The 71,169-nt window shown below is 39.7% G+C and overlaps 5 protein-coding genes across 8 annotated transcripts in view; 1 reads left to right on the top strand and 4 right to left on the bottom strand.

Moving 5' to 3' along the window:
• The window catches only part of LOC148853629 (nucleoside diphosphate kinase 2, chloroplastic-like), a 3,987-nt gene extending 1,169 nt beyond the window's left edge, over nt 1-2,818 (bottom strand). The window contains exons 1-6 of the mRNA XM_088985994.1: nt 2,378-2,818; nt 2,186-2,242; nt 1,991-2,077; nt 1,570-1,650; nt 1,323-1,435; nt 1,154-1,203 (exon numbers count right to left, since the gene is read on the bottom strand). Coding sequence (XP_088842120.1) covers nt 1,154-1,203; nt 1,323-1,435; nt 1,570-1,650; nt 1,991-2,077; nt 2,186-2,242; nt 2,378-2,608 — 619 coding nt within the window. The 5' untranslated portion in view covers nt 2,609-2,818. The remainder of the gene's footprint in view (nt 1-1,153; nt 1,204-1,322; nt 1,436-1,569; nt 1,651-1,990; nt 2,078-2,185; nt 2,243-2,377) is intronic.
• Nucleotides 2,819-5,782: 2,964 nt separating this feature from the next.
• Nucleotides 5,783-10,872, bottom strand: LOC148853628 (putative carboxylesterase 11). Its single transcript, XM_088982470.1, has 2 exons — nt 9,538-10,872; nt 5,783-6,563 (listed from the first exon to the last, which is right to left on the bottom strand). The coding sequence occupies exons 1-2, from the start codon at nt 10,416-10,418 to the stop codon at nt 6,026-6,028; spliced, it is 1,419 nt and encodes a 472-aa protein (XP_088838596.1). The 5' UTR covers nt 10,419-10,872; the 3' UTR covers nt 5,783-6,025.
• Nucleotides 10,873-27,064: 16,192 nt separating this feature from the next.
• Nucleotides 27,065-37,300, bottom strand: LOC148853626 (serine/threonine protein phosphatase 2A 57 kDa regulatory subunit B' theta isoform-like). Of its 3 annotated transcripts, none has more exons than XR_016113137.1 (5): nt 37,072-37,267; nt 34,958-36,846; nt 29,080-29,776; nt 27,598-28,913; nt 27,065-27,493 (listed from the first exon to the last, which is right to left on the bottom strand). XR_016113137.1 is itself a non-coding variant. In XM_088985552.1 (3 exons), the coding sequence occupies exons 2-3, from the start codon at nt 36,167-36,169 to the stop codon at nt 29,417-29,419; spliced, it is 1,572 nt and encodes a 523-aa protein (XP_088841678.1). In that variant the 5' UTR covers nt 36,170-36,846; nt 37,072-37,300; the 3' UTR covers nt 28,937-29,416. The 3 variants fall into 3 exon arrangements, 1 of the variants encoding a protein (XP_088841678.1); XR_016113138.1 differs by having other exon boundaries at nt 27,598-28,909; XM_088985552.1 differs by lacking the exons at nt 27,065-27,493; nt 27,598-28,913 and having other exon boundaries at nt 28,937-29,776; nt 37,072-37,300.
• LOC148853627 (vignain-like) lies at nt 27,226-28,947 on the top strand. The gene is made up of 4 exons (XM_088985553.1): nt 27,226-27,735; nt 27,873-28,108; nt 28,251-28,391; nt 28,497-28,947. Exons 1-4 carry the CDS (start codon nt 27,246-27,248, stop codon nt 28,791-28,793), a joined length of 1,164 nt encoding a protein of 387 aa, XP_088841679.1. The 5' UTR covers nt 27,226-27,245; the 3' UTR covers nt 28,794-28,947.
• Nucleotides 37,301-40,054: 2,754 nt separating the features above from the next.
• LOC148853625 (Zincin-like metalloproteases family protein) lies at nt 40,055-69,533 on the bottom strand. Of its 2 annotated transcripts, none has more exons than XM_088985992.1 (20): nt 69,227-69,533; nt 68,824-68,945; nt 67,643-67,806; nt 66,805-66,895; nt 63,744-63,923; nt 54,697-54,777; nt 51,539-51,619; nt 50,464-50,556; nt 50,190-50,270; nt 49,951-50,113; nt 49,695-49,815; nt 49,521-49,593; nt 47,326-47,433; nt 46,591-46,688; nt 46,472-46,517; nt 45,316-45,412; nt 41,426-41,499; nt 41,251-41,355; nt 41,065-41,145; nt 40,055-40,327 (listed from the first exon to the last, which is right to left on the bottom strand). In XM_088985992.1, the coding sequence occupies exons 1-20, from the start codon at nt 69,342-69,344 to the stop codon at nt 40,214-40,216; spliced, it is 2,091 nt and encodes a 696-aa protein (XP_088842118.1). In that variant the 5' UTR covers nt 69,345-69,533; the 3' UTR covers nt 40,055-40,213. The 2 variants fall into 2 exon arrangements, with proteins under 2 accessions (XP_088842118.1, XP_088842119.1); XM_088985993.1 differs by having other exon boundaries at nt 66,805-66,903; nt 69,227-69,405.
• Nucleotides 69,534-71,169: the final 1,636 nt, after the last annotated feature.

Here is a 71,169-nt window from a genome sequence, read left to right as displayed (position 1 = left end):
TTTGTGGTTTTTTTTTTCATGCTTTGAATTTGTTTGGGGTGTCTTGGGTCAACCCTCCTGATGTGGAGTCCCTGCTCTCTACTAGGAAAATACAAGCTTTTAGTAGAAGGGGGAAAGCGCTCTGGAATATGGCCCCTTTTGCAATTGGTTGGTGCATCTGGAGGGAAAGAAACAACCAAATTTTTGAAGATGTCTCCCTGCCTATCAAGAAGCTTTGTGACAAGGTTGAGAGGACTGTTCTAAAGTGGGCCTCATTCAGAAAGATGTTTAGAGGACTAAAATATAATCATTTCACAGATAACTGTGGTTCTATTTTCTGGGATGATACCTTTGTTGGTTGATGTTGTTCTTGTATTGTGCTTTTCTTTGGCGTCTGCATGCTTCCTTGTAGCCGGCTGTAAAGGAAATCTCTCCCTTTACAGCCTTTTCCTTCTCATTACCTAATGAAATTGATTACTACTTTTGATGGCTCCTTTAGTCTATAAAAACTGAATGTACTGGTTTGATGTTTAAGTCTATAAGCCACCAAGAAGACTGACATAACTTTGCCCAGTTACACCACCAATGGCTCAAATTCAAGTAACACATTAAGACACATTGACTGTAGGAAGCAGTGTTACAAAATGCAAGCACCTGGGCAAACCACCAAGGCAAGCCAATTGACTACTAAGGTAAGTAAATAAATAATATTGACAATTTGTTAATTACGAATATATAACAACCAGTCTCCTTTTCCAAACAAGATTTACAGTTATTTCAGAATACAGGTAAATGGCAAGCTTCCTCTTGGTGGAGCATGGTCAGACTAGCATTATGTATATTTTTCAAATTTAGCTTTAAGCAGAAACATTTACATTGTCTATTTGTCCAACTTTGGACCATTCTCCATCAAAGAAGTCCAGATTGAATGATTTGACTAAATGCATCAGTGGTCATTACACATGGAACAAAGGATGGAAATTCCTAAATGCATATAAATTTTAGGTTTATCACATAGTTTTCCTTGCAAAAATCCACCTGGCCTTGTTTGAACTAGGGAACTCAAATAAGAGGACATTGGAAGCCAAGACTTGTGAGAGCATCCACAGGTAAGAAATGTTTCTGTAATAATTTAATTAAAATTTGAGTTTATGAGAAGATTAAAAGGCCTCACCTATTTCACGTTTACCATTTTCAGGGCTGTCACTTCCATGGACGACATTCCTGCAAACAGGTACATCATGACTCAGAAGAACTTGTCTTGCTACAATCTAATCAATATAGACAAATAAATGCATGTAGTACACTACTTGGACATAAAGTCCAGACTCTGGGAAACTGACCTTCCTGTTTGTACTGCTAAATCCCCTCTGATAGTGCCTGGTTCAGCTTGAAGGGGATTTGTTGCACCTATAAGCTTTCTTGCAGAAGCAACAACACCAACACCCTCCCAAGCCTTCATGAAAGGAAAGTGGGGGCAATTAATAATACACACAACTGACTGTCAACTAAACCTTAAGTGCTATGAAATTTAACTACTTCAAGTATTATCGTTAACAATTTAAAGAAAAAATCCAATGAAAATCATACCATACAGACAACTGGCCCTGAAGTAATGTACTCGATCAGCTTAGGAAAGAAAGGCTTAGTCTTAAGATCCTTGTAATGTTCCTTTAACAATTAAACAAAAGAAACATAAATAGGATAACAGAAGTATATTAGAGAAAGGGTCAGACGAAACGCTGCAATGCACTGGTAGCCATCAAGTTCACATCAATTAGAAGGGTTCAGCTGATGCTGCTTCTTACCAAGTATGCACGGAATCAAAATCAACATAATTCCCACAGCAGATACAAGAAAGACAAGATGGATTTCCTTCGTTCACATCTAAATCTCTAATAGTAATTTCAAAAGGACGTATTTCACTATTTCTCACATTGGAGGCATGGAAATACAAATGGGATTCTTTTTTCAACAAACAAGTGAATAAAGGTATGGTTCAAGCACAAACCTCTGCGAGTTCCTTGGGGCATTGGAAAAGTTTCAAGCCTGTGAGTTTAAATCCCTTCCTTTCAAACCTCGAAATGATCTCTCCCACCTAGAAAAGCAAACATATAATTTGAACATAACTTTTTGGTGGGAAATAGCCTGTTTTCCATTAACCTCTTAAAATAATTGAGAGAGAGAGAGAGTAACTGAGTCGTACCAGACCTCGTTGAACGCCATCGGGCTTTATCATGATGTATGTCTCTTCAACTTCTTCCTGAGCGCAGTAAAACAAAGAAGAAGAGTTAATTACAAAAAGAGAAGAAAGATGAAGGAAGAAATTTTTTAAGTGGATTCATAATCATTTCTAACAAAGATGGAAGAGATGACCAGGAGGAGAAAAAGAGCTGACCATGGAAGCAACCCAGTGAGGAAGGAAGATGTGGGTTTTGTTCCTCCTGGTGCGCATTTTAGAAGTGGAGAGAGGAGGAGAAGACGAAAAGAGTGAAGATGGGCGCAATGCAGCGAGGTGGTGGGCGCGTAGAAAAAGCTTCCGGAAGTTGGAAGAGCTGCCATTCCTCTCGGTTGGGGAGTGAAAGGATGAAACACAGGGGATCGCTCCAAACACAGCTAGAGCTTCCATCCTCTTTCTGTCAGTGTCTCCCCTTCAGCTTCAGATGAGAGAACGAATGGATTTATATGGTCGAATTACCCAAATATCCCTTCCTTGAATTGTTTGAGATTGACCAAAACACCCCTACGATAAAATGGAAGGTTGTTCACTGTAGTCGATTGTAACCTCCAGCTGTCCTGAATCCTTAATTCCAGTTCCCCAACGCTCCATCCAAGCAAGAGGATGCATTGCATGATTTACTAAACTAAATATTATCTGCTAAAAGGGGTAAATTTGATATTTACTCTAATCACACGTGAATCAACAATTGTACCTCTCAACAGTCAATATTGAAGGGATCTCATACTTTTAGTACTTGGTTGGTTTAAAGAGAAACTTTTCTCCACAGCTTTAGCCCAGCTGACCTTCAAGGTAAGGGATCTGTAGTTCTATACTTCTATTGGCCCAGATTCATTCAATGGTTGGACCAGTCCGTCCGCGTTCTATGTGCACTGGGAGAGTGCATCCACGAGACACGTCCGAACACGTTGACCATGGGAAGCAATCATAACGTTAACGATCAAAGGCCCATTAATACGGATTTGGCGGTTCAACCGGATACAAACCGGCCACAATATTAGGTTTCTGTTGAGACAAGAAGCCCTTTGTATTAATAAGAATAAGTAGTACTAGTAGAGGAGGAGGCTAAAAACGTATAACTGGAGTTCTCACCATTACCACCGGTGGTTGCCGCTGGTTCAGGTCACTCACTGTGCTATGGTTGCCGGTGGTTGTCCAGGTGGGTGGTTTCTGTTGACACAAGAAGCCCCAGATACGTACCGCCGGAACTCTTGCCGTTGCTGCCGATGGCCGCTGGTTCGGGACACTCGCTGTGGTATGGTCACCGATGTGTGGGTAGGGTCTGGTGGAGGGAGGAAAAGCATACAGGAGAAATGCAAAATGCGACTAGGGCTTTGAATTCATTAACCTTTTGTCATTTTGCGGCCGGCTTGTGTGTGGTTGAACCGTTGAACCCGTGTTAATGGGCCTTTGACTGTTAACGTTATGTTTGCTTCCCCTGGTTGATGTGTTCAAACGCGATTCGTGGGTGCACTCGCCCACTGCGCGGACTCCCTAATTGGTATTTTGCAGGTCTATAACATTAACCAGATTTTCTGTCAAGAGTTCCTAAATATCGAGAAGTAACCAAATACCAGTAAAAGTGAATTTGTGGGCAAAATTTATAAGGGTCATTTATTATATTACCCCCTATAGTTTTACAGATTTACTTAAATCTATCCTATTGTTTGTATTTTATTAAAACATCCCTTATAATTTTCATTCTGTTTATTTAATCGATCTTTCATCAAGAAATATTCGTGTTGTCATCTGAAAATAGTAACATGATCACTTAAATTAAGTGGAAAATGTTCAAGGGCATGTACCCATGGTTGTTTATTCCAAAAGTACCCCTAAATTGAGTGGAAAATGTTCAAGGGTATGGATCCATGGTTGCCTATTCCAAAAGTACCTCTAACACTTTTTTGTATAGAAAACAAAATTGAACAAAAAGAGAAAAATAGTGGTTGTCCATGTTTTAGTAGGGGCAAAAATAGCATTTTTGTTTTTAGTTTCTTTTGATTAAATTTAATTGAATGGATGTTAGGGTTAAAACTGTTATTTTCCACTTTCATAGGGGGTGTTTTAGTAAAACACAAAATATAGGGTAGGTTTTAGTAAATTCATGAAACTATAGGAGGTGTTTTAGTAAATGACCCAATTTTATAAACAAGGTGTAAAACTAGGGGTGGCCATGACCATGAGCCAATAAAGTTCAGCTCCTGAGGCTCACAAGTCGGCTTGAATAGCTACATAATAATAATAATAATAATAATAATAATAATAATAATACAATATAAAATTATAAAAAATAATATATATATATAATATTTTTTATTTTTATATATAATAATAACAACTAATTATTATAATTCTTATTTTTTGAAATATCAAATAAAACTATTTTTTATATATAATTTTTTTATTTTTATAAAACATTTTTCTCAAATCGAACTCAAGTTTAGCCGAGCTCAAGCTTACGAGGTTTTGGCTCGAGCTAAACTTGAGTTCAAGGTTCTAGCTTGAATCGAGTTCGAGCTCAAGCCTTGCACTACCTCCACCCCTATGGAAAGCCTCTTCTTATAGGAGGCAATAATTAAGGCCCATTCGTTTTTTGGTAAGTTATTTATCTTGGTGAATGCGCTTGGCATTTATTTCTCAAGTAAACAAAAAAAGACATTAACCATTTTGGTCATAAAAATCCAATATTAAAAGGGGAATTTTTATCGCTTTAAAGTATTGACAGCTTTTCTTAGGTGGAAAAGATATGGGTATAAATAAATTTTCTCGAATCCTCACATAAATCTACAAAAAGAACATGGGTTTTTTTCATCTTTAAAAACCAAAATTCCATTGACCAAATTTCCCTCTCTCAAAATCCAAAAAACCAACACACCCTAAGGGGAAACAAAACCAACTGCCCCATCCATCATAGATTTATGCAAATTCAACCAGGCTCCAAGTCTACCTCTATATTTCCATTGTGGGAAAATTTTCCCAGGTTCTCTATATAAAAATCTGAACCCTCCAAATAAATAGAAAAAAAAGGGTCTAAGGGTTGCTTCCCTAAAGCAGGCATATGCAATATAAGCACTAAGCATAGAGTAATTAACATGCATGTCTTCTACTCTTCTTCATGTAATTGCAAAGAATACGGAATCTAACACTGCGGAAAGAAAATCCATATAGGCTGTTCTATCCCGTCGGAGGGAAAGAAAATTAATCTGACGACACAGCTCTTGGCTGTTGGGGCTAACAGCCTATGATGTTGAGAAACGTTCTTGGGAATGCCATGTTACCATGAGAGCCTATTTTCTCTTGACCAAAATGTTAGAGATGGGCGTAAATGACTAAATGGGTTAACGTGTCAAGCCCAAGAACATTATCAACAGCATAGGCCGTTTTGCCTGTTGGCCCCCAACAGCCAAGGTTATCTCTTCATTGAAGGTATGCATCGAAAATGCTCAGAAAGTGCTAAAGAAGGAAAAAAAGGAATGCATCTCGTTTGATTGATTATATTCATCACATAAATAATACATCTCACAGAGAAAAAGGACATATAAGAAAGAACATGAACAAAAAGAGTGTTCAACAGGGGAAGAAATGCATCTCATTGCCCAAACTATATCTTGATCTCAAACAAACTGTCTATCTTACAAAAAGGAGGAAAAAAATGTAAAATATCACCTACAAATAAATCCTCTAAATTAGCATGAATCACGTATCCAAGTTACAAGGAGTCTGAGTTGTGGGAGAAGTTCGGGGGCCTTTGAATGATACAAAATTGTTAATCCTGCTACAGCTGTTGCTGGCCTTTCTTTCACCTAACTAATAAGAGAACTCGTGGCCTCTTAGTGAGATATACTTCTTCACCCAGATTGCAATATCCTCAGCACAGACCTGGGCTTGTGGGGTCTTGAGGAGCATGTCAAGTGTTGCAAACTCATGAACGGCATCCTTGTACTCAAGAACAGGTGCATCCACATTAACTTTCCTAAGCTCCTCTGAGTATGCAATGGCACGATCCCGCATCCAGTCATGTTCTGCCACCACTGTTAGTGTTGGAGGCATATGCTTTAGTGGTGGTTCCCTCCCTGGGATGAGAGGATTGGCCACTGGATGATCCAGACTAAACTCCTCCTCAGGTAGGAAAAGCTTCCATGCAAGTAAGCACATGGATTTGTCATAGAAATAAGAGTTTGCCAACTTTATCTCTGAATGAGTTGGAACACTCCCAATAAAGAAAGGGTACATCAAGACCTGTGCCACCACCTTAACAGGATCTAGACGTTTGCCCGCCTCCACAGCCTTCCGAGCCACATAGTCTGCGATGTTTGCTCCACAGCTTATACCTAGGAGAACACATCTGTTTCAGTAAAATCAAACCAAGTCAGTGGTTCTGTAAATAACCATGCATTCTTATAAAGATGAGAAGGATGAAAAGATGGAAATACATTTCACAATTAACTATGCATTCTGGGGTAGCCTTTGTTAAAAAAGGCTTTTAGGTTGACCTTGTTTTGTGGTTGTTTGTCTTTGGTTTTGGTTCTTTCTCTTGGTCCTAGAGTAGGAGGGTCTGTTGGTGTAGCAGATGCAGCTGAAGCTGAAATTCGTGCCTTGTTGGCAAGCTTGAGATCTGCGGTGGATCTTAACAACACTGAATTGGTGGTGGAAGGTGACTCCAAGATTGTAATCAGCTGGATGAAAAAACGCAAAGGAAAGTCCTTGGAGATTCAACTGCTTTTTAATGAGATTATGGAAATCAAGTCTATTTTAAAACATCACTTTAGATGGATTCCTAGAGAGCTGAATAGTGTGGCTGATGTTTTGGCCAAGTCAGGGGTGGGGAGGGACTTTTTGCATAGTGACTCTTCAGTGCAATTGTAAATTCTTGGAGGGTCTTTTTGCTTTTGGTTTTGGTCTTGTTTGATATTGCTGTACATCTCCTCATGTACATCCTTTCCCCCTGTTTTTCCCTTTTAAAAAAAGAGGGGCCTGTTGTACTCTCGAAACTTTTTTTATCAGCAACACAGAAACTCATTCATTAATGAATAAATACAACCAGAAGTTGTGAAACTATAACCAGGAAAAACAAACAAAGGAGGTAAAATCCTTAAACCTCCACTGAGGCTTCTGACAAATATAAAACCTCTCCTCACCTTTCTAAAAGGAAACCAACCCGTTCTGTTAACTAACATGGAAAGACAAAAACCACCCGTAACTTATTAAGTTGTCAGTTGTTAGTATGTAACCACACATGACATATGTAATGTTCTGTTTGTTTGTGGCGCAAATCTGAATTGGATATAAATTTTATACTTGGTTCAGTTATGCGTTCCTTTGTTTGCAACTACAATTTGCACATCTAACTAACATGAAATTTGCACCACCTTCCTCCTACCACAATTCTCTCTCATAAAGCGGGGAACACATCATCTTTCTTCCTGCCTCACTCCCAAACAAATTATCCTCCTCCTATCTCCATTATTTTTCATATGAAGTGGAGACTACTTCATTTTACTTCCCATTTTACTTCTCACAAACAAATAAGACAGTCAAATCTGAAGCAAAAGAAAACCAGAATTTACCCTCAGCCTATCTGCATTCCCATGCATTTACACCTGTGCAAATGAAATTTGCACTGCAAAGAGAGCCTGAAGGATCTGCTTTCTTCTCAATATGAAGGAAATGAGAATGTCCTATGGATGTGCCACCTGTTGTCCAACATGGGCAATAGATTGACCAATGTGGCAGATCAAAATCATTGGCCAGAAAGATCATGCATCAAATATCCCTACTGAAACCACTCCTCTTTAGCCACGTATCACCAAACAATTTCTGTCTAATGAAATTTTGAAATAGTAATCAAATTTTGGATTGTGTACCAACTTCTGAGTAGCACAACTCTATACGTTGCATATTTAGAGGGTGAACTTCAATATTAGTGGTTTTGATTCCGATAATCCAATACTATTTTTTTTAAAGGTAAAGTAATTTTATTGAATATTGAAAGAAGCTACAGACATAGTCAGTCCACAAAGGGACTGGCCAGAAAACAACAAGCCAACCAGACCTGGATTCAATTGATCTAGACCCAATATGTAAGAATCCAATCCTATATCCCAGCCAACCAGACCTGAATTTAAAACTATCTTATTTATTAAAATTAATAGATTTTCCAGTACAGATATCTTGCCAAATTTAACTAAACTTCTAACATATACATATTTGTTTGTTGTATAATTTGTTAAAACATACCACTTTACATGTTTTAAAGTATGGTATAAAGTATATTCTAGAAGTGTCCATGTAATATCCAGCATCATATCCAAAACCAATATGCTAGGCATCCACCGTTATCCAGGTATCATAGCATTCCATTCCAATGAGAATATGGTACATAAGATAATCAAAATACCTGCATGCCCCCCACAAGATTGGCAGACAACACTCACAACAGGATCTATACAACTTCTCTTATCCAAGAAGGAAAAACATATGAAAACCCTGCTTCAACTTCCAATATTTAAGGACTTCCACAAAATATGCACTTTCTAATGTTTATGACCTCTTGTGCACAAGCATCTCTCTACACATTCCAAGAGATTTCTAATTTTCTTAATAACATAAAAATATGTTCAGAAAAATCTAGTAAACAAGGTGCCATGCATGCTCAAGTCAAGATAGGACGATAGTCCAGAATGCTTCGGCACACTATGATGAGAAATGTTAAATATATAATGTACTAATGAACCATGGAAAGCATTACAAAAACATCATTCACTACGAATAAATTTAGAATATTTTTGATAAGAAAATAAATTTACAATATAATGTTACTTGAAAGTTGCTGCAGTTCCAGTTTTCTTCATAAACGGAGTAAAGTTTAAATTGCAAGGGTTTATCATTCACAAATTAAAAATCCACTTATCTCGATATAAAAGGGCCTTGACCTTTTAAATGTGAATGACATTGTATTTTGATAACTGAAAGGCTGAAAGGCTAGTAGCAGCAATGATCTCTCTTTCTATTCTTCCCAATTACATTTCATCACAATACGTTACTCTTTATGAAGCATAGTTTGATTGACAGAAACAAATAAAATTCACCTAAGACAAAACACTCAGGAACTTAAGTCCAGACAATTAAGAACCAAAAGAAGTCTCACATCACACCCAAACCAATGTCAGGAATCAGTTTGTCACTCCACAAATTCAAAACCGAACGATAGGTTTCCGTATGTCATCAAAGCATGTAGCGTCATTGAAGCAAATGCACGGAGATTTGATCAGAGCTTCAAAAATTAAATGCAGAGAAAGAAAGGTGGATCAGAATGGAACCTGGAAGGATCTCCATGGGCAGCCAACCAAGGCTCCACCATTGATGCCCCAAATGTATCAGCAATGTGCAGATAGATATCAGATCTCCTGAGATCCGAACCACCACCACCCCGTGTGCTACCAAGAAACTTACTACACTCCGCCAGATTTGCCTGCTTCCCTAACCAGTTCAAAACTTTCAACCCGTCCTCAAATGCAGCCGGATAACGATTCTCTGGCGCAAGCCTATAGCCGACGGCGATGACAATTACATCACACAACTTGGCGATCCGTCTACAAAAGTAATCATTAGCCGTGGAATCTTTACTCCCCGCAACAAATCCGCCACCGTGAAATTGCAGCATGATAGGCAACTTCCGACAGGTCTGGTGGTCATTCTCTAGGGACGGGGAGTAACCTCTATAAGAAGCAGTCTCATGCTTAGAATTCAAGCTCTCAGCATCGATGCTGCTACTATAGCTGTTCCTACGATTCAGGTAATAGGTTTTGGGCGTCCCAGGAGCGCCATAGCTGCTACGGCGAAGGTTCTGGAGGTTGGGATTTGCACCGAGAGCGGCAGATGTCGAATCGAGGTCTGACGATCTGCAAGAGGTCCTAGGCCTAGCCCTAGAATTGGAATGAGATTCAGAATCAGCGGCGGCGAGGCAGGTGTCGGGGAGGAAAATTCGAACGGAGAGGGAGGTGAAGGCATCTATGTGGATGTCCTTGGTGGCAACGCCATCGGTAAAGGAAGGATTAGCAGCGGCGACGGGGTCTTCAGGTCGGGACGTGACGCCGAAAGGATTGTTATCATCAAATGTACTTTGAGTTCGTTTCTGCAAACGGTGTTTCAGTAGGAATTTAAAGAATACACTGTAGAGCTTTACAGCAACGCTTGGCATTTCTTTCTCTCTCTCTCTCCCCTCTCTGTTGCTTGCAGAAGCCAGAGTGCAGACAGGAGAGAGATACAATTTACGAATTACAATTATCGCCTTCTTCTTCTTCTCCTCCGAGGTTACACTTATGGCAATGAAAACAGATTTTGTTTTTCAAACAAGATGAAGATGGCGGAGACCGGTTCATTCAATATTTGTCAATGGCGTGCGGAGGAACTACAAAGGAGAGAGAGAGAGAGACAAGAAATGGTTTCGATTTTTATTAAATCGAAAGGGGTGTGGGTCTCTCCTCTCTCGACTCTGTTTCTCGATCAGACAGGACAATGGATTGTACAGTCGTGGTGGGCTTACTAATATGCGCAGTTGAAAAACACTTGGAGCCGTGTCGAGGTTGATTCGGTAATCGTTATCCTTCCTTCACTCCTTTTTAAGTTTTCAGTTCTCACTACTCGCTGGTTGATAAAACGATTGCATCTAGAAGCTCAGCTAATATGCGCAAGGTGCATTAGTATGGTCACGAGATTAATTAATGACAACCGAAATTGATTTCTTTTTTGTGTAATCAGCAATCGAAATTGATTAATACTTGGAAAGTGAGCCCGACACGACAACCATGTTTCGAAAAGGCCCAGCAGAATCTAGATTCCCATTGGACAGGGCGATGATATTCCAATCCAACGGAGACAAACACGGATCGGAAATTTGTAAATTACTTCGATCTATAATACTTATATATTTGAACAAGCCCAGGAAGATACTTGCCTTGAGGCCTCACGTCAATACGATCATTCCAATTCAAATTCATTGAGGCTGCTACTTTGACCTCTCTCTCTCTCTCCATTTTATCAATCTCTATTGTGTGCATATTGTGTGAATGTGCCACCCACCCAATTGGTTATCAAATAGAAATAGAAATACTGGAGTGCTGATTGGCTGTACGTTTTTTTGTGTATAAACCATTACGAGTGGTAGAGGTAGAGCCCCTGGATTAATCTGGACCAATGGCAAGATGGCTGTTAATTGATGTAGAAGGAAGAATTTATATGTTGAAAGTTGAAACCGGGGTATCATAATGGGAGAGGAGAGGGACGGGAGACCCCACCAATCCACCATAAAAAAGCGACAAACAGGAATCACATGGCAGCCAAATTGTACGATACACATCTGGAGACAATGACGGCTGACACACATTCTCGTGAATGCTTTGGTGATGAAGCTTTTAATTATCATGATCTTGGGAAATCTGAAACCGGATCGGACCGAAAATCCGATAACGATTTTCGTTTCAGACTTCAGGTCAGCCATTTGTAAATTCAACCGAGGTGGATGTAAAATACCAAATACAATTGGATTGAAATATTTTTCATAGATTTAATGAAATATCATATAAAAGCTACAAAAATTATTTGGTAAGGTGATGTAAATACTTGTTATGTATATATAAATATTTTGTGTAGACCAACAAACATTTTATTTAACAAAGCATACATTTTCTAAAGTAGCCCCATATACTATTGGTGGATATATTATAATGTGGGTTCGATATATCATTGGTGGCATGCATGTGGGGTCCATGTAGGGTCATGTGCATAGATCTTATATACATTTTTCAAGGTGGGCCTCACATGCTATTGGTGGACATGTATGCAGGATCTATGTGTGGACATGTATGTGGGGCCCATATATTTTATAAGGTGGGCCTCACGTACCATTGGTAAATCTCCCTTACGCATTTAAATAGTCTTTTTATGAAAAGATAACTCACTTTCTTCCAAACATGTGCATCGTGCCGCACATTTGAAGAAAACAGGGCGCTAAAAGATTGTAAAATCTTCATTTGAAGCTTTCTAAAAAAGCCCAAATTCTAACCATTAACATCTTTTATGGATTTTAACTTTTTTTCTAATAAATATTTTCATTACCAAACAGAAAAAGCCTAGAATTCAAGCTTTCCAATTTCTAAACAGCCCAAAACCTGCATACAAAGACTTGTCAAATGCGACCCTAAAATAGTATGCATGTTTCCCATAATTAAATCCGGTTAACGGATATTCATATTCGATCCGATTTTATAATTTGGATTGAATAGGGGTCCGTCCTTAGTTGATCCCACCTAACAAATTCTAACTTCATCGTAAATTTTGATAACAATGATAAAGGATGAGAACATTAATTATACTTTAAATATCACTATTCCCGATATATAGCTGGATGCATGTGGCCACTAAATGTATCGGTTCAGCAGAAGCAAATTCGTTCAAGTGGAGTATTGAAAGGTTTAATCTAGATGAATTTCTTTTGCTTAATATTAACCAATGGAGGTGGGGGCAGGTGACAGGTGACCATCTCGATCTCGGGTGATTTTGAGGTCACTAGTCACCAATAACCACATTTAGCTGTTTCTCTCTATTATTATTATTATTTTTTTTTAAATTAGGGCTAAATTCATTAATAATGCTCAGAATTTCAAATATAAATTATAAGAGTACTGATGAAGGAAGATTTGGTCTGACCTCACTGTTACGTGACATGTGGCAGAAACAACAGCTCGGCAAAAGGGGGTTAAGCCAAAGGCGGGAACAAGGGGACACCAGCAGACCGAACTCCCTACGGGGGGCCCGAACTCACTCTTTGCCCAAAACCAGAGTAATCCGAACTAGCCAACTTTGTAACAACTCGGGATACACCTCGCCGAACTGACCCACCTTGTAACAGCTCGGGAAACACCTCGCCGAACTGGCCAACTTTGTAACAGCTCGGGATACACTTCGCCGAACTGACCCACCTTGTAACAGCTCGGGAAACACCTCGCCGAACTGGCCAACTTTGTAACAGCTCGGGATACACTTCGCCGAACTGACCCACCTTGTAACATCTTGGGATACACCTCGCCGAACTGGCCAACTTTGTAACAGCTCGGGATACACTTCGCCGAACTGACCTGCCCTATAGATACCTCCGAGCTCAAGACTTCGCCTCGCTCAGCACTCCGCATCACCTTCTGGGCACCAAACCAAACAAGTCGTACCATGCCTGACACTGAGGAAGTCCGTGCCCGAGGGCGCCGCGCCTGACTGACTTGGGATCTGACGTTTGGCGGCCGCACTCTAACGGCCACCTGCCACCGCCATTGACAACGCCATCTCCAGTTAGAGAGACGGTTAGGCAGCGACGGTTCTGTCCCAGCAGAAAGGACGACGGCCAAATTGACAAGCACAAGGGTAATCATACCCGACCTGACAAGGGCCTTGGGGCGAGTGCACGAAGTGATTATAAGAACCCCCTGCCCCCAACAAACAAGGTATGCAAACTTTGCGCTATTTGGTATTACCTTGCTTTTGAAGGATTCTAACTTGAGCTTCGGAGCCTCTACACCGGGTTCCCCCCGGAGCTTCCCCATCTCCTCCGTTTCAGGTTCCCTGCTACCCCGTTCAGAAGCAAGGTCGTGGACAGCTAAGACCGGCCGGATCGCGCTCCATCAATTGGCGTCGTCTGTGGGAACGCTTCAAAAAGCCTCCCTCCAAACTTCCATAACCCCTTTTCTTCAAAAAACCCAACACTCATGGCCTCCTCCAGCAACACCGGACGTGGCACGGTGACAAACGCCACCGGGGAACAACTTCAAGTCCCCGTGGTGTGCGTTGGACAGTTCACCATCCCCCTTTCGGTGGATGGGATCCCCAGCTTGAACGCGCCACAAGCAGTGGCGTCCGTAAACCCTCCTGCCACAAGCATCCCCTTTCCTCTCCCCATTGAGACAACCTTCACTGAACCGACTGCCGTCCCCCTGGCAGCCAGCCAAAACCGGTTGGACGACCTGATGCAGTGCATGCAGGCAATGCAAGCCCAAATGCAACAGTTCCAGCAGCACCAGCTTTACCAGCACCAAGCACTGCACAACATCTCCCAGTATCACTATCAACAGCAGTTCCCCCAACTGCCACTGAACCAACCACTACTTCCACCTCGCCACCCCGCTCCGAGGCCGATCAAGGCCTCCTCGTAGGATGGACGCCCCCACCAGGCGAAGGCCCCTCGGCCCCAGAACCCCCTAACAGCCAGGCCTCGTCCCCAGGCCGAAGAGAGAAAAATGTCATCCCCGCCTCGCAACCCGCAGGCGGGTCGAGAACCTCGCCCGCGAGGTCGGCACCCCGGCGCTCCAAGCCCGAGTTCCCGCTCACCGAAAACCGATTCGGCACCCTAGCGGCAGACTACCAGCATTCCGGGCCCGTCGAGCTTGGTAACACAGAGGCCAGCAGCGCCAGTACAAGGCCCGCTCGACAACGAAGGCACCGGCTAAGTCGCCGAACCGCCACCCGTGCCTTGTTAGAACTCAGAGGCAAAGAGACGAAGTAGGAGCTGCCCCGATTCTCTCGGTTCCTTCCTCCCTCGCATCAGAACTCCTGGCGGTCCCCTTACCTAGAGATTTCAAGCTCCCACCTCTGGACAAGTACGACGGGTCCTTCGACCCCAACGACCACGTTGACGCCTTTCAGTCCCAGATGCACCTCGCCAGGGCCAGCGAATCGTGCATGTGCGTGGCCTTTACCACCACCCTCAGGGGGGTAGCCCGCACTTGGTACAGGAACCTGGCCCCCGGGTCGATAAAGTGCTGGGCCCAGTTCGTGCAGGTCTTCACTGCACACTTTGTCACCAGCCAACGATGCCCCAGAACAGAGGAAAGCATCTTCGGAGTAGTCCAAAGAGAAGGAGAATCCATCCGGGGCTACATCAAACGATTCAACGAAGCATGCTTGCAGATACCGCGGTTGGACCCTGCAGTGCAGCTCGCGGCGGCCAAAAGAGGGGTGACGCACAAAGAATTCAAATGGCACATGGTGGCTAACCAACCCGCAACCGTGGCCGAATTCCTTAAGCTCGCGGATAAGTTCATGAGGATAGAGGAAGAAGTCAACCAACGAACCGAAGGCGGGAACGAGAAAAGAAAGAGAGAAGGCGAGCTCTCCAACCCGGTTGACAGAAAAAACCCAACCCGGGAGCTGAAGCCGAACCAGTCATTCTGGGCTCCCCTAGCAGTTCGAACGGACTACACGCCGTTAAACACGAGGCGGACGGAGATCTTAATGACGATCAAAGACGCCCTGTACGTGAAGTGGCCACCTCGCTTAAAGGGAAATCCGAACAAAAGAAATAAGAATTTGTATTGTAGTTTCCATAGAGACCATGGTCATAGTACCAAGCAGTGTAATAACCTCCGGGACAAGATAGAGGGGCTCATCCGTCGCGGATACTTGAGAAACTTTGTACAGCACAACAATAATAACAATAAGGCAGGTCGGCAAGGGGAGCACGAAAATGATGCCCCCGAGTCTAGCAACAGACCTGCCGAACCGTTGCAGCGGCAGCCTCCGGAAGAAAGGCCAGTTCGGGAAACCATCCATGTAATCGTGGGAGGTTCGGTGGTAGCGGGGTGTACCTCGACAGCAGCCTGGACTTCAGTTCGCGAAGCGGCCCTCGAAGAACGGAACCCCCCAAAGAGACCAAAGACCGAAGAACCAATCTTCTTCACGGAGGACGACGCGCGAGGGGTCCACTACCCCCATGATGACGCGCTTGTCATTAAACTAAGGATCAGCGACTTCGAGGTCAGACGCGTACTCGTAGATTCGGGCAGCTCAGCGGACATCCTCTTTAAATCAGCATTTGACCAGTTGCAGTTACAGAGGAGCAAGCTGAAGCCCGCGAACACTCCCCTGGTGGGTTTCAGCGGAGAGGAAGTCAGGCCCCTCGGAAAAATAACCGTACCTGTGGAAGTCGGCACATGGCCTTGTGCGGTCAGACTCAACCATGATTTCCTGGTAGTCGCGACCCCCTCCCCATACAATGCCATAATAGGGCGGCCGATCACGCATATCCTACGGGCGGCGGTCTCCACCTACTATTTGGCCATGAAGTTCCCTACGGACTTCGGTGTAGGGGTAGCGCGGGGTGACCAGCTCGAGTCCTGCAAGTGTTATGTTGCCGCCCTGAAGGGAAAAATCAAGGTGACCGACGACCTCGAACTGGAGCGGCTTGCAGAGCAAGGTGAGGAATGAGCTTTGCCCACGGAGGAAACGGTCGCAATCCCGACTTCGACTACGAACCCAGCTCGCACACTTCAGATCGGAGCTTCCATCGAGGATCCCCTACGAACCGAACTGGTGAGTTTTTTACTTCAAAATTTAGATATTTTTGCCTGGTCCGCAGCCGACATGCCCGGCATTAGCCCCGGCCTGATAACTCACAAACTTAATACTGACCCTGTAGTCAGACCCGTTAGACAGAAGAAACACAACTTAGCCCCAGAACGCTGGAGGGCGGTCGACGAGGAGGTCGAGAAGCTCCTCACAGCAAACTTCATAAGGGAAGTCCATTACCCGAGCTGGGTGGCCAACCCGGTGTTGGTAAAAAAGGCAAACGGCAAGTGGCACATGTGCGTTGACTACATCGACCTGAACCGAGCTTGCCCGAAAGATTGCTTCCCCCTCCCCAGAATTGACCGCCTAGTGGACGCGACCTCGGGAAACGAGTTGCTAAGCTTCCTGGATGCCTACTCGGGCTACAACCAAGTCAAGATGGACCCATCCGATGAGGAAAAAACCAGCTTCATAACCGAGTTTGGCCTGTATTGCTACAAGGTCATGCCCTCCGGACTAAAAAATGCTGGGGCAACTTTCCAAAGACTTGTAAATAGGCTTTTTCGGCCCCTGATTGGTACGAAGATAGAGTGCTATGTAGACGACATGGTCGTCAAGACTCAGTTTTCACAAGAATTAATACAAGACTTAGATTCTGTCTTCCAAATCCTGTGTCAGTTTAGCATGAAATTGAACCCCAACAAATGTGTCTTCGGCGTCACCTCGAGCAAGTTCCTAGGGTACATTATTAATCGGCGCGGTATTGAGGCCAACCCGGACAAAATAAAAGCCATTCTAGATATGAGACCACCTCGGAAAGTAAAATAGGTTCAGAGGCTAAACGGCCGCATAGCCGCTCTAAGCCGCTTCATGTCCAAATCAGCAGACCGCTGCCTACCCTTCTTCAAGGCAATCAAAGGCAAAGGGTTCGAGTGGACCCAGGACTCCCAGCTCGCGTTTGACGAGCTAAAAGGTTCCCTCGCTAGTGTGCCGACCTTAGCCCGGCCCGAGGTGGGCGAGGTCTTAGAACTGTACCTCTCGGCAAGCGATGAGGTGGTCAGTTCGATACTAATAAAAGAAACAGACCGGGTCCAGCGACCCATCTATTATGTTAGTAAAATTTTGCAGGGAGCAGAGGCAAGGTACCCACAGATAGAAAAACTAGCATACGACCTAGTGACAGCAGCTCGGAAACTCCGCCCATACTTCCAGGCTCACACCGTCATCGTCCTGACTGACAAACCACTGAGACAAGTTTTACTCAAACCCGAGGTTTCCGGTCGACTGACGAAATGGGCCATCGAACTCAGCGAGTATGACCTCCAGTGCAAACCAAGAACCGCTATTAAGGCCCAAGCTTTGGCAGATTTTATCGCCAAGTGCACTTTCAGCCACGAAGCCCCACAGGTCGAGCCCGAGGTCCCCAGTTCGGGCGAACCCGGAGCTCCCGAGCCCATAGAGTCCGAACCCCGTGAAGTAGCAGCCAGTGTGGCATCTCTCCTGGTCAGGCGAAGCGCGAACTGGGATGAGGAGCCCTGGATCCTTCACGTGGATGGATCCTCGAACCGGCAAGGCAGCGGAGCTGGAATAGTCTTGTGCGGCCCGGGCAGCACAAAATTAGAATACGCACTATGCTTTGAGTTCGCGGCATCCAACAACGAGGCAGAGTACGAAGCACTGATCGCCGGGCTGGACCTAGCGCGAAAGGTAAAGGCAAAACACTTGGTCATCTGCAGCGATTCTCAGCTCGTGGTCAACCAAGTTACAGGCGAGTATGAAGCACGCGAGCTCTCCATGATCGCATATTTGGCCAAAGTAAAAGAAGCCCTGCTCAACTTCCAGTCACACTTCATCAGGCAAATCCCGAGGTCAGAGAACACTGAGGCAATGTAGTCCTCAACTGCCTTCTTCTTGGCGTCTTCAATGCCTTGGGAAAAATCTGAGTTCTCTCCCTGATGTCCTCCTGAAGATATTCGACTTGATGTTGCAAATCCAACTTCAAGTCCGCCATATGCTTGACAACTACCCCCATGGCCTCGGCATCACGCTGAGACCTTGCCTGCCTGGCCATCGTGACGCGAGCAGCCTTTTTGGCAGCGTAAGCAGCCGCCTCAGCAGCCCGGGTATTTGCCTCTACAGCATGGAAAGCTTCTTCAGCAGCATGAGCGGCAGCCTCAGCAGCTCGCGCCTGTCGCGAGCTCCTCTCCACTTGGGCCGCCAAGGCATGAATTGAAGAGTTCACCTACCAAAAGAAACAAGTGAGCAATAACAGCAGAAGCGACAGAAAATGAAATAGGCAGACGGAATCCAACTTACCACCATGGCATGTGTTACGGCACGGCATGCGACCTGATTCAAGGGAAGATCGGTCCACGCTGCGATCTCCTCAGGGAAAGTAGCCTCCCTACTCTTCTGAAGAGCGTAGTTCGGCGTCAACACGCTCCTGAACTCCCCTTGAGCTCCCGAGCCCGAAGGCCCAGCCCGCGTATGAGCGGACCCAGAGTGAGCAGGAGCACTTGAGTATGCAGGAGCGCCCGTATGAGTGGTCTCAGTGTAAGGCGCCCCGACAGTTTCGTGCACCGGTGGAGTCACCTCGGGCTCCCTGGGCAGATCCTCCGGCGTGTGGTCTGGAACTTGGGGCTCGTCATCCAGGGGCAGCTCGGTACGAGTTCGCTTGGCGACCCGCTTCCTCCTCTTCATACCTTGGAACAGACGCCCCCCACGAGTTCTCCGCGTCCATCACACCTGTAGAAACGAGTTCGACATCAGAAAAAATGAAAACAGAGCAAGCAAGAAACCGCATAGCTAGAAACCTATCCGAACTCAGGCCGGCCGCAATAAGCTTGGCCTCCGTTAAGTAGTGGTGGCACTTTAAACCTTGCCGTGCCCATTGCCGGAGGCCCTTCACCGTCTCTTTATCGAGAGTCATGCCTAAATCAGGAGCGGCCTCACCCCACCCGGTCTGAAAGGGCCATCCTTGTGCACTTCGCACGCCGAAGTAGTCCCGCTTCCACACCGGGACCTTATTAGGAAGATCGTGCAGAAGCTTAAAACCCTGGCGAGGAGAAAGGTAATATGCCCGTCTTCCCCCAGGAAGAGAACCCGCCTGTCTCTTGAGCATCAAGATAGAGGAGAATATCTCTAAGTCCAAGGGGAAGTTTTGCTCGCAAAAAAGGGAATCTGTCCCCACCAGGTTCCGAATAGAGTTCGGATGAAGTTGGACAATGGTGACACCAAAATGGTTTATGACTTCGACGAGAAGGGGACAGAAAGGAAGTCGCAACCCCGCAACGAGCTGCTCTCGAAAAATTACGATCTCGTCAAGACCGTGTTCCCAAGGAAAGCTACCTAAAAGAATAAAATATGTATACCCCTCGGGAAGGTTGTAAGACATGAGTATGGATTGAAGCCCCTCAGGCGTCATGGTCGAAGGACCAAACCTGTCTAACATCCGACCTCGGCGGGAGGTAGATGCCAAACTGCCTGAAGCGGCTCGGCCTACTGGTTCATAGTCCTCAAGTTCCACCTCAGGATCACTGAGGCAGTCGGGGGACACGGCTCAGTTGGTGGAACCTACGCCGGCCCTACTTGAAGAATCGTCTAAGGTATCAAAGCTAGACATTGGGGAAAAGATGGATTCAGGAAAGTACTCACCGGAAGAAAGTTTGAAGAACAAGCCAAAGAACCGTGAAGGCTATATAACCAGCCTTGACGCGAGCTGGAAAAACTTGGACGCGAGCTGAAAAGTTGGACGTGAGCTCAGTAGACAAACCGCAGAAGTGACAAACCGACTGGGGTCCCCCACTATTAATAGCTACAATAACCAAGAATCGACCGTGCAGATCGAAGACGATCCGACGGCCCACGTTTCCACTGACCGCACGTCCCATAAGGTCGAGACGTGATTGGCGCACGTCTTTTTGAAAAAAGCGAAACGTCAGCGCACGTCTTTTTGAAACCGACGTCGCTTCGACACGCGTCTTTCCGAAACTAATGCGCCGCACGTCTCCTTGACAGTCGCCCGCGCACGTACAGCAGTGGCACGCCTTTTTTGAATGACCTGCTGTCACATCCCAGCGGCGCGAATTTTTGAAATTTAAAACGTGCGGTCACAACCATCAGCATTCTTGAGTAGGCACGTTTCCAGCCTTCTCGAAAACCGAAGAACCCTAGCAAAAGCAACTCGCGCAATCAAGATTCCAAGGACAAGACAAATCCACCTGCTACCTCGCGAAACTCCCCGCACCATGGCAAGACCCTTGGCGCGAGGAGTGGGGGGCAATTGATGAAGGAAGATTTGGACCGACCTCACTGTTACGTGACATGTGGCAGAAACAACAACTCGGCAAAAGGGGGCCAAGCCAAAGGCGGGAACAAGGGGACACCAGCGGACCGAACTCCCTACGGGGGGCCCGAACTCACCCTTTGCCCAAAACCAGAGTAATCCGAACTAGCCAACTTTGTAACAGCTCGGGATACACCTCGCCAAACTGGCCAACTTTGTAACAGCTCGGGATACACTTCGCCGAACTGACCCACCTTGTAACAGCTCGGGATACACCTCGCCGAACTGGCCAACTTTGTAACAGCTCGGGATACACTTCGCCGAACTGACCTGCCCTATAGATACCTTCGAGCTCAAGACTTCGCCTCGCTCATTACTCCGCATCACCTTCTGGGCACCAAACCAAACAAGTCGTACCATGCCTGACACTGAGGAAGTCCGTGCCCGAGGGCGCCGCGCCTGACTGACTTGGGATCTGACGTTTGGCGGCCGCACTCTAACGGCCACCTGCCATCGCCACTGACACCACCATCTCCAGTTAGAGAGACGGTTAGGCAGTGACGGTTCTGTCCCAGCATAAAGGACGACGGCCGAATTGACAAGCACAAGGGTAATCATACCTGACCTGACAAGGGCCTCGGGGCGAGTGCACGAAGTGATTATAAGAACCCCCTGCCCCCAACAAACAAGGTATGCAAACTTTGCGCTATCTGGTATTACCTTGCTTTTGAAGGATTATAACTTGAGCTTCGGAGCCTCTACACCGGGTTCCCCCCGGAGCTTCCCCATCTCCTCTGTTTCAGGTTCCCTGCTACCCCGTTCAGAAGTAAGGTCGTGGACAGCTAAGACCGGCCGAATCGCATTCCATCAAGTACACTCAGCAAACAAAAAGGAAAAGATAAACCCAATACAGATGGAAACGCCAAAAGGAGGATCGACTTCCAACAGAAGCAAAACTCCACAAGAAACTCCCCAAAACAGGGATAAATATATAAAAAATTGCCAAAGTCAAAACTCCTTCCAAGACAAACTGTCCCTAGGCATGAGGCAATAAAAAGGCCACGTCCCCACTAAAAGAAGATGGACCAAAAATAGTAACAAAAAATGGTTGGAGAGTGCGGGAGACTGAACAGAAACGCTTGGGCTGCACCCGAAAAAAAATGCCAGAACAAAGAACAATCCTCCGCAATGAAGAACAACTCACTGGAATACACCAAACCAGAAAGCATCCCAAGGAAGAGGATACTCCTAAACAAATGTCAATAATAAAGCATCCACAAATTTCTTACTAAAACAGACATCACCGTTCAGAGTGGTTTTAGTAACAATGACATGAAGATAAAGCCAATTTTGGAGAGGATGAACCACTTCTCAGAACAAAGATCAAGCCATGTATGTAAATCTTACAGGGAGAAACCAAAGGAACAAGACATCAATTGACCAACAAAAGAAAATAAAACAATAAAGAAAAAACACCATATCTATCCAAAACCTGTTGTAATAGAGGAAAAACTCGCATCAATCGATGCAAGAGGGATATTCGCATCAGGCGATGCGAGAGGGAGACCCCTCCCAGACAGGGAGGAGTTATTGAATCGACTAGAAAACTCTTTGTCACACGCAAAGACTCAGTGAAAAACTCACTTGGTGGAGAGAGAATGGAATTTTTGGCATCACCTTGCTTTTTACTTGGTTGCGTTCAAAGTATTGATACGTACCGACTGATATGTATTGTGCCGGTGGATTCTCGATACGCCCCTACAGGTTGTATCGGGTCAGCCACTGGTTCAGAGGGTAGTCGGGCATTAAACCAATCCCTCTGAACCAGTTTCAGAAAAAATAAGTAAAACAAAAAAAAAAAAAAACACCGATACAAGTAGTGTATCGACCAAACAGAATTGTTTTGGTCATCGATTTCTAGGTTGACGGTTTGATTGTCTAGTCTGAATGGATGGCTTGTTCTAACAAAAAAAAATCATTAAAATAAAAAATGGCTAAAAACTATTGAATAGGCCAAATGGGTCAATGGCTCGACTGCCTAGGTCAATAGGCCATTGATTAGTTCAACAATTTTTTACTAAGAATCGATTGCCTAAATGGTTCTCGGGCTGAATGATCTGACTGTCCGGATCAACAACGATTTCAAAACCATGGTCCAAATCATGGGAATGGTGAACATTGCAAGGGATTCCAAAACCTTGAAAGATAAATCCAAAGTGACCTTAAGCACAAAAAAATATGGTAAATCCACCAAGAGACGGAGCTAAACATACATGCAATCAAAGAAAGAGACAAATCAGATTGTCTTGTAAGAAAATAACAAAAAAAATATTACACAAGAAAACCCGTTGACCCATTCAATGGTTTTTGGCCATTTTTTATTTTTTTTTTAATTGGGAACTGTCCAGACAACCGGTTTTATTTTATCACAATCCCAATCCTTGGCTAAAAACCATTGAATTGGTCAACGACCCATTGTCCTGGGTGGTCAAGCCATCGACTCGTTGACCCGTTCAATATTTTTGACCATTTTTATTTTTAATTTTTATTGTTAGAACAGGTTGTCCACTCGAACCGGACGGTCGAACCGTCGACCTAAAAATTGATGGCCAAGACAGTTCCATTTTCGGGTCGTATGAGTCACACTCGAATGACATAACACGTATGATACTGCTTAATGGACCTCACACACTCAATTTTTTGCCTGTAATTTTTGTTGTCAGAATAGGCCGTCCGTTCAAATCGGACCGTCGAACTGTCGATCCAAAAGCCGGTGGCTAGAACGATTCAGAATGAGTTGTCCATTCGAACCAAACAATCGAACCATCATCCAAAAACCGGTGGCAGATAAGATATATAAGATTATAAACCAATACAGTTTGAGAATTTTCAATGAAGAAACTTATATATATAGCGAAAGGGGAGACCACACCTTTCCCTTTAATATATAAAGATAAGATTGCTGAAACCTCGCCTATGATTTCTAGTAGTTGCTGAAACTTTCTGAAATTTCCCCTGAAGTTTGGTAATTGCAATCATCTTTCTTATACTTTTTGACATAGTTGCAAGTAGATCCCCTTTGTTAGAATCCTCTAAAAAGAGGCATGAAAATGTCCAAAATAGTGAAATCTCTATGTAGTTACTTTTGACCAAAATGTTTATTTTCCAATTTTTCTCTTCATATGAATTGCTAGTTCAAACCCTTCCAACCTCTTTTCTGTAATTGATTTATTTTCCAAATTTGCCCTTCATATCAATCACTCAAAGGTAAAGTTGCAACTTTATGGCCTTGTTTGGTTTGCAGGAATAGGGGTTTGGAATCAGAATCGAAATGGATCATTTTGATTCCAACTGTTTGGTTGAACAGAATCGGAATCCCATTCCCATTCCTACTGGAATGGCATTCCCCCATTTGAGGGAATGGCCATTCCCTGCCCCTCCTTTGGGAATGAAATCTCATTCCTGCTGATCCCAATTCTCATTCTCATTCCTGTCTGAACCAAACAGACTACGGGAATAGACCATTCCAATTCTAACTGCAAACCAAACGGACCCTAAATTCTCTTATATTTTTTGTTGTTTATAAAGTTTGTACTATTTTTTTTTGTGTAAAAACCAACCTCAATAATAATTGTATGGGTATTTTGGACATTTTTATACCTCCTTCTAGAGGATTCTAATAGAGAGGGTCTACTTGCAACTATGACATAAAATTTAGGGGAGGTGATTGCAATTACAAACTTAAAGGAAAGTTTCAGCAATGGTGAAAACTTCAAGGGAGGTTTCAGCAATTTACCCTTTTTAAATAAAGATCACCTTCATGAATACTATTGGCAAAAGGCCAAACCACTTGTTGTTGTTCTATAAAATGTGTTTTTATTTAATGGGTAAATCAGAGATTAGTACCTTCTACTTTGGACTTGGTCCCACTTCGGTACCCAAATTTCAAAACATTCAAACCCAGTACTTAAACTCCCAAAACGTCCAAATTTAGTCTTTGTTGTTAGCATTCCATCAATTATCTACATCACATGATGACATGTGCGATTCTTCCTCAAGAATCAAGATTGGACAAATGGTGAACAACCTGAACCTAAAGGACATTTGGATGGTTGATAAAGAAAATTAGTTGACACCCGAAGGGCATTTGCATCTTTTCACATGCCACTTAACGGTGGTTAACGATTTTGGACCAATCTAGGACTTTTTGAGAGTTTAGGTACTAGATTGGCATGTTTTGGAATTAGGGTTGTGTTTGGAATCGGTGTAAAAGTACATCGATAAACTGTACACCAAACCATGAGGAAGTGATTGTAATACTTTAAAAAGTGTGATGACAAAAGTGTAAAATTTTACATTGATTTTATTGAAATTGTATTTACATCGATAATCAATATAAAATTTTATGTTTGATGAGATTTTACATTGATTTACGATATAAAACTCCACTCCATCCAAACGCCAACAAATCTAAACCGGAGTTGAGTTTTACATTGATCTTCATTTACACTCTATCCATACGCCGATAAAACCAAACCGACGTGAACTTTTACATCGTTGTTGATTTACGTCGCTTCCAAGCGCATCCTAGGATACCAAAGTGAGACTGGACCCAAAATACAAGGTACTAATCTACAATTTTCGTTTGCTTTAGTTTATTGCAGGTAAAATTGTATAATCTCATAATAAGATCCATATTACAAGAATTTGTTTGCATTAGCTTTATATATTACAAGAATTATCTACGAACTTGCTGCATAGATAAATATAATTACAAGAATTAAAAGATCTATTTCTTAGGGTGACTCTTGGTTAAATTCATTCATTACGAGGGTTCGAATCTTGGAAACAGCATCTATGAATGTGCAAATGTAAGGAATGATTCTGTTGAATGCCTAGCAAACCGACATCAAACCTGGTGAAACCATCTAGTAGTTGTGGCTGCGTCCCATCTCCCAATGTGTAGAGCAATTTCTAAGTTTCTTATCCTGATTGCAATGAAGACTTGCAATCAAATCCTGCTGTCAGCCTGTCACCATGATAGGAGGGTTATTTATCAATATCTATGATTTTATTTTTAACACAAAGATGCTTTAAAAGATTGTTGAAAGGATTAATTAAATATAATCCAACGCTTGAATGCCATTAATGAATTCAACTATGTACCCAAAAGGCATGATACTTAAAAGAAAACAATAAGACTAATAACCAATGAATTCAAATCAGACCTCCACAAGATTATTCCTGGGAATGTCCTATAGCATATTTCGTCGTGTATGGAGAACATCTCTCAATGATAATACTAAAAATGATGATATCGTCATCAGAAAATATTTTCAATACATGATAAAGGATATGCTGTGGGACGTTGTGGGGGACTGATTTGATCTCATAACTAATAGGGGTTGGGGTTTTGATTGGTTAAATTTGTTAAACATCATATCCTTCTAACATCATAAAAATTGCCATAATTATAATGAGGGGGAAGGAATTGACTATCTAGAAGAAAATAGAGTCAATTTTTTAAGTTGTGTGAATTGGCCAAGCCCAAAGTCGAATTCTTCATAAACTACTTCCTTCAAGTTGACCAGGAGGTTTGGTTGGAGGAATAGATTTGTTGAATTTTGTCGTTTTTTTTTTTTTTAATTTCCACATCAATTGAATTTTTTAATTGTGTAGAAAATCCCATTTGCCAAGAATGGTTGATTGCTGAAAAATCAGTTCATTTACGGTGATGTTTTTGAGTAATCAGCCATGACCACATCATCCTCCATAGATTCAGAATGAACCGAGAAGAATGTCATCTGCATGGCTTGTCGGGTGTCACGATGACTACTTCCGTTGGTGGTATATTATCAAAGTGGGTCCTACAAACCAACATCTCATTTCTCATCCAAACGAGCTTTTGGATACCAATGTTTGATCATTAGCCACGATTACGACACACCTAGTGGGGAAACCGTGCACGGTTCATACTGAAACAACCTTTCATCTTTCTTCTAAATTCTACAAATAATGGAGAGAGAGATAGTCCGGATCACCTGCCAACAAAGCAAAAACACGTTCCAACCCTTTGTCCCTTTATCAACATGATCTCACACTGTACATCTCCTACTCATACATGATGGGTCCCAGTTTTATGGTGAGATGTGCGTGTCAGATCAATTTGGTAGAGGGTTGGAATGTGTTTTATTGGCAGAAAATCACAACTCAGTCGTAGAAGCAAATCCTTAGATCATCAATATATAATCTTTTTCTTTCTTTCTCGTGAAACAGCCGTTAAGCGAAGAAAGCTCTCTCTTGCTTTGCACACAAAACCTCCTAATACAAGAAAAAGCAAACCAACCAACCTCTTTATAAACATGCTCCCTCCCACCCAGTTCCTGGCCACCACCACCTCAACCTCACCCCATGGCCCTGACGTGGTTTGCATTTGTGGCCATATTCTGCTTTCTTCATCTTCCATCCTCTGCATCCCACCGTGATGTAGTCCTTGAGGTTGTTGATGCAGATGTCCAGTCCGAGAGGGCTCTCTTCGGTTTGTATAAGAGATGGCTTGCAATCCATCGACCCAACTACGTCAATTTTGGAGAGACAGGCACCAACCAGAATGCATTGCTGAGGAGATTCGATATCTTCAAGAACAATGCTCAGTTCATCTATGCAAGTAATAAAAGAAGTAATGTTAATTACACTCTTGGGCTCAACAAATTTGCCGACTTGAGCAATGAAGAGTTTCGAACAATCTATACAGGATCAATACCCAAAAGAATCAAACAGCAAGGTGGTGAGGCCGGTGAGAAAAGCTTCATGTATGAGAATGTAACACGACCGTTGCGATTTTCTGTAGATTGGAGGCGGAGAGGAGCTGTCACGGGAGTCAAAGACCAAGGTCCATGCGGTGAGTTGCATATACTTGTTTTCTTTTTATTCTTTCTAAATTGCAGATTGCGCCATTCATTTCTGGTTGTTCTAGCTTTGTAGTGAATAAAAATTTGACAGCTTTTCTTTGCAAATGTAAAAAAAAAAATATCATAGGGAGCTGCTGGGCTTTCTCCACAGTAGCGGCAGTCGAAGGAGTTAATCAAATCAGATCAGGAAAGTTGACGTCTTTATCAGAACAAGAACTGGTTGACTGCGACATCAAAATAAACCAAGGGTGTAATGGCGGGTTAATGGACTATGCTTTCCAATTCATTGTTGAGAATGGTGGAATCAGCAGCGAAGGCGATTATCCATATACCGCTACCGACAACCAATGTGACCTCACGAAGGTATTTTTTATGCTCACTTCAAAATCAAAGCACCCGAGAATCTGACAACAATTTGCCTTTACATGGGCAAACGTTGTATTTTAGGAACACTGTTTTTCCATGCACTGGTTATTCATTCGCACATCACTTTTCCTTTTGGCAGAAAAATTTACACTCGGTTGTCATAGATGGTTATGAAGATGTTCCTGCCAATAGTACTGATGCTCTATTGAGAGCAGTCTCTCATCAGCCTGTTTCAGTTGCGATTGAAGCTGGAGGATTTGAGCTTCAGTTTTACTGGAAAGTAAGTTTCCTTATCCTCGTTCATCCCACCCACTATAAAATCAATAAACAAGCATGCGCCTGGCCTCTACAAGCAAAACCGCTGATTGAGCAAATTTCCATGCAGGGTGTGTTCAGTGGGGCATGCGGAACAGATCTGGATCATGGGGTTGCAGTTGTAGGATACGGAGAGACAAGAAAAGGGGTCAAGTACTGGATAGTGAAGAACTCATGGGGATCTGACTGGGGGGAGAAAGGCTACATCAAGATGAAAATGAGTGAAGCAAAGGAAGGATTGTGTGGGATAAACATGATGCCATCCTATCCAGTCAAATTCACACCCAATCCTTCAGCTGCCAAAACAAGTGATCCCCTCATCCACCAGCCCCTTGGAAGAAAGTCTGGGCAGCCCCTTGCATCGTAACTCCATGAAAAACTGAGCTGCTGATGGCAACGGGCAATTACTGTACATTTTTTTTTTCATCAATCAACAGCGTTCATGTTTAATTGGTGGACCATTGACAAATATTCCTATTTGAACTGCCTTGGATTTATAAGGATGTTGAATTCCATGCCAAGCAACGGTTCCATTCATAAAGCAACCAAAAAAATGCAAGGGCAATACATTTAAATAAATGAAGATTGAGTATTCATCAAACACTCAGGAACCAATTGAAGCCAAGTATGTAATGCTAGGTAAATAAAAATACCTGTCACTTGAAGCCCCTCTATGCCACCCTTCAGAATTGACTATAGAAAGTACACAGATACCAACCGATTCACTTTATGACTGAAAAGCAGTTTCCTGTGTGGTTTGTTCACATATATACAGTCCCCGCCTAAAAACCACAAGCTGGGGCCAGTATGTTCCCTGTACAGTGGAGTTCTTGGTTCTATGGGACCTGACAACCCAAAACAATCAGAACAGGGGTGAGCAACTAAAAGAATGAATAACGGCATTGGGCATTCCACCTCTTGAAGCATTTTTACCCATTTCCTGATTCAACATCCATTTGAAAATTTAGAGTGGTGGAACTCTCTCTCTATCTACCCCAAAGATGCATGAGGAGGTGTCACACGGCCAACAAGCACAGCTTCATTGCTTGCAGCTTTTGATGCAGCAATCTCTTCCAAACGTTTCCATGTTGATTCTCGTTTTGCTTTGAGATCTTTTTCTTTTGTTTCATCATCCTGAAACTTGAGAAGGCACTCCTCGAACAGCTCCGGATCAAGATCAGAGAAGATCTTGCGGACATTTAATGTCAAGCTCTGAACTGCCTGGTTCCAGTGGTTTCTAGCATTTCTTTCCAAGGCAGGGAAGATGATGGGCAGTATAACTTTGCGATTTTGTTTGATCAGGTTCTCAATGTGATCATTATTCCACAAGAACAAAGCCCTTTCTGCCACCTGCAACAAAGGCATCAGTTACATCATGTGTGCTTCAATTGCTTCTCACAGAAACAATCATTTCCCACAGTAAAAACTTTACCTTGAAGAAACTGTCTTGCAGGTGATAGTGGAAGGTATATGCTTTATAATCACAATATAATGAGATAAAAAATAAAAAGTATAATTTGGCTTGGTTAATTTTTTTTTTTTTTTACAGTGAAAGCAAAATAAGTGGTAAGATGGAAGGTGTAGGGATGAGTGGTAATACTAGGAGAAACACATTATCAAATGACTATCGAGTACAGATAATCTTTAGGGTTAGCACCAATAGTTTAGCAATGAGAAATGAATATGAAAAATGTCCTAGGTTGGGACTGGAGGAGCAGGTTTCACACAACAGCTACCAGCTACACAACCAGTACATGACTGGTGATAATTATAATGACGAAGACAACATATGGTACTAAACCATCCGATTGCTATGGTAATTTCACATTGTCAGTGGAAAATTGTCCCTCCTGCCCCTCTCCCACATAGATAGCATTTATCTGAAATGTCAAAGTAGATAACTTGATGGCATTTTAAAGATATGGATGTCATGGAAAGCAAAATCTTTCCTAACATTGTGAATATAAGCGAGCATAATATGGCAAGCCCCCTAAAGATCCAGAGCTGACGCATATAATATTGTGCACATACCAATTATGTGTTTTGACATATCAGAATCAGAAATATATAGGGAGAAATGTCCATTACTCCACATATATATATATATATTCGATAATTCCAAAATTCCATATGTTGTAGAATAATATGCGTTAATGTACTCAATATGAAATGTCCATGGTGTTAATGGATAAAATAATATAATGAAAATAAATGCTATACCATTAAAATAATATGTTAAAGTAGATAATACCATGGCATTTTGAAGATATAAATGTCGTAGAAAGTAAAACCTTTGCCAACATTGTGAATATAAATGTGCACAATATTAAACATGGCAATCCCCTGAAACAATAACAGAATCGAATCAATTGATACATATCATAATATTGTGCACATTATTATGTACATTTTTTTGGCTTTATATAGTATACATTACAAGGGACTAGGATGGGGACAGAGCAAGGTGCATGTGAGGCCCACTAGCCATACCACAGAGAGCCTGCAGTTCCACAGGCTTGACCCAACACTTCCATATGAGAAACTTACATAGGTGAATTGTCAAAACCACATTTCATCTGAAATACTACTACTGGGAGACTTCAAAAACAAAAAGTAAGAGTTGATAATTTCCTATTAAGGGGTAAATAATAAAAAAAAGGCTTCATTCTGTGAATACATAAAGTAAGAAGGTTTTCCACGCCTAATGTTATACCCCAGATACGTTTCAGACCTGGCCGAAAGTCTAACATATCCCTAATATTTTTAATAATGGCATATTATAGCCCCATTTAAACCCAATAGAAGCCCATTCGATATGTTGCCATCGAACGAGAAGGGTAGATGGCGATGGAGAACTCACCTAAAGAATGTTAATCGAGGTCTCTACACCAACGAAGCATGTTGTCAGTTCCGTCCTCATCTCTCTCTCTCTCTCTCTCTCTCTCTCTCTCTCACACACACACACACAAACAGCGGCGGCCAACACCCATGTCCTTAGCCAGTTGAGCTGTTTGATCAAATCCACTGCAACTCTCAGCCGTTCGATCCCCCCCCCCTCTCTCTCAGTAGTAGCCGTTTGAATCCATTGTAACTCTCAGTCGTTCGGTTTCCCTCTCTCTCTCTCTCTCTCTCTCTCTCTCTCTCTCTCCCCCCTCCACTCCCGACCACTGTCGTCATCTCCGCCCCATTCTGTGCATTTGCAACTAATGTAAAACAAAACACCGCTACAACTGATGTAAAATTAATTATTAAATATTTTATTTTTTATTAATTATTAAATAGATTAATAGTTTTTAAGATATTAATTTGCTAATTATTAAATATTTTTTAATTGCTTCATAAATTTTATTACTATTTTAATTTATATTTTAATTATTAATAATTTTTTTAATTTATAAATTTATATGTACTTTCCAATTTTATTCTTATTTCAATAAATTATTTTTATTTTTATAATTTTTAGTTGAATTAATTATTAGTTATTTTAATAGTTTTAAGATATTAATTTGCTAATTATTAATTTTTTTTCATTGCTTCAAATGTTTAGGCATTGATCCAACACAAACAACCTTGTCTATTTAGAGCCTCTAAAAAGTAGAAAAGCATCTATACGTTTCTTTTCGGATTTCAGACAAATAATATCTTTTTAACTTTTCAGACTTCAGATTTCAGATTTATCAAACGCCACCTTAGTGACACTTTGACCTCTTTATCTGCCATGCATGAACTGATGTCATATTGTCTGTTGACAAGAGTAAGCTAGAAATCAAATGACATTTTTATCTTCTCTTCTTCCATTATATAGGCCACTGTGGATATAGTTTTAAAACATGGAGGTGTGTGGTGAGGTGTTCCACAACCTGGAAACATGTGGTGTAGTCCAGAATGCAAGGGACGCAAGCCTCCTCATGAGGAGTGTGCCTCAGAGGGTGTAAGACTCGTGCATGAGGCATATCAGCATATGCCTCAGAGGCATCAATGCTGATATGCCGGATTCATGCAGCTGACCCCATATAGTTCAGATGGGGCATGGATGATGGTGATGATGAAGAAGGGGAAAAAAAAAAAAAGAACACATCCAACCACAAAATTAAAGACAACCAACTATAAGCATATCACGTCTATGGCCAAGGCAAATAAATTTACTCCACTTGTTCTGTAAAAATAAAAAACCATATCATGTTCATGGAACTATTCCACAAAATATTTACAATAAATTAAAAAAGCAACAGATACATGACAAATAAGACATCAGAAAGGTATATGGACAATCATATTTGCATATCTAATTCTAACCATAATGGAGGACATATGAAATATAATTCAGTGAATGTCTATGTCAAATTAATGAACATTATTTACAAAATAAAAAAAAAAAAACTAATGTTTTATGTCAATGTATAAATGCAATAGCATTACATTACATTACATTAAAAAATAAAATACAAATCACATTTAAAATGTTGTTCCTCTATTTCACTCAAAATAGGGCAATATCTTTAATTAGAAATGAGTTATCAAATTCATTCTTATGAGTTGTTTGGACAAGCTTCTGTGCATTGTAATGGAAACACATTGCCAAAATAGCACAAAATTTTTCTTTGCAAGGAACTCAAAAAAGTGTCGTGAGAGTAGCAACTAGCAAAAAAAAGTTCCTGTTTAAATCGCACCTTTTTCATTTTCGAAATAAAATAAATCTGAAGAAAAAGGTTTATGAACTACGTAAAAGTACTTTATTTTGATACCTTACCAAACTTTTTTTTTTTATGAATCTTACCAAACTTGGAAGCCACTTATTATTATTATTATTTTGTGAATTGTAAAAAAAACATATTCCTAAAACTTATCCAGTTGACCCCTTACTACAAGAAACCAATGTACCTCTTGGTTTTCCCCTGGTTCTTTAAAAGACTTCAATTTGCAATAGTTAAGTCTTTTTTTACAGATGCAATCATTGCTCTCTTCATTATAAAGGCTTACACCACATTTTGCATTGGCGGATATGGAAGCAAAGAAACAGAAGAATAATTGATATGAACAAGAGGAGTTTCAAGCATCTATGAGCCATCATGGATATTCTATCCTAGATTGGCTTTTGATTCTACTTAACTTCAAATGGATGAACAAGGCCTTTATGGGAGAAATTATTTGGGGTATTATTTGAAGCTGTTTATTGCATAGGGAGTTATCTTTTGCTTATGGGGGGGGGTTATCTTTTACAAGGCACCCTATTTTCTGTGCAATTCTTTTTCTGTTTAGTGATTAAAAAAAGAAATTTCAGGAAAGCTTTTCGACGGTGTTGTTTAGGGCAAATGAAAACTAACATCTACAGGGACAATATCTAGGCCTTCTTTTGCCTTTGTAGTTAAAAATGTACCTATTAGAAAATGGAATCCGCTAGAATTTATAGGCTTGAAATGAAAGGTCAGTCCCAACTGCAATAGGATACCTTGTATTTGTTAACTAATCATTTTTGGGCTACTTTTTTGCCAGTAAAAGAGATGTAGACACGGAAGAATGAATTCCTCATGTGGCAATTGGCACTGTTGGATCATATCATACCATATGTCCAAAGAGATGCATATAACAAGAAGAAAGAAAAATAGAAAAACGGCGGGTTGCAATATAAAATTTTTATTTTCAGTTTTACTTCATTATTTAAATTTTTAGTCTACAATCCATAGTAAGTTGTGACTCAGTTGCTTATAGTGAATTAACATTTACTTTTTGTTTGTAAATCCCAATTTTCTATCGTTAGAAAGCTGTGAGAAGTTTCATGGTTTTTGTTACTTTATTAGCTCTAGTCCATCTATTTTGGAGTATATAAGTTCCTTAATTTATTGAGTTAGCTTAGAAACAGCAATGATTTGACATCCAAAAATTAGCCAAATTCACAATACCCACAACAATCATGGAGAGACAAGTGTTGGTGCACTTACAACATTAAGGTTGTGTTTGGTTTGAAGGAAAAAGTAGGGAAAGGAAGGGAAATATAGGGAAACCTTTACAAACCTTGTATAGGTTTCCCTTCATTTCCCTACCTCTTTCCTTCAAACTAAACATAGCCTAATAGAATCAGGAAATATATTTAAGCATATTCAATAAAAACGTAAGTGAATGTAAAACTCAACGTTGTGCCAACTGCAGATTATAGAGAATCCTCAAATAGGCAAGGTGTTTTCTTCTTTTATATTTCAATATTTCATTGTAAACTGCGATAAACAAAAAAAAAAAGGCAAAAATACAAATCAAAGCAGGGCAATATGCAAAACATATGAATGCTTTAGCTACAGATCACTAATACCATAGTTCTCATCATCTGATTGCAGAAGATGATGAGATAGGACACTTTCTTTTTCAACTGGAGAAAATGAAAAGTTGAAAACAAGTTTTCAGAACCGTCATGAATTTGCAAAATGGAAATAAGTTTCCCCATTCATGATTTTGTTTTGTAAAAAGGAAGCATGTCCTAAAAACTGAAATAAGGAAACCAGAAAATACAAAATGAGGAAACTTTGAAAAACTTAGTACCTGAAAATGTGAACTGCTCAAGCAACGAGAGATCTGGCAGAACAAGGGCACCATACAGCGTTGAAATTCTGGAGGCTGAGTTGCTTCTAAAACTTCCTCCAGCTCACCTAAGAACATAACCTCTTTTGAACTATTTGTAATCGGCCAATACTTTAATAAACCCCTTATAACAGTGTCAGCAAGCTTGCAGTCTTTCTCTACAAATTGTGTAATGCAGTATGATAATTGCTGATGGTACATGGGTATGCATTTTGGTTTGTGAAGGGGAATCAGTGCACGGACAAGGAACAGTTTGTGTTCTTCTTTCAGTGGTAGAGCAAATCCATTGATTATGCTTCCCAAAATCTCCAGAAGTTCAGCAATTCCATTATGTTTCTCAGTTTCAAAAATAAAAGTGTAGAAGATGTTATTGATGGCCTTCCTGATGAAAGGGCGATGTACCATAAATTTACCATAGATGCGGTGTAGGATTGTTTTCAAATACTCTCTTTCTCTGGGATCTTCAGAGTCAAAGAGATCCAGCAACCTGAGAACAAAAGAATGATCGATGTATCTCTTAGCCAACTTTGCATCAGTCTCAGGTGATGCAACAAACCTTAGGAGGAATTCATATACAATTTGCAAGTGAGGCCATGCAGGATCCATTAAAGGCTCTTCCTCATCCAAATCAAAGGATTCTAAAGCCTTGTTCTCACGAGGTGGAGAAGTGAGTGCCCTAAACAAATTTGAAGATACCATTTTTATGATTTCCTGCATGACAGTTTCTGTGAATTTTCCATTTGCTGAAGTAACATAATCCACTAGCTCTAGCAATGTCTGCTTTTTGGTATCCTTTTCTTTCAGGTTCTTCGTCGGGTCAGTGAAGTCAAACACAACACAACACAAATTCAGCTTTTTGATAAACAAGTTTTGCTTCTCAGAGCTGGGCACGTCTCTAAAACCAGGTAATGCCTCATAAGAAGAAATAGCTGAGTTTCCATTTAACTTTGAATTCAGGACTTGAGATACCTTATTGCCATAATTTAATCCTGAATTTGGAGCAGAATTAGGGGGTGGAAGAGATATGCTTGGGTTCCCAGCCCGATTACCAATTAGATCATTGCTTCTTGAGCTAGTAGAAGCACTTGAAGAAGCAGCAGTGGTTCCCCCTGAGTCACGATTTTCGACTGACTTTGGCTTCCGAGGGAGCCTACCAAGTATCTGCTTGATCATGATTGAGATATGGAAACAGACACTCCTACTGTTGAGCTCTCAAACCTACTATTTTCTGTGTCCGAAGCTCTTCCAAAGCAGATTACACTCCCATCAACAAAGAGAAAATCTGTCTATTCTTCTTCTCTTCCCTAAAGCTCCTTCAAATGTATAAACCGATTATATACTAGTTCAAGCGGTAAAACTTCTAGCCAACCCTATAAGTCTCTTAGCATCTGAAAACCGGTATTGTTTCTTTGCTCTCCAGTTTCTCCAAATCAGGGGATACTCCCTTTCTCATCTGGAAGGAAAAATTGAACAGCTTCTAAAGATAAATCCCTTAGGTAGTGAACCATTTTAATCCAGAGTTCAAACAGAACTGAAGTCTGACGAATCAGCCAAGAAGGAAACCCTTCTCTACAATTCTTTACCTCCTCAAAAGAAAATGACCCCTTTCCTGAAATCGATGAGGGAAAGATGACAATTTTTTTCTTAAAATCGGAAAGCTGTTGCACAAAACCACTTCAAATCCAAAGATCAGCGACAACTTTGAGTATTGAATCCACACCCCAGATGCTGCTGTCTTCTCAGCTCTTCCACTTAAAAGTAAAAGGCTAAGAATATTTCCCTCTTCTTTTTCCTTTCACAAATTAACAGCAATTCAGCTGGATCAAAACGAGACAAGATCCGGGTACGATCTAGAAGACCAAGATAACATTTTTCATCAAAAGTGACATAAGCAGAGTGAAAAAAGGATAATCAAGAAAAGAAAATGACGATAAAACAAAGCTAACAGTCAGATATACAAACAACAGACAAAACACAACGATTTTAAAGAAATAACTAAAAGGAAAGGAGAAAAAAAAAGGACTACATGCAAACCAAGATGAAACTAGGAACAGATGAGTGCGATTGATACTTACACAGAGCTCAGCTGGTCCTGATGAGGAATATGAACGACAAACAAGGAGAAGTTCTGGGTGTTGGGTCAGTGGTCGGAAACCGCAAAACCCACCAACTAAAAAAAGGTTGGACAGGCAGTAATCCCTTTCTTCTGTGCTGTAGTTGTTTTTGTTAGATTTTGTTCTTCCTTTTTCTATTTCCGATTTTTTCTCATACACCTCTCTCTCTCTCTCTCTCTCTTCGGTCTACGTCTGCTGTCTCGCTTGGGACCAGGGAGGAAAAATTAAGAAAGAAAACCGAATGGACGGAAACAGCCCTAAAAAAAATCCGCGTTTAAAACTTCTGTTGAAAATACAAAAATGCTTATCCTTCTTTTTTCGCAACAAGTCTTTTTCTTTTCGCTTTCCACAATTCCACATGCTTTCTTTTCGCACTTTCTATCTGTTTATTTTACTATTTTTCTTAATCATGAAAATTAAGTAGCAAGTAATCTTTAATTAATACCATTGATTTATTAATGGTTGATTGAGTAATAATCCCCTGTTTTATGGCTGCACGCCTAAACTCGGTATACCACCTGATGATTTCATCTACAGGGTCAATGGTCAGCAGGATCTGCGATCAGCGGTCCCCTGTAAAGGTTGCACTTGGTTTAGTGTTCGAAGATGTGGCGCCTGTTCCAAGACAGTAACAGCTGGTTTAGACTTTAGAGAACCTAGATTGATGAGCCTTACCCTTATTACCACGGTAATTTAATTTCTACTGTGATAGTTCAAGGTAGAGAGAAGCTGGTTCAAGAAGGATCTAGTTCTAGGCATGCAAAAGCTTCTTTGTTTGGTTGGTAGTTTATTGGTAAAAAGTAAAAACTCCGGGCAAATGGAGCCAGTTGGTTCAACCAGTTGGACCAGAAACTAAACAAAGCTTCTTTCGTGTGCTTTACTGCATATTATTAGTGGGGAACTCTAATTTGAAATATAAATATTTTAATAAAAAACATTTATTATAGAATAAAAAGAAGGGCCCGTTTAGCGTATCTTTCCGTATAGTCTTTCGGCAGTTTACAAATCAGGAAGACTGAAAATCGATCTATTTCCGTTTGACATGCGAAAGATCTAGCCGCTAAAAGATGTGATGTCGAAAAAATGCGTAAAGCCCATTTTAGGCTGATTTCGAGAAGCTCCAAATGAAGCTTCTTGCATTTTCCATGTTTTAATATCACACAGAAAGACCCGAAATGATGCATAGAAAAACACGTGTCTACCAAACGGTCTTCGGACTGCCTAGATCTTATGTCAAAAACATAATGCATCTTTTGACTGTCAAAGCTACAAAAAGATTTTCTCAAAAAGGCTTGCCAAACGGGCCCAAAGTAAAGTTTACAATGCTTCCAAGAAGCTGACTTCACCGGTTCACCCAACTCCAACAGCCCAAGTAGGCCCATATTCCCAACTTACCTGATTTTAAAATTTAAAAATCAAATTAGCCCCCACAGCATCCCACAGTACATCCCCGCCATGTATTGAGAACATCTTCCAATTATAATATCAGAAATAATGATATCATGGGAAGATGTTTCTAATACACAACAGGGATGTGCTGTGTAACGTTGTAGGGGGCTGATTTGAACTCCTGTCCTCAAATTGTATAGAGTCTCATCAATTGCATATTCTGCAAATTGGTATCAGATCCCCCCGAGTCCCCACACAACTACAAGCTGAACTCCATAAAGCTGCATAAAAAAATATCCACAATACCTTGAACCATCAAGAATCTTCCTTCCATGGGTGAAAACTGAAAAGTATTCTGGTCTATACTATTCCATCTGCATAGCTTTATGTCTTATATTCTTTGGGAAAAAAAAAAGATTAAAAGAACAAAAAACCTGTTGAAAATTAATTAAGCAAATCCAGATGATTCCTCCAAGGGGAACCCAATCCTTGGAAGTAGGGTTCACCATACAGGATCTATGTCAACCATGTACTCTTCTATCGCACTTTTGTCACCCCATTTTAATTTCCTTCATTTATCCTTCCGGATAGACTCAGCGGTGAAAATGATACTCTAGACTCTAGACTCTACATGTAGCAGACACCAAAATTACAGCATCGAATGACTCGAGTACACCTAATGCCACCTGGACTGCCGTTTATGTAAAAAGTAGAAACTCATAAGCATTGCTTCGCAATCTATTCCAAACACCTGAAGAACATTTCCCTGAGTTATGAATTAAGAAACCATCAGAATTGGAATCGAAATCAAATCGGCATGGTATATTCTTAATCAGACAGGAATGAAATGAGAATTAAAATCAGTTATAATGTGATTTCATTCCCTCAAATGGACAAATACCATTCCATCATGAATGAAAATGGAATTCCAATTCTATCCGACCAAACAGTTGGGAATGGAATTGTCCATTCCGATTCTAATTCCATAAACAAAATATGCCCTAATTAATCCTTTTTTTATTGGTAAAGAGAACTAATTAGTCCAGAAATACCAGATTTTGAATAATAGGGGCATTTTAGTCATTTCGCCGGTGGTATTCTCATACTGTGATGCTTGTCAAAATTTCTCGATGGAAGAAGTCATCAATTAGGAATTTTGAAAAAACAATCCCTCATCGATCCTTACCCATCCGAATTCTACCCATCGTGTTCCCGCTTTTATATGGCACAAGGAAGGATCCAATGAATCAACGAGTCAAATGGAGTGTGCTGGACCAAGTGTGAAGTGTAGCCCATACCCAAGCCTAAACCCATTAGAATTTATTAAACCCCAACTAGTTGCGGACGGCATTGCCAATTTCTAAAGCTGCCACGAATTTATGAGGACACTGAGGCTGAAGTGGCTGAATTGAATGGCTTTATCTCTGTCTTTTAGTGCATAAAATAATTAAATAATAAATATAATAATCAACACAACTTCAGTTTCAGCCTAGGAATCCTTTTTTTGGTCAAGAGTTCACATTTCACAACCTACTTAATAGCTTATTCACGAAAAGGCAAAGAAATAAATAATTAAATAAATAGCTAAATTGTAAAAATTTACAGGAGAGGTAGGCTCTCTTGCAGGGCTTATTGCTAATAAAATCAAAAGAGGACAAAGATGCTACAAAATTTTGCTTACAGCCAGCGAGGTTGCCAGGAAAATAACGAAACTCTACCACAAACTATTTCTAGTTTTTCTCTCAATATAGGGTTGAATGGACGGGACCCTTCCAAGAAAATCAGCCAGAATCTCAACAGGGTCTTTAACTCCACCTGGGGCCAACACCTGCAAAATTTAACTATTGTTTCAGAATTTTCATTGCTCTCAACTTTTTAAATAATAAGTCCTGGAACTCCACAACTCAGAACCTTAAAAAAGTATATTCATAACTTACTGATTTTATTGCATATGCCAATGATTAATTAGGATAAGTTGATAATAAGAAAATTAAGGTCTCTGGAGTTATATCAAAGGTTCAGAAGTTAAGCCTGGTGAGATACTAAGACTCTGAGGAATTACAGCAGTGGAAAATTAGTATTGCGATGATTGTTGGATTCTAAGATCTGTTGATGCAGACTTTGGGATTTCAACAAGAAAACTTTTGCACTGTCAAAGGGATTAAGAGATGCAGAACTATTCCGAGAAAGTATACCAGCAACCAAACCCACACAGAAGTTTCAAAACAAGTATTATCTTCAACAATCAAGGGGAGAAATTCTCAAGAAAAAATATCGTTATGATTAGATTACCCAAGGAAACGGTACAAGGTCTCTATCTGGCTATCTCCCTCCCCACCAGACCCAACTATGTAGTCCCTTCACTTTCACAGGGCAGGCCAGGCTAGGCTTCAATTGAGATCCAACAGGGTCAGGGACTCAGGGTCAGAGTGACCCTATCCATACTGAAACCAACAAGTTGCCTTGCCTGCCCTAAATGACCATTGAAATTGTAGAATCAAAATATGAGTAACCTGACACTTACAAAACCAGAAATCAATTCGGCAAGGTCAATAACTTGTTTACCTTGTTTCGGAACTGAGCACCTACATACTGGTTCAAAATATCATCTTGGAACTTTGAGGCAAATATATCAGCTGCAAAAGCCTGTAGAGACAACATGAAGCATCAATGGCTATTGTGACCGATGACAGAAAGGTGACAAGTTCAGAATGCAAATGAAAGTATCTCAAGATCAACAACAATACAGACCTCACTCCAGATGCGACTGTAGCAAGCAGCTTCATAACCAATGGCAAAGCGTGGAAAACATGAGGCTGGATTGATTCCCTCTAACATTGGCAATCCTAACATCACCTGTAAAATGGCTCTTTTATGCAAACAATAATAACAAGTCCTCTATAATTTCTAGCACACCATTCTTTACCTTTAAATGAAGGTGCTTGAATAATTCCACTGTGTCAACGTTTTCAGTGCAATGTATAATCTGATCAAAAAGACCTGATAAAATCACACACACAACTTTGAGCTACTTACAAATTGTATATGCTGCAACCATATATTCATGACCTGATCAATCATAACCATGAAATATATCATCTGATGCTAAAGATAAAGATGATTAATTCCATTGTTATGCATGTACACAGAAAAGATGAAAAGCATCAATACAAGTATTACGGACATTTGTGCAACTTACAAACTTCTTAAGAAACAAAAAAGTATCCAACATTAACACTAAAACAGTACAACTTCTTGATGTAGGACCAGCTCAGTTCTAGTCCTTAGAGAATGTTGAATGGCCTTCTTGATCAGAGTTTTATGGCTGTCAATGGCTGCAATGGCTTCTTGAAGGAACAAGAGAGAAAATAGGGAGAGAAAGAAGAGAGAAAATACCTGTAATCACGCACAGGGTAACTAGAACCACTCTAGGGCATGGGAATCACTCATCATAGCTAGCATAAGCTGAAGAAAACTCAATATGATTCATTGCCTTTGTGTAAAACGTCCTTACATATTTATAGAATCTAAACTCATAATAATCCGAGGAGTCAAACTGTTAGACTCAATAATCCTACTAGGACTCAAACTAAGTTGTCATATCCTATTTCAATTCAAAGACTCAATAACTCTAATCCTACTTATGCAATGAATCTGAAACTTTAAACATAAACAAACTATAACTAGACAATCAAACCCTATTATTGGACCCTACAGAAAAATTATTAAATGGCAAAAATACCCTTGGTGTTCCATTTCAGTCCCAATCCCAAGTACCATCACTATGCCATATCAGGGCCTGTTGTAAGGCCTTCTTTCTAGAATAAGTCTTCAAGGGTGCTGATCAATTCCTATCACTTCTATTCACATGCAATTAAAATTACTAATTCATTATGATGTTCTTAAGGACATGTCTAGGTGATAAAGCTTGTACTTTTCCAATGACAAAAGAAAAAAAGCTTAGCTACAGAAACCGTTTATGTTAGACTTTTGCATGTTTTCTTTGTCAGGACACATTTTAGTGTTGTTTCTCATTCATATGCCAATTGCACAACTAAAATAGGTTCCTGTAAAGCTAGAGATACATTTATATGTTAAAATAATGTATTATTTCAGAATACCAAATACTACCGGATGTATTATTCCAGTGTGTGCGTGTGTGTGTGTGTGTGTCTGTAAATGTATGTACTTCTATGTATGGAGTAGGTATGCTAGTTGGACTATTTAAGGGTGAACAACCATAGAATCTTCCACTGAAAATTGGTATGGAGCGCAAAATAGACCATGTCAGTGTTTTAAAAGTGCAAGCGCAAGGGCCAATTTGCGCCTGAAGCACAAGGCGCAAAAATACAAAAAAAAAAAAAAAAGCTAAAAAATCAAAGTGTCAGAAAATTCAAAAAATGCCAAAAAAATACTAAACCTAATGTTAATAAAAAAAATACACTTAAATTTTAAAATAAATGTTTTAAAAAACTTATCATCTAAAATTAAAATACATAAACATAACATGTAAAGCATGTTCAAATGAAATTTTAAAAATAAAAGCAAACATATAAATCATTTTCAAGCATGTAAAACCCACAATCTCTGTTTTTACTCAATTGCATTACTTCTAGTTAATGTGATGTAAAACAGATTGCACTCTTGATTCTATGAGTCACCGTTGTACCACGCCCCTCGAAGCAAGACCGAACGAGTCCATGTGTGACCCTGTAGACCCATTTTACCTTGACCAAAATCATATTGCTCCTTCAGCCTGTTGAACTTTCACAAAAAAAAAAAGCATGTTGAACATGTCCCTCTCCTTTGCTTGATTACATTTTCCTATGTTGCTCAGACACAAACTGAACATAGAAACTTATTCTCCACAAAGATTCACAAACACAAAAGTAGCTTATTGATACACCTAGGGGTGATCATTTTCAGCCCGGCCCAGGCCAGAAATTCCAGACTTGGACCTAGGTTTTGTGTTCAGGCCTGGGCTCGCATCAGGCCCGCAAATTTCAAGGCCAGGCCTGGGCCTAATACTTCAATGCTGGCCTGGGCCCACCCCAACCTACATATTTATAAATATATAGTTTATAGATAATTTATGCATATGCATATATTTTGTTTTATGTTATATTTCATATATAAATATTATAAGATGAGGCATACAATGCATAGTATCATATGCATAATATTTTATATTATATATGTATAAAATAAATTTTATATGCATATTACATAACATATAATATAAAATATTATATATATGTAGTATTTTTTACATAAAAAGACAGACCCAGGATATAGCCCTTATCACAGGTGAGGTGTGCTACAGAACTGATCTGTACTGGTTTCAGCCGTAGATTAGCAGTAAGGTTCAAAATATCGATACAGCCTGATACGCCAGTGGGGGCGTATCGAACTGTATTGGGGCTCGCTACCCCTTTTTTTAGTTTTTTTAAACCTGGTTCAGAGGGGCCGGTTTAAGGCCTGTCTACCCCCTAAACCAGGTTAAACCCTGAAACACCCCCTGTAGGGGTGTATCAGGAAGCCCCCAATATGATACGTATTGGCCGATACGGCCCAATACGTATCAAAATTTCAACCCTTGATTAGCAGATAATAATAGCAGGAGAGAGAGAGAGAGAGAGAGAGAGAGAGAAAGAGAAAGAGAGAGAGAGAGAGAGAGAGAAAACTGGTTTGAACTAGAGAAGATGTCTTTCTCAAGTCGGCCAGGTATTATTTATATGTTTCTGATTAAAGAACACAAAGACACTTATGCCCCTAGATAAGTATGGGACATAGTACTTAAACAAGAACATAAAAGACATTACACCACATTCTTAATATAAAATGAAATAACCAAACTACCCCTATATAACCAACTCTAACAAGGTGCAACGCCCGGCCCGGCCCAATATGACCAAGACATTGTTTTTCTTTTTACTTTTTCATAATTTTATGGTTATTAGAGGGTCCCACAATGTATTTTAAAGTTCTCAAAAAATTTTTGTATCAATACATCCACCTATATCTGGGATTCTGGGTGCACTGATAAGGATACAATACACCTAATATGGGTGGGGCTGTCAATGGACTGAAAGTCAGATACTCAATTAAGGATACAATACACCTACAATTTGCATCCAATTAAGAATCAGATTGGATGCAGATTTAACCCCATCAAATCCAATTTAAATTCGAGTCCGATAAAAAAATATTATTTTATGTACATATGTAATATAATTATGTATAGTTATATAAAATATATAATTGTTAAGCTTAATATTTTATATTTATGTACATTTATTATACATATATAAGTTAAAAATAACTAGGTTTTCTTAACTTTTTTTTCGAATATGATCCGAAATCCAACATGGTAACCGGATGCAGATGCAGCTATATCTGATCCGAATCCAATCTGCTTACAGCCCTAGATACAGGGGAGTGTCATATCGATATTTTAATCCTTGCAAGCAAATTTAACTCATGAACCATAAAAAAATAATAAAAAAAAAATCAAGTAGTAATTTTCAGATCTAAGAACAATAATGTAAGTTCCACACCATAAATAAACCAAATAGGCAAATAAATGGCATAAGGCTTATTTGAATTGTCATTGCTAGGTTGTGTATATCAGACCATAAGAAACCAGTGGATAAGCAATACAAATGTTATGAACAAAGTGTAAACACTAACACCATAAAATTATGGTTGAGGCCCTTTGCAGGTTCTCATCCATGAAGCTTGTAGCCAGCTCCTCAGAGAACAGAATTAACAAATTTCCTAGTTTGTGACTGTAGCTAGGAACAATAGATGACTTACAAAGAAGAATTTCTTGCTTCAATTTAAGTGCAGAAAAGAAGTCCCTCCTTCTTTTTAGCAATTTACACATTTCATCTGGGATAGGCTTTGTGATATCCTACACATCGTAAAATTTACTTGGATCAACAAGATGTCTAGAAGAGCAGGGAACATAGAGAGCTACCTTTTCTACTTTACATTAGTAAACTTTAAAATCAAACCCAAGTGAATTTTTCCTTTGACATTTACCTGACATTGTGCCTATTTAGATATCACCAGTTTGCTGTATGAGCATATCCAATATGATGGGTATATGTTTAGTTAGATCCCATTGATCTGTTTAACACCTAACATACAGCCCTAAGGATCAGGAAAGAATAAGCAGGGGGAGGAGGGCATCTATTGTTATATCTTTACCATGCAAAACCAACTTTATCTGGAAGGTTATCCACTTTTGCTCATAGGATTGCTCAGAATGGTTCAAGGATTGAAGCCTGAAGGTGCTTGTAGTGGAGCAGAAGTCAATTAACCAGTTGAGGTCATAGAAGCCAAAGGGAGGTTAAGGAAAGGGATGTCATGGCTGCAGTTGTCAAGGTAGTGATTGTAGGGGTATAGCAGTTAAAAGCTCATGAACTCATTGGAGCTTGGCCTTTTTAGTCTTGGGAAAAAGGTTGGGCATAAGATGCCACATTCAGTATCTATGTGTAGAAGGGCTCTATATTATCTTTTTCTGTTTGGCTATGCTGTCTTCTACAGTAGTTCCTCTTTTTTTTCCCTGTACTTTCTTTCTTTTTAATTGTTTTTTCTCACTACATCTTTCTTTTCAATTGTTAATGAATCCTGATATTCATTAAACGAATCCATTCTGCTAGTTGTTATGTTTAGAAGAAAGTTCTATATTCTTTCTAAAGTAAGAAGATTTTAGGCTATGTTTGGTTTGAAGGAAAAGGTAGGGAAAGGAAGGGAAAGATGGGAAAACCCATACAAGGTTTGTAAAGGTTTCCCTATCTTTCCTTTCCTTTCCTTTCCTTTCCCTACTTTTTTTCCTTCAAACCAAACACAGCCTTAAGGAAAACAAAATAAGGAAATTAGGAGGAAATGGAAACTGAAGTTAACAATGAACCAGAAATTCAGAAGGATGAATAGATTTAGAAGGACAAATAATAACATTACTAACCTGATGGAAGCCGGACATCAATTTGAGAGAGAAGCTTTCATAACACCTACACAATAAAGGGAATTTTAGCATGATATTAAGTTTTATCCAACCAAAGTATTGACATCAATATCGCATACCAATTCTCTAGCAGTTGACCAGGAATTTCCACAAAGTCTGGATCAACACGAAGCCCGGAGAATCTAGCAAATGATGCACGATTGCAAATATGGTGGACCTGAAAACCCATTATTTACAACGGATCATCATACTTGCTTGTCATATCAAATTAACACATTAAAAATACCACACTACCTGTTTCCAGTTCTCAAACAATATCTCCTTTGTCATCAAGGAAAAAGTGAAGGAAGTTAATTGAAGAAAAGATAAACCTCTTATTTCAAGAAAGTAACTAATCTAACTATTTGATTAAGAAAAGGAGGAAAGTATATGAGAGGATATGCATCCCATGCTCAATGAAAATTCTTAGGAAGGCAGACTTATCACAATACAAAATATCCCACACCCCTCCTAGTAGATCATCAACCACCAAATTTATGGGGAAGAGCTCCAAAGTGGAAGCTATCATTGGAAGAACTGAAAAGCTGACATTGAATGAGCATTATTAAGATATTTGATGGTTGTAAGCTTGTTCAGTTTATGAGGAATTGGAATAGAATCAACTTGTATAGGCCTTCCTAGTTTTATCTTTTATCTTAAGGGATCCTCTCCCTCTTTTTCTAGATTAATTAAAAGCTTTAACAGTTTATCAAAAGATGAACTATATTAGAACTTTATTATACTGTAAAATAATAAGCAAACATGGACATCAATTGAAAGTTATTAAGAAAAAATGATAAGAATTATGAACATACCACATGGCCAAACTCATGGAAAAGATTAACCACTTCTGAGAACCGCAACAACCTAGGATTTCCCTCAGTTTCCTTTTGGAATTGAGAAACAAGTAACGCCACTGGGATCTAAACAAGGAAAAATCCAAAGAAAAATAACCAGTAAATTAGTTTTTTTCAAATTGCAATAAAATTAAAAGGAAAGATAAAACCTGCCATGCAACATAGTAGGCACACACCAACAATACAGGACAGTAAAGTAAATCAGCTATCTATCAGGATAGTAAAGCAAATAATTCACAGGGATCCATGTAAGAGCTTATAAGAATCAATAGAAATAGAAGCAAAGCCTCACCAATTAGTATGATGAAGCAAAATGTGGAACAAGAAAATCATAGCTTCTGTAAACTGATGCAAATGGGTTGGCAAGCATTGTCCAAACCTCAGAAGAAAAAGCAGGATACAATTTCTCCTGCATAGTTTCTAGGCAGAACTCGCAAGATTAATTTCTCTCAATCTAGCAATCAGATTGAGCTAAATCTTTTTATATGCTAAAGTTCTTATGGTGTAGGAATTCTCAAAATTTCAGGAAAATTAGATCAGAAGGTCTTCAAGCATAAGTTCATCAACAGGAAACCAGGGACTGTCAGATTGACCATATGGGCCCACATAGCATGTGTTGCCCAGACCCAAGGAACTTACAATTCAAATCTCAACTAAATTGGACTCATGGTTTGAGAGCTAGGGTAGTTTCCAAGTAAGAGTAGAATTCTAGATAAGTTTGCTATTTTTGATTTTGCAAGTTAAATTAGGAGTTTAATTAGTAATACTGGTGAGGGGAAAACTACTACATCCCTCACAAGTCTAGCCCTTCTCTACTATATGCTCTAGAAAGTGAACAACTTAGTATATCAAGTACAAGTTTAAAATTGACAGGATTGGGGTCCTTGGAAACTTGGTCATTGTTTAAATGAGATCAGGAGATTTCTTCTGATCATTGTTGCTCTTTTAGATAGATTCTGAAGGAGATGAACTACTTGGCTGATTCTCTTTCAAAACCTGGGGGTGATCAGTATTGATTTGTATAGTGCTAACTCTTTACTGATGTAAATGCTTTGTTTTTTTTCTTTTTTTTGGCTTTTTGCACATCATTCGTGTCCCCCCCCCCCCCATTTGATTAATGAAAGTTGCCTCTTTTCAAAAAAAAAAAAAAAAGTTTAGAACTGACAGGAGAAAGTTGCCAAGGCCTTTCTTATAAAATCAACCCATTGGCTAGGATTCAAAAATGACAAAAGTGCAAGCATTCTCTCATCCATATCCTCCATTTCTCCCCAAAACTACATTTACTATTACTTCCTCCAAAAAATCCCCATCCACCATATCGTACGCTTTCTCCAAATTTAGTTTGCACACTCATCCTTTTCTCTCAGTTTTTTTTTCATTTCTTGACTACACTAGTTAGCAGAAGAATTTACAACTTTTTATTTGCCTTGAGCGAAGAGTCAAAGAGATAATGGAGGGAAAACCTCTTTGACCCTTAGAGAAAGCACCTTAGCAACTATTTTGCAGATACCACTCACCAAACTAATAAGCCTGCAGTCTTTTTGATGAATAGCTTTAATTTCTTGGCAAAGGTGCTATATAACCATCAATGTGTCATTCACACCAGCATTAATAATACCTCAGGTATCTTGTCAAACAGGCAGAGATCCCATAACCCATAGTTCTTGGATCAATCTGCCAAACAGGCAGAGATCAAGAAAGAACGTCTATTAAACTTCAGTTGGAAGGAACAATAGCATCAAGTGGAATAAACATTTAAACACACAAGCTTAATCTTTCAAAAAGATAACATGAGTGCATGATCTGAACAGCCCTCCTAAAGTTGAGTTATCAAATTCCCAAGAAAAAGCTCCAACAAAAACAAGGGAAACCAGAACAAAGCAAGGAAGGCTTGAACTGTAAAACACAATGCACAAACAGGTAAGCTACAGGCCATACCATTTAGAGTATTGTAGTCGAATATCATGTCTTAAAAGCTTAACCATTACATATTTACAAATTGAAACACAGATCAGCTTAATAAAAAAAATAGAAGATGCTTCATAATTAGCATATACTTCAAGGTGAAATATTCCAATCCAAAACCTGAATAAACCATCAATCTTGAAAATTCCAATCAGAAGTCCTCTTAAGAAGGTCAATGAGACAGTTACCTGCCGTGAACCATTTTGTGATAATGAACCATTTTGAAGAGCCATGACACAGGTGTGACCATATTTTCCTTCCCTATTTGACAATATCAACTGAAACCATTTCATTCTATCTCAAATAAAAGATACACAAATAAAAGGGTGGGCCAAACATTTATCAAGTAAAAAAAAGCAGACCTGGAATACATATCCAGGTAAAAATAACCCAAGAGTTCACTGGAACTAAAATCCAGAACTGAAAATAGGCGAACATCACCATGCCAAACCTCAGCGTCTATGATTTCCTCGAACCTTAAGCCTAAGACATGTCAAAGGACTATCAATTTTATTCAATAAAAAGAAATAAATGACTAAGCTGTAAACTAGCATAATCAATGACAAATTCAAAAACACTTAAGAGTTATAAAAACATCAGGAAATATATCACAGTTACCAAAAAGGTCTTGGAATATTTTGAAAACCCCAGAGAGAACCACAGTGACAGGAAAGTATTGCTTAACAGCTCCCAAGTCTAGATCAAGCTTTTGTTCTTCTACCCTTTTCATGTAGTACAAAAGATCTTCAACCCCAAACAGAGATTCACCTTCCTCTTTCTTCTGAACATCCAAAACACTCAAAATTATAAGCTATTGAACAAGATATGAGAAGGACATAAGCTGGGCTAGAACCAACCTTCAAATCTTTAAGTGTTGCAAGTTCTTTTGAAGCCAAGTCAGTTAAATTAACAGAGATTTCCTCTAGGAACTCAAACACCTGGAAACCATAAGGAGAATATAAAGGGACACAACTCAACCATAAGGAGAACATCCGGAAGAAGAATTGGCATCATACACTAATTGCAAAGTAGAAATTATAATGATAAAATTGAGAGAAAGATTATTCTAAATAATTGCACCAGACATCATGGTTGGTTTGTGTTTCTATAAACAGAGAGAGCTGAACAAACCTTGGAAGACATCTTTGCCATTCTAGGCTCTATAGCATAATCAGCATAGTTCAAATAGCCAAGCAACCGAGCAAGCTTATGCCGTAAATGAACCTGAGTTAAATGAAACTACCACCTTTAATATCTGAGTTTTAAAAAGAACTAGAGGCAATGACATATAATCTCAGATATTATGCTTATAGTGCCCCCTTCTTGGGCAGATAGGAATAAAAGACGAGATTCATCAGGAGGAACCATGATAAGCAATATGCATAACATTCCACCATATTTTATCATTCAATATCAGTCACGTGCTTCAATGTCATCTAAAAAAAATCAAGACATTTGTATGTACGGGGAGGAAAAGATGGATGAGAAAATGAAATGGAGAAGGTCCAAGATCAAAGACACTAAATATTCTGCATTCAAGGCATTCTGACTAGCCAATGTTCAATGAGTTCCAGAATGAACTTCAACAGTCTAACAGACTATATTACGCAGATATAGAATGGAAACAGATGAATACAGTATCTTCACTATTTATCAAAAAAAAAATACAGTATCTGCACTATTTATCAAAAAAAATACAGTATCTGCACTAAAAATTTAAGCATCAGACATGATACAGCACCCTTGTATGAGTATCTGGGTATCATAGCTTATGCCTTATGGGAATAAAGTTTTAACAGAAGGGACCATTGGGTCAAATAATAGTCCAAGTATCAGTTTCTCACCAAATTTCAGCTGTCTGATGGAAATAAAACTATGCCCTAGAATAGAACCAGGTTAACCCATGACATAATGCATGTAGCTAAGTAAATTTGGTCAACAATATATATCATGAATAAGGGATATAAATGAAATCAGTGTTCAGCCAATGCTTTGCATCATAGCTGCTTCACATTTACCATATCTAGTTATAGAGGGAAACCTTCAAAAATTAGCTCATATGGTGATGAATGAATGATACTGCATAACTCATATAAAGCATCAGTATCATATTAAAGTGCAACTTTCAAAACTAGCATTCTGCAACATCAAATCAAAATAAAAGCTTGTTAAATATATACTTCTCATTGCAGCATTAGTGCATTACCAGATTTTCCAGGATAGGAAGATTAGTTTCAGAACATCTCTGCCCATATGCCACAGCTACCATCTTCCTGGTAGTTCCTACCTTCACAAAACCAAACAGAAAGCTGCTAATTGCAACAAACTTCTGATGTTACAGAGCCCACTTTAACATGCATCAAAGATAACATCGAAATGACAGAATAAATACGACAAAAAACAAAACAAAAAAAATCCAACTCTGACACCATAACCATGAACTTGGCAAAGGGACCCCCATTCAACATACATTCAGAAGAAATTGCACCAAGGTGCAGTAGATAGAAATTTCCTTATACCAAACTTGGAAGTTTTATTGCTATTGAATTCTCATACAGCATGGATGAACACCTTATGGCAATTGAATTCACCAATCATGATATTAAAAACAACACACGTTATGCAAACATTGATGAAATTATTAAAAAACTAAGATTTCATTTATTCAAAAACAGAGAATTAACAAGAGCAAAGAAATACAGAAAACGGTAAGAACCTAGAAAAAGGAGCAAACACTGGCTTCAAAAGCCAAAGGCCACCCATAGGACAACAATTATAAGAAACCAGAGACTGTTTAGGGATGACGGAACCATGAAAATGCTCAGTTCTGTCCACTCCAGAGCAAGATGTTCACTCCAACAACCAAGGGCTCTACACCCCACTTCTCCACTATGATGTCATGGCAGCTATGAACACTCCCCCCCCCCCCCGGTCCAATCCATGCAATCACAACCTAAGAGTCTCCTACCACCACAAGCCTTTGAAAACCCAACAAAGATATCAATGTCAATCTCTGAAGTAGGACAAAAATGCGAATGCTTGTTTGAGTCTGAGAGCAGTCACCTAGTGAAAAAAATTAAAACTTGAAACAAAAAGAAAGACAACTGTATCCAATTCAATCCACATCCATCATGAATAATAACTATCACCAACTACTCTACTTGTACACTGCAGGCAATAAATGATATAATCAATTTCAACTTCAGACTACATCAAATATTCTTTAACCACATTTTGATGGAAATTAAACTGAAGACAAGTTTTAAAGAACCCAAACAAGTTTTTGGTTCACACTGAAGGTATTAAAACAAAAGCCCCTAATAAGAGCTAGTTTTCTCATTAAAGGATTCAAAGGAAAAAAAAAACAGATTGGGTACCCTTGGCATTTGCAATTCAAATCATGAATCATATTCTAAATTGTAAAATTTTGATTGCCATGACTGCCCATTCAAAATTAAACTAGTTCCTTGTAATGAAATGAGATGAAATACAAAGCTTATACATTGTTTAATGTCTGAGAAGCATTTGAAAATTGTTAAAGAAAAAGGTAATGTGGCTTATATGTTTGATGGTATTTTCAAGTAATGGGTAATGATAATTCAGAATGAATTTCCATATTGCATCGGTTAAAGTTGGGCTGCTCTTTAGGATACAGAACCTTCCAATTGGAAAGAGATCAACAAGTAATCATAGGAAAATCTTGGGAAGGTACAGGGATCTGTTAAAGAATGTTAAATGGATGACAAGGAATATGACTGTCAGGTTTCAGTGGATCAGTAGATCAGCAAATGCAATGGCTGATTCTCTAGCCAAGCAAGGGGTGTCAAGGGGAGATCTGTTTTGGGCTACTTTGTAATTGTGTCTCAGGCTTGGGCATGATTAGTGTATTTGGTTCAGTCCTCGGGGGAGGTAGCATCTCGTGCCTCCTCCTAGGCTGATTGTATATTCATTATTTGAATTAATAAAACTACTCTCATTTATCAAAAAATAAAAAATAAAAATCTTGGGAAGGTACCATTGCTCCTTGGCAGCTGCAGCATCATATCTTGGAAGCAAGACCACTGGCAAATAATTTGAAGTTTTGAACACCTTGCTTATTTGGTTGTCAAGATCAGCAAGCCTGGGATGTGCCTCACTTGCTTGAGAGGGATTTAATAGATAAAAATTGAATTGGTGGAGGACTAACCCCACCAGAACTCAAGATTGCCTTAGCTGTACGGTATTGGAGAGTTGCACCAGGGGCCAGTTCTCATTCTATCTGAAACGGGGATGATTATATTGGTACTCTCATTCTCTGTAACTTTCCTTGATCCATTGCTGATAAAAAACTAAAAAAATAAAAAGTGATGTGGTTTAAAAAAATGCATTACTCTGCTGGTATCCCCTGCTATCACAAACAAACCACGGATATGTGTACTGAAGGGTGGAATAAATCACTTAAATTATGACATGATAAAAAGATCCATGAAGCTTACCATATCTATGATAAAGCTCCAATTGCCTACGACTTAGATACTTCCAAAGTTTGCAAAATTTCCTAATAACAACAATGTTCACACTGAATTTCAGCCTAGCCTTCCTCCAGTGGCAGATAATGCCAATTTTTTTTGTTTGATGCTAGCTTTATTAAGAATTTCAGGCAAACTGGAATTGGTGGTGTCTTCATCAAGTTCAATCCAAGCACCTTTGGGCTTTCAGTGAACCTAGTGAGAAAACCCAACTGTGTGGAAGCAGGTGTAAGGGTCTTGCTTATTGGTTTTGCTTAGCCATCAGCTTTAACTCTAAGTCATTAAGGAGAGTCCAGCAAATGCAGTGATGTCAAAATGTGGGAAGCAGGACTTGGCAATTGACTCCAAAAAGATGGGATTGAAAGGAAGATGAACTCTATAGCAGATAAAAGGACATTACCAAATGTTGGTCCCAGCTATCTGGGGTCCTGGAAGGGGTAGCAGATATGCTAGCCAAATCAGTGACTACTGGGATTTTCTGTTAGTGGCAGCTCCTTACCTTAGAGAAGTTTTGCATGGAATTTCGGCCTGTCTGTTAACATTTTTGTGCAGATGTATATGCCATCTCATGCACATTTTCTTTTGACATAGAATACAATTTGATTACTTTAGACCACAGAAGAAAAGAACATTCCAAGTGAATGGATGAACAAGATGTTTTCTGTAAAAACAATAAGACCTTGAAAAGTTGAAGCAATTCAACCAAACCAAGTAATCATAGCATAAACAGAATTATGGCATCATTTATTCAACTCAAAAAGGCATTAAACAATATTATACATTTATTATATTACAGCAGATCTTAAAGGGGAATGGATTAAGTAATCAAGAACAAAAACATGAAAATTCAGTATACCTTGCAGTACTCCAATACAGGAGAAACGTGATGACTTCTAAGGACAACCTTTAATTTACCATTTTCAGCTTTGTCTAAGCTCTGGCCAAAAATATGGTTTCCAACTATTGTTAGTATATCAAAGCAGAATATTTGTACAGGATGAATAAAAAATGCATTGAAAACAGGATTTGCTTTTCTTTTAGGTGTAGGGGGAGGGGAAGGGGGCTCAGCATTCTAGTAATGGCTTAATAAAAGAAAAGGAAAATAGAAATTACTTGACAAATTCAATATATTCACTTAAGTATGCCACAGAAATGAATAAAACCACAATATGAAACCAGAAAGGCAATGCAAAAATTAAGAATCCCAAGTTTTCTACAAATATGTCAAGAATCCTAGTCATGCAGGGCCAAAGTCACCAATACAAATCCAACATGAGCAAATACACCAAAACCAAATTTCTAGAAAAAATCAAGGGTATTTTTACATGTAATTCTATAATAAATAATCTGCCATTTGATGCACTGCAGTGCAACCAGAGCTAAGTGCTTCAAAGAGTATCATAAAACAAAAATGGCATAGATCAGTTGCTTCACTGGAAAATCTTAAAATAAGATCCAGATAATCCATACAGATAAGGTAAAACCTTTGTGGCCTTACATGCTGCCTATTGACTAGACAAAAGAAAGTTGATCTAGAAGTTCTTCTTGATGGGCTTTGAGGAGATCATGATAGACAATGGCTCCAAATAGCTATTGGTTGGATGAATGGATGACAATCTCTTTCCATGCCCTTTGAGAATGAACATCTATGAGGTGAGATCATTGGCGATTAGGTCAGATCACTTCCACTGCATCAGATTATCTCATATCTCCCACTGCAACTAAATATTTGCTTATTCATAAATTCTTCATAATTTCAGTGCTTCTTTGTCAGCTGAGGTGCCACTTCTGTATGCATAGTTATAATTTAGCCCTTTATATTTGGCATCTCATATTTAACCATGTTCTTGTGGATAACTCCGTCTCCATACCTGGTTTTATCTCTTTATAAACTTCTTCTACTGATGATAAAAAGAAAGAAACAAAAAAGATTGATCTAGAAATTCCTCTTGTTTTAAATTTATTAGAAGGTCAAACAGATAAATAAAAGGTGAAAAATGAGAGGTTTGACCAGATCAAGTAGGCTTTGCCTTTGGACAAGGGGCTTGAAGGAGAACTAGTAGTGTTAATATATCTGCCCGTAGGCCTGAAAATGGTATCCGGAAATTCGAATTTGAATTCGAGATTCAACTTAAACAAATCGAATTCGGATTATTCGGATTGAATAAATGGTCAAATTCAAATCTGATTTTTGTACCAATTATTTCATCAGATCAAATTTGAAGCTATGCCAATTCGATTTGATAAATATTCGAATTATAATATATGTCATTCTAAACTTTAGTTCGAGTTACACTCCTTTACACGATACCCAAAGTGTCCATTGTATCTCTTTATTACAAAAGACAATTAAAAGTTATCTGGTTGAAAGATAAGACTAATTGACATGCAGCTACTTTTTCAGGTTTCAGCTTTTTAATTTACCGAGATACCAAAAGCCCACTCTTCTCCCCTCTTTCTCCTCTCTCCTCTCCTCCTGTATTCTTTTTTTTTTTTTTTGGAAAGGTTAAGTAATATTTATTGAGAAAGAGATACACACAGGAGGCTGAGATCAGTCCCAGAATAGGCTGATTGATCTAACACAGCAAATACATGAACCATCAAGAAACAGAAAATAAAACATCTGACACATTACAGTTTTTAAACTCTGCAACCACAGACAGCCAAGAAATCAGCTTGCCCACTAACTTCTGAGATAGGTCCTCCAGACTAAGAAACTTATTATTGAAGACCCTTCTGTTCCTCTCGGTCCAGATGCACCAGATTACCACAATTGGAATCAGCTTCCAGAGAGTCTTTTTTTTCTTGCTCAAACCCCTAATCTGCCAGCAGCTTAACAACTCTTTAACCGACCTCGGCATCACCCAGCTAACCTTCACAATGTTGAGGAGATGACTCCACAATTGAGCAGAAAACGGGCAGTAGATGCACAAATGATCAGTGGATTCAGCACTGCAACCACATAAACTGCAAGACAAGTCTGAAACCTGGATGCCCCTTCTCACAAGATTTTCCTTAGAAAGGCATTTATTTAGAGCCATAGTCCAAACCAGGAAGCAGGCTTTTGTTGGGCTGGTTGGATTCCATACTTGCCGAGCTAGGAAATCAGGACCACCCCTCCTACCAATCATAGCAGCCAAGGATTTTACAGAAAACAGGACCATCAGAGTTCCACCTCCAAAGCCACTTATCCTCCAAATTATAATCCAGAACTTGATTTTAGAGACAGGACAAGAGATTCACTGCCTCTTCCGACTCCCAATCAAAAAGATTCCTTCAAAAACTCGAGTCAAAAGAGCTGAACTACCCGAAATACTATAGCACTCAGCAACTGAAGCCTCTTGATCAGAAGCACGCTGAAATAGGAGCGGGAAGGACTCAGCAACAGGAACATCAGAGAACCAAGGGTCCTTCCAGAATTTGGTCCTGCTACCATTACCCACCCTAATTGAAACTCCCCTGGCCAAATCTGAATAGGTCTTCATTATCCCTTTCCATAGAGAGTTACCCCAGTTAAGAGGAGGATCCCTAGTTCTCCAATTTCCCCAACTCACACCATATTTACTGGCAATGAGAGATCTCCACCAAGCATCAGGCTCTATAGAAAATCTCCAAATCCATTTACAAAGGAGAGCAGAGTTAAAATTTTTCAGCTTCTTTATACCTAACCCCCCCTTCAGATTTGGGGAGGCAAACTTGCTCCCAACTCACCAAGTGCACTTTTTACTCCTCCTCCCAGCCTCTCCAAAGAAAATTCCTTTGAAGCTTTTCAATCTGATTTGCAACCTTCTTAGGAATATAGAAAAGAGACAAGAAGTAGGTAGGCAAATTGGAGAGAGTACCATTAATCAGAGTCACCCTCCCCTCAAAAGAGAGATATTTTGCCTTCCAAGAAGCCAGCTACCTTTCCAATCTCTCAATAATTGGGTCCCAAATTGCAGAGGAACCACCACTCACCCCTAGCGGGAGTCCCAAATATTTAACTGGGAGGAACTCAATCTAACAAGCCAAAATACCAGCACACCTAGCTAAATTAGACACTTGGCCAACTGGGATAATTTGGTTCTCGTTCCAATTTACTTTTAGCCCTGTAATCACTTCAAACCAAGACAAAATCCCAAGGATTAGCTCCACCTGAGAGGGGGAAGCATCCACAAAACATAGAGTATCATCTGCAAATTGAAGAATATTCACCTTTTCTCCCCCCAACACAATTGCAAAACCATCCCATACTCCTGAGATTGCAGCCTTCTTACAGAACAGAGTAAGAATCTCCATTACACATAAAAAGAAGATGAGATAAGGGGTCTCCTTGCGTAAGGCCCCAGGAACTATCAAAGAAACTTGCAGCCTGCCCATTTACCAGGACTGAGAACTTCGGAGAAGTGATACAGACTTTAATCCAATTTCTCCATTTCTGCCCAAAATTCATCTGATCAAGCACAAGGTCCACACGTCTCCAGTTAACATGATCATAGGCCTTCTCAATGTCAAGTTTACAAATCAAACCTGGGGAACCCTCTTTTTTCCTTGAATGAATGAGCTCATTGGCAATAAGAACCGAATCCAGCATCTACCTACCCGGAATAAAAGAAATTTGGTTGTTTGAGATGGCACTACCAAGGACTCCTTTTAATCTTTCAGCAAGTACTTTACCTAGGATTTTATAAAAACTATGAAGAAGGCTAATCAGCTTGAAATCCCTAATATTCACTGCACCTTCAGTCTTTGGAAAAAGGGTGATGAAAGTAGTATTTAGGCTTCTCTGCAACAAACCCCCCTCAAAAAAATCCCGGAAAACATTCATGATGTCCTGTCTCACCACATCCCAGCATTTAATATCAAAGAGATTTGTAAGACCATCAGGGCCAGGAGACTTCTCATCAACCAACAACTTGATAGCTTCTTTGATTTCCTCCTCAGAGAAGGAACCCTCAATAAGGGAAGATTGCTCCTCACTCAACTGGTTAAAAGGAAGGGATCTCAAAAAAGGTCTGAAAGACCATGATTCCTTATTCAGCTTCTAATAAAAATTTGTTGCCACAAGCTTCATATTAGTCTCAGTGATACCAATCCTGCCCTCACTCTCCAGTCTGGTAATTACAGAAGCTCTAGCTCTAGCATTTGCCATTTTGTGAAAAAAATGTGTATTCCTATCCCCCTCTTTCGGCCAAGCTACTTTGGCTCTTTGCCTCCACTTAGTTTCTTCCACCACTGCCAATTTGGCCTCCTGCCTTTTTAGTCTGATCTCCTCAGCAATAGGACCTAGTTCTTCAACTGTATCTACCTCCTTTATGAAACTCAGGAGAGCCTTCTTCTCTATGTCTGAATTTAAATTCTTTTCCAACTTCCAAATCTTTAATCTTGCTTTGATAGCCCCCAATTTCTTTGCCAAAATGAATGAACTGGTACCCTCCACCTGCAACTCCTCCCAAACTGACTTCAACAAAGGAACAAGATTAGCATCCTCAAACCAAGCATTCTCTAATTTAAAAGGAACTTTAGCTACCATTCTAGCATCACAAACCAGCTGAATTAGACTGTGATCTAACACTGGCCTTTGCAAGTGCAATATTTCGTTTTAGTGCCTCAAGTAAAGAGAATCACCTGCTGCCTACTATTGAAGACAAAATGGCATTTTGAAGTTTAAGCTTCAACTTCTGTCCATGAGTTTCTTTCTTCTATTTTCTTTCTTGTTCTAGATTTTTTGAGGTTTTTTGTATTGTTAACAAGTGAGTTTGTATTTTCTAAGGCCTTTCTATGTCGTTCACAAGCGATGGTTGTTTTTATGTCTTTGTTTTGGATTTTAGATTTAGGGTTTTCTCTGTAAAATCGGTTAAATCAAACTGAATCGAATATTCAACATTTTAATCAAAATCGAATCTGGTTGAGACTTTTGCATAGCCGACGGATCTTGAATCGAATTCAAATCACTTATTTTGTAATCGGAATTGAATTCAAGCATGGCTTGATTCGATTCGAAATCGCTCCGTTTACAAGCCTATCTTCCCGTCAGAAGAAATAAATCCTAAATCAACCTACTACTCTACTATGATGCAAAAACAGCAAACTGAGATGAGGAAAAAAGGTGCAAGTGCCAAAGTTCTCACCCCAAAATGCTACCATATTTCTTTTTCAGAGGTCCAAAAAATGACTACAAGCCAATTGCAATGATATTTGAAAGCACAGTGTAACTTAATGACAGGGTTGCATTTCTAACCATAACGCAATATTCAACCCAAACCAATTCAGCTGATTTCACAAGTCACAAGGCATTGGCGGTGATGATTTTTCATCCTCAACAAAGGTCTTATATGAGCTTAGAAGAGCTAGGTCACAGTTCTTAATTGTCAGTGGAGAATACATCATGTTAGAAAGGGGCACAATCTTAATATCCCTATCTCGAGAGGTGACATGACAGCCATCTTTTTTTTCATCGATAACAGAAATCTTTATTAATGAATAATACTTGTAAAAATTAATTACAGAAAATGGGAAGGTAAACTATCTTAACTCCCCAACATCAAAATGGCAACAAAATACTAAAAATGTGTCCAAAACAAAGAATCCTTAGCCATCCCTTGCTTAGCTAACCCATCAGCCATTGAGTTAGCACTTCTCTTCACCCAGTTGTATTGCACCTCTAAGTCCTTACACAGCCAATTAAATTTTTTCTTCTCATTGATGTAGCTCCACAAGCCACTGATATCTCCTTTCAACCACCTAATCACCACCTTCGAGTCCCCCTCAATCACTAAGCATCTAATGCTTAATTCTCTTGCTCTTTGGGTTCCTTCAAGAACTGCTTCGGCTCTAAAAGAGTCACCCTCTCCAATTGGCCCAGAGAACATGGCAGTAATATACCCTCCTCACTCCTAAAAACACCCCCATCAAAATTCAGTTTTATGAATCCGATGGGAGGGGGGGTCCAAGTGGGACTACAGTTCCTTATATACATAACAGCAGTAGCAACCTCTTTCCACTTTCTCAGCATGTCTACCATAGAGAATTCAGAGACTATCAACATTGATTTCAGCCAATGAGCAACCCTTGAAAGTATCAAATCTGTTAGGTTTTTTGTGGTTCTTTCCTTATCTGAAAAAAAAATTGTGAATTTCTTTCTTCCCATATTGGCCAGCACACCGCAGCCCTAATGCTTCTCCACATAATCTTCCCCTTTCTCTTAGGCCAATTAAAGAAAGGAGAGAACAAGCATTGCACACTCCCAGGGGGATTCCAAGTATTACCCAAAAAGGGAAAACACCCACTCCCAAACAGTTTTAGTAACTGGACAAATAACCATAATATGATAACCCGTTTCCCCATCAGCTTTGCAAAGAATACACCTATTGGGAAGTAAACAGCAGTTGGACCTCTTTCTTTAAAGTCATTTGTGTTAACTCTTTCCAGGAAAATTTCCCAACAAAAACTACCAACCCAAAGAGGAATAGGTTTGCTCCAAATATCTTTAACCGGGAATGACAGCCCAAGCGGTGTAGTAGGTTGGACTAATGTCTCAGAAAACGAAGCACAAGAGAGAGTTGGATGAAGAAGGGGTCCAGATTCTAATGTCTCCCTTACTAGGGTTCAAGAAAACATTTTCAAGAATGGTTAGCAAAGATGACATACACCCCAAATCTGTATCCCTTATTGCCCTTCTCAACCTCAAATTCCACCCAAACCCAGAAGAAGAATCAGAAGGAACCAAAAAGGAGGAAATGGGTTCATTTTCAAATCTGACAAAGCAAAGAATGATGGAAATTGGTCTTTCAAGGGTAGGTCCCCAACCCAAATTTGCTCCCAGAATTTTATTCGATTACCGGAGTTCAAATCGTACCTGATCCAAGGAGAGAAAATTGGAAGCAGATCATGAATGGCTTTCCATAGGGATGCGGCGGTAGTCCTTACCAAAATTCCAGGATCCCAGTCATTCTCATCCAGTCCATGTATGTTAGCCACAATCTTCGTCCAAAATTTGCCCCTTTCCAACGGGAATCTCCACAACCATTTCCCCAATAATGCCATGTTCCTTTTCTTGATATTCCCAATCCCAAGCCCCCCTAGCTTCTTGTTCCTATTTACCACTTCCCACCTCACCCTATGGTCTTTCTTCTCCACTCCTGGTTACCATAAAAAATCTTTCATTAATTTTTCTATCATGTTTGAGACCTTTGTAGGAATCTTAAACACTGACATGAAGTAAATAGGAAGGTTGGAAAGGGTAGACCTAATCAAGGTGATTCTCCTCCCAAGAGAAAGACAATTTTTCCTCCAAGAAGCAAGCCTTTTCTCAAATCTCTCTACTACCGGGTTCCAAAAGCTTTCATTCTTGGGGTTATCTCCTAGGGGGAGGCCCAAATAAGTGATAGGCCACTCCAAGATAGCGCACCCTAACACACCTGCACAATCACTTACTTCCCTTTCCTCAAAATTCACTCCCACCACACAACTCTTATCGAAGTTCACTTTAAGATTAGACATCTGCTCAAAGAGTTGTATTGTTAGTTTAGGTTTCTGATCCATCTTAGATCCCCACCCTCACAAAATAGGATTGTGTCATCTGCAAACTGCAAGTGTGTAAGTGGTACTTCCCCCCTTCCGACTCTCCAACCTCTTATTAAGTCTCTAGAATCGACTCTATGTATCAGTCTCCCCAGGACATCTGCAATCAAAGTAAAGAGAAAGGGGGAGAGCGAATCACCTTGTCTTATTCCTCTCATGACCGGAAAAAAATCCACCGCAGTTCCATTCACCAATATCGAGTAATGGCAACTCCTGATACAACCCCAGATCCATCTACACCATCTGTCTCCAAAACCAAAACTTTTCATTACCTCCACCAAGAAGGACCAGTCAACTAGGTCATAAGCCTTCTCTAAGTCTAGTTTGCATACCACTCCCTTTTTCTTGGATTTCCTAAAATTCTCTAAGCTCTCATTTGCAACCAAAATTTGACCAATGATCTGCCTTCCCTTCACAAAAGCTCCTTGATTGGGTGTGATAATGGCTGGAAGAACTTTCTTAATTCTTAGAGACAAGACTTTTGCAATTATCTTGTACAGACTATTCACCAAACTAATCGGCCTGAAATCCCTTGGATGTGATGCCTCTTTCTTCTTAGGGACCAATGCAATGAATGTGGAGTTTAAACCCGGATTAATGATTCCCTCCTGTGGAACTCCTCAAAAACCAACACTAAGTCCTTCTTCACAATATCCCAACAATCTTGATAAAATGCCATTGTAAATCCATCTAAGCCTAGAGCTTTCGTTCTATCCATTGAAAATACTACTTCCTTTATCTCCTCTAAGTCAAAGTTTTTCTCTAACCCCACTCTGGTTTCTAAACTAAGAGTTGGCCATTCCAACCCCTCCACCCAAATCCTCTCATTTAGAGGCCTTCCAAAAATTGATTTAAAATGGGTTGCAAAAGCCACTGCTATTTCTACTGGTTGGGAAAGAACAGCTTCATCACACATGACAGCCATCTTCACAATTCCAAGCATGGATTCAGTGGAGTTGAGAAAAAGGGAGGACAGGTTTGTTAAGCCTTAATGAGCAAAGCATATTGAACAACATTTTTCAAATTGTATTCATGATATGTTAAGTCCAAAATGATCCGACTTCCCTTTCAATGGGAATTATTCAATTTGGTGGACTTGTGCCAGCTGAGGCAAGTATGGTGAGGCACAACTCAAAGCTCTATCCCAACTGTACGGGTTTGGCTACATGAACCCTGTTTGACCATTTTATTCTGTTTAATGCCATATCCATTGTTAAATTATGGGAATGCCAATAGCAATATAAACACAAAAATAGTGCCAATATTTGTCCACCATAGAACACAGTTGAATTAATATACTTTGCTTAAGGTAATGTTAAAGGAAAAGGAAGAATATTATACCTTGATAAAATCTGATGGCAGCCCAAGCAGTTCAGTCTCATCGAAGAGAAGAAAACTACTATCATCATTCAGATTCTGGATATATCGCATACTTAGCTCATCCATTTGAGTTCTCAAACGCTGTGCTTCCTCTCTCTTGCTTAAAGTAAGGTTCAATCCGTTCCGCTCAAAATCCCTAAGCTGTCATTGATTACAAAAGAATCACTATGTAAACTTGAAGAAATCTCTGCAGAATTGCAGGTTATTCTCTACCTCTATGTGTTGTTATTGCAATAGAATCTAAATAACATCTCCATGAGGAGATGAAGAATGACAAAACAAAACAAAAAAAAAAAAGGGAAAAGCTCCACAACTATAAATGTTCAATGAGCTTGTTTGCGGAATATGAAACATCTTAAACTAGGAAATAGAGATTAACCATGAAGTAGTCCTAGCTTAAGTTAACAATTCAAAAATCCACTCCTGAATGTTAGGGGGTGGGGTTGAAGGGGAGGAATTAAACATGTAATGCCATCACCGGCATTGCCTGGTAGGAAACTTAATTGCTCAATATACTAAGTAGCCTAGATAAATATTCCAAATTAAATGAACAGGGCAGAATTGATGGCAGTCTTACACAAGCTGAGATTGAGCAGGAATCTCCAACACAGAAATTTAACAGGGGAGGGAGACTCCAAATTATTAGTGGGTTGGTTAAAGAATAAAACCCAAGGAACATGGATATATAGATACTTGCTCGGGGAAGTTAGATCTCTAGCTGCAATGCAAACAGCATGGCTGATGCCTTAACTAGGCAAGGAATCCATAGATCTCATTTGTTTTGGGGTATAGAAATCAATAAAATTTTTTGTTGTTACCAATCAAAAAAAAAGAAGCATTCCAAATTAAATGAACAGATTGGAATCTCAAGTTGCAATACAGATTAGACAGATTATTATAGTGAAAATGACAAAGCAGCCCTCATTTTGAAATTGAAAGGTAGCCCATCAAAGAAATTGTAGTGATACAAGAGTAGGTTTTAGGATCTAAGATGTCCAAGGTTAAAGACAGCACAGCCCGACAAGACCAGAATTCCCTAATTTTTGGATATGGGATTCAAAAGCCCCCTCCAAACTTTCATTCATGGTGTGGACTGTCAAGCACCACCCCAGGCAAGTGCTAACTACTGGCCAGAGATATGGATATTCAAGACATCAATTGTGTCATGTAAAAAAGTAGATGAATCCATCTGCCACTTGTTTCTTCAATGAAAGTTTAGCATTTTGTTATGGGCTGATTTCTTAGAGCCTTCAGCACAACTGCATGAGACAGTGCCTCCCACAGCTTGTACAGCAAGCATTTGAGGTGTGGGCCATGTCACACCAAGAAGCTAAGTAGAAGGTGTAAAACTCTTTGAAATATCTTACCCTTGGCTTTCATTTGGATGTTATGGAAAATAGGAACCCAAGCATTTTAAAGCACAAACCTTCATCTATAGAAATGATTTTGAAGAGAACAGTCAGTTGGCGGGCACAGTTTCATCTTAGATTGCCATTCACAAGGATTTAACTGATGCTTGAGCTCCCTCTTATGATTTGAATCCATGAATATGTTAGAGAACAAAAACCTATTCAGGGACCTCCCCTAACAGCTTAAGCTTTTAGGTTGAACAGTTCCTTTAGATGGTGTCAGAGCCTTATTGACCAAGTGATCTAATGTTCAATCCTTGTTGCCCTCATTAATAATTAATTAAACTTCAGCACAAGGTATGGGTGGATCTATGTTTGACTACGCTTCAAGCCCAATGGGCTTTTGCATGAGAGGGTGTGTTGGAGAATAAAAATCTATTCAAGGACCTTACCTAATAGCTTAAGCTTTTGGGTTAGAGGTGGTGTTCAACTCTTGTGTTTACAAACTCCTAGGTTTTGGTGACCCCCCTCGGTTCCCCCAAACAAGTGACATCAAAGCTAATAATTCAGTTAGGAACAAGGTTTGATGGATGTATACAGTGACTCCCATGCTTCTACCAGTTCCCATGGTTGAATGATTGGCGAGAATGGTTGGTGAGTGGTTTGCAAGAGTGGTCGGTGACTCCCATGGCTTTCCCATTCTCCATGGTTGAGTGTGCTCGGATAGGTAGGGCTCTTTAAGCAAATAACAAAGGACTCACACATGAGGAGGAGATTGTTGAGATTCACGTGTGAGTGGATGGTGTCTCACATAGGAAAGGGAGAAGAAAGGCAAGCGACTTATAAAAGAGGCTGACCCACAACTTAAAAGCTTAAGTTATTAGGTGAAGTCCTTGAATAAGTTTTTATTCTCTAAAGTACCCCTCACGTGAAATTCCATCAAGCATGAAGTGTGGACAAGCACAGGTACCCATACATTGTGTTGAAATTTAACTAATTATAATGAGGGCGACAAGGATTGAACACTAGACCACTTGGTCAAACAAGCTCTAACACCATCTCAAGGAATTGTTCAACCTAAAAGCTTAAGCCGTTAGGTGAGGTCCTTGAATGGGTATTTATTCTCTAACAAAATATTAGACATTGATGTCATCCTTTTTAGTCAATAAGGCACTTATTTTGTGCTCCATATGTACAAAGCCTTGTACAGGAGTATATGAATGCATACTATACTTTTTTGAAGATAAATAAAATTAAATTAAAAAAGAAAGAGGATACAAGAGAAAGATAAGCAATCACCCGAAGAAAAAAGATAAAACACCCAAAGATTTCTGACTAAGTCTTAAGACACCCAGATATGCCAAACCATCCCAACAAATCCGACCCACAAAATCATACCCCATACAAAGCAGAAAGAAACCACTTGTAACAACAAACAAGCACAGAGCGAAAAACCAAAACAAGCAAAAACTACCCCCACCAATACCCATAACAAGGTGCAAAGAAAGCTGAAACAGCAAAACTATTTGTTAATTTTTTTATTCCCATCTTCCTGTTGCCTTCTGACTGCACTTTTGGAATGAATGCATACTATACTTTTTTGTCACCAATAGAAAAACTTTACCATTTCAAAAGAAAAAGAAAATCCATAAAAAATTGACTTTTTTCCATACCAAAAACTGCATATATCGTTTGGCTTCAGCATTTGTCCATTCCCCTCTTGCAGCAAAAGCCTTGAGAACACGGTAGACATCTTCGCGCTTGCTGATCACCTTGCATGCAACTATATAGCATTAGTTTATATACAGGCAAGTTCAAATTCACCATAAGACAACCTCTTCTCCACAAAAGTGGGCCACATGTTGATTATTTAATTTACCAAAAAAAAGTACTACAAGGATGCAATATTTAGACTCTAATAACTTTTTTTAAGAACCTAAGGATCCAAGAAACAACTGTACTTGAAGACAACTAGATGATCACCACTTGGCAGTGCCCTTCTACCATCAGAAAAGTGCAGTCCCATAGAAAGATGATTTTTATTCTTGGAGAACTTCCAGAAATTCTGTTTTGAGAGATATGTCATAAACCACTAAGCCTGAACAACTAAAAAAGATATATACACCCTGACCAATTTGCTTTTTCTTGTCAAAGAGAATAACTAATTTGTTTTATAATAAAAAAGGGCAGCCCAGTGCACAAGGTTCCTGCCAATGCAGGGTCTGGGGAAGGACAGATGTACGCAGCCTTGCTCCTACGAATACCCTGGTCACCCAGGTCAAAATGGAGCAACTCTACCATTGCGCTAAGACACACGCTCATTGGCGGGAGCCAGTAGTAAAGATTGTACTTTTCAACACCAGAGAATGCATTTGTTAAGGACATCTCAGAAACAAGTCAATGACAAATATGCATGTGATCCAAGAGGCCACAAGCATTTCTACCTTGCCAAAAGGTCCTCAAAAACAAAAAGAAAACATAAAAAAGCAATATCAATATGGTAACTGAGACCTGCATGCCAGATTGTGAGCATCTATTCTCCTCTCTGCCTCAGCACCAGCTTTGCGTACATCCTCTGAAACAGATACCATCTTTTGAAAAACACAGGACTGCACCAATGGAAATTGTTGAGCCTCTAGTTCAGCCAATGGTGAAAGAACATCCATATATGTGACCTGCAAAAGATATTATAGCAAGATGTATTGAGGAAAAGCATATAGATATCTAAATGTGCAGGACATCCAAATTAGTAAATGAGAAACCTGTTGGCAAATATATACTTGTATGACAGCTCAAGATTATCAGATCTAGATCTAGTAATTCATCAAAAAAAAATATTATCAGATCTAGTAGCACAAGGTCAAATTCCAAAATAAAGGTGCACATAAGCACTGAACCAAAATAAAACAAATAAAATACAGCACCAAACGGTTTATTTGTTGCAATTACTTTAGTGAAAAGGGGCATGGACATAATACCTGAAATGACAATGTTCAATGCAATAGTGAACATCTAGCACTGTGCTAGAGCTCCTTACAGATTGTTTTATGGTGGATTTTTCCCCTTGCAATGGGAAAAATGCACTTCTGAATTTTTTCCAAGGCACTAGATAAAGGAAAATTAACGGTTTCTACAGCAAGTCAACAATCAAGACCAAGCATCACAGATCAATGTTTAGCCTCCCTGGTCACATTTATTTCTGCATATGTGAACAAAAAAAGAAAAAAAAATATCTACCGATTGCTTGATACTTGGTACTACCGTACTAATGTATCAAGAGAAACAATAAATCATAATCTAAACCTATAAAATTAATCCTAATGCCAACATATAATCCTCCTGAGACCCACAGTATCAATGTCCAACACTAACTCAGCTTCCAAGTTCCAAGAATGAAGAAAGCAGTGTACATCAACTAGAAAGTTTTATTGTACAACCAACGCCAAGTGAAGTAAAATTTGGGCACATATTTATTGCTCAAAAATCAAAGATGAGAATAGTTAGAAATCGGTTTTCAAGCTATTGCTGTTAAGGCAGGAATTCATTGCACAGAAATGGCAATTTCCCTTTAAATTTCATTAATTAAGAATCAGAGTAGACATGGAATAAAAAAAGGCATATGCGCCTTAATCAATTATCAATGCAGAATAAATCAAAAGATGGATTGAATAGAGAAAAGAGAATTTTAATACCTTGTCGAGGGGAACCGAAGCAACTGCATCATGAACCTCCTTCGACTTGGCAATGATATGGTCGGCTAATTTGAGAATTTCGGATGCCGAGAGGTTGACAAGCACATTTGAGCTTGGAAGATCTGCCAAATTCTCGCAAGGAAAAAAAAATAATATGAAGGAAAGGCTTATATGCGATTAAGCATTACTAGTACTAGTATAGTGGTAAAGATTATAGAGTCTTCCATCAAAATTATCGAAATGAGTAGGAAACCATAATCAGAAAAAAAAAAAAAAAAAAAAAAACGAAATAAACTTGAAAAAAGTGTACTAAAAGAATATGCATACTGAACTGAAAGCACATTGAGAATTACTTCGAAAAAGAACAAAAAAAAACAATGAAGAGATAGTGGAGAACTAAGACCTTTCTTTTTTCTCTTTTTCTGGGAGTTGACTGTGGTAATGATGAGATTCAGAGCGACTGCAACGAGAGCGGCGACTCCCGTGAAAGCTAGTATTTTCCTCTCTTTCCTTCCCTTCATCTGCCTCTCTCAGCTTCCACCCGATGACAGAGCTACAAATGCGAGGGAACTTTGTGTCAATGAAAATTGAAAGGGCGGAAAGGGCACTTTTTAAAGTCATGCACGATGATGATTACAAACATCACTAATGCTAATTCGAATTTACAAGCTTTTGTTTTTTTGGATTGTTGGGTTGTTGGCACTTGCTATTTGGTACGTTGGTAAATGGTGGGGAAAAAAAAGTTGGTAAATGGTTACCGGCATCACCGGTGACCGGTGTGCATCACTGTCTTCGGAATCTTCGGATAACACGTCTTTTTTGTAGCGGACCCGGGCCAGTGGGCCACATCCATGTCTCGTAAGTAGACAATAGCCATCGTCCATTTGGGGAGACGGGATCTGCTCCTCACACCTAGCGCCTTACACGCACGTCCTATCATGCATTGTAAATCGTACTTTTTAGTTATTGTTTACGAGAAATATTTCTAATGTACGGTGGATATGGATGTGAGGCGCCCATTTGTGAGGAGCAGATTCCATCCCCGTGAAGAGTTTACATCACATCTCACAGTACATTCGGATTGTGTATTAAGAGCATCTCCTGTAGGGGTATTGATGTGATCACTGAGCTCCATTTGGAATATGATTAAGCTAAGCCAAATTACAACCCTGGCAAGATAAGAAAAAAATTCTTTCCATCTGGACACATCACTATACAAGAGTTCTGATTCTGTACCCATGACAATTTTACCCACGCCTGCCTATATAACATCGCAGCCACATTGGGAGCATCTCATCTTCCTACATGTTATATGCACGGGATGTTTACTGTTTTGTGGGTAAGTGGATAGAATTCTTGTGGGTAAGAGATTGGAGTGACAAAAGTGTGACATCTGGGGTCTTTGAGTGGGTGATATCACTAATGCAACCACAAAGCATGAATCAAGCAAACAACACGTAATGTGCCACTTATCACATGCCTATTGGGCGTCTTGTGGGAGGGGTATGATTGGACAAAGATTTTTAGATATTTTACTTAACAAAAATATGGTTGTATCGGATCTGCTGAACATAACACGAGCTTGCCCCACAGTATATCATTGCTGTGTATTGAGAACATTTCCCAATGATGTACCGGTACTATCATCGGGAGATGTTCTCAATACACGGCAGGGATGTGCTGTGGAGCATTGTGGGGCAGAGATGTGAACTCAATATAACACATTGTTGGCCTAATTCACTATGCCTCACATCGGAAATATGGACGATTTAAAGTATAACTGGTGTTAATGATATGCAACTGGATGACCATGACCAGTACATCCAAACTGATTTATCTTTGGAATTGGTTCCAATTTGGAGACCAGATCTGCTCCTTCCACGGGGCGCCTCACACCAACCTCACGCACATCATAGCATGCATTGAGAACATCTCTTGTACTTATAAGTTATTATTCATGGGAGATGTTCCCAATACACGGTGGATGTGCATGTGAGGCACCCCTGTGTGAGGAGCAGATCCAGTATCTGCAATTTGCAGATGTTATTTTACCCTCACATTAATGTTTTAATCCACCTCACAGCACCTGTAGCGGTGTATAAAGAATATCTTTGGGCTCATTTAGGAAAGAGTACAAATACAAATATATACAGTGTAAATATATATAAAATAATACTCATTTTGGAAAGAATACAAATACAAATATATACAGTGTAAATATATACAAAATACAAGATTTTACATGCTACATATTTACATTTCTATTCCTTCCAAACATAACCTTACGAATTCAGATTTACTCCTCACGCGCTTCTCACACCAACCTAACAGCAAATTGCAACCATA

This window comes from Nelumbo lutea, chromosome 4 (assembly GCF_056320005.1).
Source record: "Nelumbo lutea isolate HS-2025 chromosome 4, American lotus-T2T, whole genome shotgun sequence".
Lineage (NCBI taxonomy): Eukaryota > Viridiplantae > Streptophyta > Magnoliopsida > Proteales > Nelumbonaceae > Nelumbo > Nelumbo lutea.
Note: the sequence above shows the minus strand (reverse complement) of the source record. Positions and strands in the feature narration are given on the sequence as shown.

What these genes read in the sequence shown, in the direction of transcription:
- LOC148853628 (XM_088982470.1), bottom strand. Translation starts at nt 10,418, where the DNA reads ATGCCAAGCGTTGCTGTAAAGCTCTACAGTGTATTCTTTAAATTCCTA. An exon ending in GCCCATGGAGATCCTTCCAG is followed by an intron (nt 6,564 to 9,537) that starts GTTCCATTCTGA and finishes TTACTGAAACAG; the next exon opens with ATGTGTTCTCCTAGGTATAA.
- LOC148853627 (XM_088985553.1), top strand. Translation starts at nt 27,246, where the DNA reads ATGGCCCTGACGTGGTTTGCATTTGTGGCCATATTCTGCTTTCTTCAT. An exon ending in CAAAGACCAAGGTCCATGCG is followed by an intron (nt 27,736 to 27,872) that starts GTGAGTTGCATA and finishes AAAATATCATAG; the next exon opens with GGAGCTGCTGGGCTTTCTCC. An exon ending in ACCAATGTGACCTCACGAAG is followed by an intron (nt 28,109 to 28,250) that starts GTATTTTTTATG and finishes TCCTTTTGGCAG; the next exon opens with AAAAATTTACACTCGGTTGT.
- LOC148853626 (XM_088985552.1), bottom strand. Translation starts at nt 36,169, where the DNA reads ATGATCAAGCAGATACTTGGTAGGCTCCCTCGGAAGCCAAAGTCAGTC. An exon ending in TGAGCAGTTCACATTTTCAG is followed by an intron (nt 29,777 to 34,957) that starts GTACTAAGTTTT and finishes CCTTTGTTGCAG; the next exon opens with GTGGCAGAAAGGGCTTTGTT.
- LOC148853625 (XM_088985992.1), bottom strand. Translation starts at nt 69,344, where the DNA reads ATGAAGGGAAGGAAAGAGAGGAAAATACTAGCTTTCACGGGAGTCGCC. An exon ending in TTCCTATCCTGGAAAATCTG is followed by an intron (nt 50,557 to 51,538) that starts GTAATGCACTAA and finishes CATTTAACTCAG; the next exon opens with GTTCATTTACGGCATAAGCT. An exon ending in TGGCAAAGATGTCTTCCAAG is followed by an intron (nt 50,271 to 50,463) that starts GTTTGTTCAGCT and finishes TATGGTTTCCAG; the next exon opens with GTGTTTGAGTTCCTAGAGGA.